The 68,467-nt window shown below is 39.9% G+C and overlaps 1 protein-coding gene and 1 long non-coding RNA gene across 3 annotated transcripts; both read left to right on the top strand.

The window, feature by feature from the left end:
• Positions 1-13,989: 13,989 nt before the first annotated feature.
• On the top strand, positions 13,990-15,935 carry LOC148222980 (uncharacterized). 2 transcript variants are annotated; one of them, XR_015805021.1, is made up of 3 exons: positions 13,990-14,134; positions 14,579-14,654; positions 15,801-15,935. It is a non-coding gene; the product is annotated as an uncharacterized LOC148222980 (long non-coding RNA). The 2 variants fall into 2 exon arrangements; XR_015805020.1 differs by lacking the exon at positions 13,990-14,134 and adding an exon at positions 14,206-14,373.
• A 49-nt stretch (positions 15,936-15,984) lies between these two features.
• On the top strand, positions 15,985-54,446 carry REEP3 (receptor accessory protein 3). Its single transcript, XM_014882342.2, has 8 exons — positions 15,985-16,107; positions 36,357-36,429; positions 40,759-40,835; positions 41,262-41,382; positions 42,711-42,824; positions 49,877-50,024; positions 53,088-53,239; positions 53,972-54,446. Exons 1-8 carry the CDS (start codon positions 16,076-16,078, stop codon positions 54,026-54,028), a joined length of 774 nt encoding a protein of 257 aa, XP_014737828.1. The 5' UTR covers positions 15,985-16,075; the 3' UTR covers positions 54,029-54,446.
• Positions 54,447-68,467: the final 14,021 nt, after the last annotated feature.

Genomic DNA, 68,467 nt, shown 5'->3' with positions numbered 1-68,467 from the left:
CCACTGCCTTGCACTTGAGTCAGCAAACGGAACTCCTGGGTACCCCACATCTACTTTAAATATACAGTCGGCCAGCTCAGCCCAATGAAGCTGCAGGAGAGGGTTCTACTGAGACCTGGAGCTGCTGAGATTTGTTCACCCCTTGACCTTCCCTGGCGTTGGCTACCTCCCTCCAGCTGGGGATGGCACCACCTTCAACAGCTGCCACTGTTTTCTTCAGTAAGTGTTTAAGTGCAGCCTGAGGGTAAAGCATCGTTAGACCAGCACTAGACCTTGGTATTAAATAGTCCCTCCCACTCCTGATGGGTTTACACCCTATAGAGGCAAAATGCAGAGGGTGGGGGAATAGAGATAGCAAGGCTCTCAGTCTCCGCCTTTCCTTGAATACTTAAGGACTTAATTCCTAAGGTGAAACTGCATGGCTCTGCTTTGGCCTTATCACATAATGTCTCCATCTAAAACAACTTGTTTGAATTTGTTTGGAGTAAAATGCTTTCAGTTTCTTCAAGGCACAGATAGAAGATGCCATTTCTACTGGTGACTTAACCCAGGTGCAAGCTTTAAGAGCAAGGATGATGCACTGCTGTTACACAGAAGTTGTGTAACATTTCTGTGGCCATTCTAGCGATGTTAGATTTCCACTCAAGTTTCTTTCCTGCTTTTCATCTTGCTGCTGATGCCAGCTTGAGGCTTGGTGCTTCACAAGAATCAGACTGAGCTTTAGACATATTGGTCAGCCCATAACAGATTTCCTACAACATACAGTGTAATGCCCAGAAGACAGCATAGGAACAGAGAACAAATTTTTATTTACTTGAGGAGATCCACCTACAGAACAAAATACCAGAAGAGATTGAGTGTCGAGATTGTCATGGGTTTAGGTTTTCATAAGTGCAGAGCAGTTGCTGGTTGCTGTAAAGTTGTTTATTATAAAGGTACATCAGTTTCAAAAGACAGAGTCCAAAGTGCTAAAGTCCGTGTTAAAAACTTTCTGGTATAGAGCCCCGATTAGAAGCAGAAGCCGCAGCTTGGTACAGTCTTGAGCAGAGGCAGAAGCTGCAGCCTGGTACAGAGTCTCGAGAGGCAGATGTTTCCTGGTCTTTCTTCTTCTGTTCTTTTCTTCTTGTTCTTCCTCTTCTTCTTCTTCTTCTTTCATGTGGTGGTGGCGATGATGATGACGGTGGAGGAAGAGAGAGTGAGCGAGTGCTCTCACTCCAATACACAGATTTTTATTTACAAATTACCTAATGAGCTAAAAACATGAGTCTGAAGCATTTTTTTAAAACTTATTAGAATTTTAGTTTTATTGTACAAAAGCGGTATCCATCCTTACACATAGCTTGCGCAAATAGTCTATCTGTTTTATTTGAAGAATGTAAGCAATATTCTTACTGTATTTTTATTATGTCTAGAACTAAGTTTTTGAGGTCTCACTGAAGCTTGTTTTTGATACTTGATTCTAAGGCTTTTGCTCTTTAAGACACTTAAAACATATTTTTACTTACTTAAAACTAAGATTTGTACTTCTACTTTCTATTTATACAACTTAATAATATTTCTACTTACTTAAAATGAAAGCTTACACCTCTATTTCATGTCTGTGTGGCTTAATATATTTTAATTTCTCTTTAAAGGCTTTAATTCAAACCCTACATTTTGATTTCTTTCAGAGAGGCCTCTCTTTTTCACACTCCAATGTCTCCCCCTCCTCTTTGAACTATATAGATTCCCTTAACAGTTTTATTAATTATTTGTAGAATGTTTTGGAGGGAACAAGGCACCATGATTAGTATTACTATTATAACTAGAACATATATAATTTAACATCATGAGTAAAAAAGCTTTTAACAATGAGTTCATCTATGAAACAGACCATCCAACCTTAATTATTCTGTGACTTATACCATCTTCAGGCTGCTTGGCCTACCCTCCCCTTCTGGATGGCCCTCTGGTAAAAAAGAAAGCCATCCTTCTTATTAAGGATTTTTTTGACTACCAATTAACTGTCAGAGTATCAAGAACCTCCATGACGCCAATATTTTTATTTTTTTCTCCCCATTGAGAAAAGAGATCTCTTCCCCACACCGTGATAGGGTTTTGTACAATGAAGGGATGAATAGTTGCTTTTTTCCTCCTGGCCCTGTAATGAAAACCATGTGTTCAATTTGCAAACACATAACAGAGCTCATTCAACTCCTGTAAGGGAATTTAAAGGAGTTACTAAACTCCAGTGTTTCGGCCAAAACATGTAAGATGTTACTCAGAGCCTAAGCAGCCTCAGCAGTGCTGATGGTCCTCCTGAAAGGGCCTACCTTACCTTAGATTGCTCCCAGCTACAATGTGCCTTTCTCCTGTCAATCATACACACATAAAACCTGAAACCACTCACCTTTTAAATTAATTAATCACCTTCACATGAACCTTCACTTCCACTTCCAGCTTCTTTCCCCGCCTCACACCTAAGCTGTATAAAAGCCAATCAGTAAGATGTGTTTTGCTATTGGGGTAGCCTTAACCAGATAGATAACTGAGTGTAGACAAATGTAGGCTTCTCTCGCATGGGTTCCTGTAGCATCAGCTTTATGGATTATTTAGTGAGCAAGTATTTTTATCTAATACTAAGTGTTTGGCTGTTGCTATCTCTGTATTTTACAATTAGTGGTTTTTGAAAGTTAGCAGATAACCTAAAAACACGAAAAGAAAATCCCTGAAAACACAAATAGCCATTTGAAAGCAGTTATTTCTTCTATGTCAAACTTCTATCTCAGTTTTAAGATGTACTAAAGTTTCCCAGAATATTGTAGAGGAATTTCTGTATTAGACGAAAGGTGTTTAAGTAGATACTGTTACTGATAAAAAGAGCAGAATATATTCAACACTGAAATAAACTTACTTCCAGTTAATTCTTTGAATTAACTGGAAGGTGGGTTGAGTTCCTTTCCTCACTGAAGATCACTAGGATATTGTGTAGCAAAGATAAAAGAAGGGAAATAAAAAAAATAGATGTACAACTCTATCTGGCTAGAGTCTTCTGCCTCCTAAGTTGTTAAAGGTCTTCATAGCACCCCACACAAAGTGCATTGAAGTACTTGGAACAGAGGTTTTCCAATCTTATTAATAGTAATTTTTTCATATTTATTTTAAAACTTTTTGTGTATTTTTTAAGGAAACTATTAAGAGCTGTACTGGTGCTGCAGTGCAGGAAGCTTCCTCCTTTCTGAACCTCTAGCCTCTGTATATGTTGGGGTGGTGCCCTCTTCAAAAGCAGGGGCTCCTGTTAACAGCAGTTTGGGGTTGAAGTTGTGGAGTCTAGTGGGCCTCCTAATAAAGCCTTTATAACTTGCCCCTGGAAGGAATGTCTCTAGGCAATAATCTCCACTGTTGTGGCAAGAAAAAAAGGTTTCTCCCAACATATATTACTACTTTATATAAATTCAATTTATCCCATTGGCCCTTCCCCTCTTCCTGCCTCTGTACCACCCTCTCTCTATCTCTACGTAAACCCTTGCTCCTCCTGACCTCTCTGAGTCTTATTTTATCCCTAGACCCCTTTACAGTAGAGGTGTAATTAAGACTTTCTGTGGGACTCCAAACGAGGACTCTGTCCCTCCTTCTGCGTTGCCCCCGGTAAGAGCTGAAATCACTAGGCAGGAGCACAGGCACGCCTGTGCCCTCAGGGTGTCTTTTTCAATACGCTTCTTTGGGAAGGTCGCAGCACTCTGATCAACACCTGCTGCAGCAACATGAAATTACTTGGATGTTGTTATTGTTTATCCTGACATAATTAAAACAGGTGATGGTTATGGTAAAGAAATAGTTTACAATGCTGCTCTACAATATGCACAATAAAAAGCAAGTGGGAGACTTTGAGATTTAGGAAAGGTCTGAAGCTGAGGTAAGAAAAAGCTGATTTCAGCTACCATTAAAGTCTATGCTAGATGGGGAATTTGACAGTGTTCCTTATGCTTGTCTGGGGATGAAAAAATGTTTACAGGAAGATCGTTGGGCCTTTCTGGAACTGAGGTAGAAAGAAAAGCTCTTAATGGCTTAGAAAAAAAAATTAGTCACCTTTTCTTTTTGAAATTTCTGTAACATCCTTTCTCAGCCTCACTTACTATGCTATCCAAATTCCTTTGCATTTTCTTAATGCAGCTATAGTATTTCCCCTATATCTTACCAAGTATAATTGTTTGCCAGTTTTGTCCAAAACAATAAGTGCTTATCACGTGGCAAGCACTCTTTAACAAACTTGTCTGATGAATATTTTTATGTGATGCTACTACTTTCCTCCTGCCAGCAAATCATCTGCCAATTGGCTTAAACTTGACACACAGGTTTCTTTCTTGTATTCCAGCTGCCTGTCTTGTTGATTTTCTGTATCAGGAAAGGCTAACAAATTAGTGTTAACAGTGTTCTGCAATTCAGTAATACCTATTATTCAAGAATACTTATTTCTTTGGTAAAGGTTAAGTCTTAATATTTCATAGTCTTGTCTGGCACAGGGTGTAAACAAATTATGTTACTGATTCTGTGCTGATCAAGTAGTGGTACTTTTGTATTTTTCCTGGCACTGTTAACGCAATTTAAACTATCACAGATTTTCTACTCAGCCAGTAACTTCTTTGATTAATTTACTGTTCTCATTAGAAGTGTTCCAGGGTCTGTCTGTCACATTTGTTCAGGCTATATTAAAAATTTGGCCTATAAAGGAAATTGATTTAAGTCTGCCCTTATTGCAAGAACTGTAATGAAACATTGCATCTTATAATGACAACCTGAAAAGGCATAAACCTATATAAGCATAGAGATGAGAAGGGACTTGCATGTCTTCTTGGATTTAAGACCAGTAGATTATGTTTGGCTGTTGCTGTGTCATTTAATTGAATGAGAAGGTTGTCTTGGAGTCATGAGCTAGTTGAGGCTGGAAGGAACCTCTGGACATTGTCTAGTCTGACCTCTCTCTGCTCAGAGTAGGCTTCTCAGGGCATGTCCAGCCAAGCTTTAAATATTTCTTCAAGGGTGGAGACTTGAGTCTCTCTGGGTAATCTATGATAATGGAAGAACTATTTTCTTAAGGTCAAATGGAATTTCCTGTATTTCAGCTTGTGCTCATTGTTCCTTGTCCTTCCCCCAGGCACCTCTGCAAAAAGATGGCTCCTCCATTTTTGCTTTGAAAAAAGATTCTAGCAACCACTGTTATTTGTATAAAGAACACCCTGATTAGTACCAGGTATGTATTATACATTCATTATTGATTTTGTGGCACCAAAGGAATCCAGTTCTCCATCTTCCATCTCCCTAAGGTTGTCTTCCATGGATTCCCATCCCAGAAGTGCTGGACCTGCTTCCTACATTTATATCCTTGCTGTTGCTCCTGTAGTGCCTACTGCAAAAGGTAGAAACAGAAATTGGTTCTTCTTGTCCAGTTGGCTGAAGTTCAGCCAACAGAAAACACTTTTGTCTTCAGTAAATAAACTCTCTTAATGCAAGCACCAGATACTCTAGTGTACAAACTAGGGAGATGTTTTTCACACTGAGGCAAGTCCTAATGACAGGTAAAAATTATGAAAGCATGTACTCTGTAGCTGAAGCACCATTGACAACAAACACAACTGAATTAGGAAAAACAGTTTTGGAAAGTATTAGTGGAGAAATATGTGCATAGTCCACAGTAATTGCAGGTATCTGCATTTCTGTTGTTCCCAGGGTTCAATCATGTTTTGTATCATTATTTTCCTGTTGCATATGACTTTTGAACCTGAAGCTTCTGCTCAGAAATTAGTACTTTTGAATTTTTATCTATATAGGAACTTACCTGATCCTGTCTCATACTATTTTGTAGGATGATATGCAAAAATCCAAAGGAACAACCTGCTTTAGCATGTGCAGATTTTTCGTATTAAAAATGCTCTTAATACAAGACCTGCTGAAGAAATTTTAGTAACGTATGTGCAGGTTCCGTGCACTATGAACACGCTCTACACATCTGCAGAAGTCTCATCTCCTTTCAGTGAGTGAAGATGAGCTTGCTCTTGCTGTTGAGTCCTAAACCAAGAACCTACTGAGTCCCAGCAGTTGTGCCACCCTTCTAGATACTGATCTTCCTTTCAGAGTATGAGACCAAAATACTTATTAGCTTATTATTAGAATTATTACTAGCTTAAATATTAGAAGTAGCTGAAGTGAGACAAAATTAAAGTAACTGAAGCTCTATCTTCTTCTTTCGGTCCTCTATTTCCCTCTTCCCTTTTATTTTTTTGCTTTTAATCAAAACTATGTTCCCAGCATTTTGTTTCAGTATTACTAAGTTGCAGCAGTAGCTACCTGTAAATATTCATTATTTGGCCATATCTTAAAAAGATGACCCCAAATTACAAAACATCAAGTTGCAATTGTAATTATAATGAGAATATATTATACAGAATATTCCCCAGCATTGTCTGGTCTATATTTAAAAGCACTTGCATTAACATGGAAACTGCATTAGCATTCAGAAAAGGCCCTCAAGCCATGTCTGATGGATCTATAATGCCGGTAGTTATTTACCTGAAGCAGACTTGACAGCACACAGCATTGACATGATTCAGAAAGGTCAGGGTCCAAGGCTGGTGGTGAGCCAGCCTGTGTGGCTGGGCAGGGGAGAGATGTTCCCTTTCCAGGAGGCGGCCTTAAATGACTCTTATTAAATCTGTAATTTGTGATTCTCATTTGCCCAAATGTAATGCAAATCCCCTGTCTTTCTTGTTTGCAATTAATGTCAGTGGAAAGATGAAATGGAAGTTCAAGGAAGTGGTTGCAATAAGCATCACCTCAGAGCCTTGTGTTGATTCCAATTTTCTTACATCATAAACTGCTTTGAGCCCTCTAATTTACAACCCAACAATTTAACTCTTGTCTTTAATGTTGCTTAAGTTAACTTTCTTAAGACAAAAAAGGAGTCTGGAAGTATATGTTTGATAACTGCTGAACCAATTGAAGACAACTAATTGATACAAGGGAAATTTAGTGGTGCTCACAGTTGTGATGCAACTCATCTGGAAATAAAGTGAGGAAAGGTATTCATCTTCCTTCCGGCACTTGCATAAGCTACAAGACTTGTTCCATACTAAGGATGGTGAAACTTGAGTACTTGTTTAATGCCTACAAACCCAGTGGGTCAACCAGAAACATTAAAGCCACTCAAAACCATAAAAGTGACTTTGGTTTTTAATTCAGCTGATCAATAATTGGTGCTCATTTAATTGAGGAGTATCCATCATTTGTGTAATTTGTGATCCTAAGTACTCCAGAGATCAGCTGCTGAGATTCCTGAATTTTAGGTTGCACTTTAGTTTTGTCAGGGTTTTTTTAAATTCAGATTTAATGTATCTTGATGGATTAATTTCCAAAATGTGTGAGAGAGGAGGAAAAAAGAGCATGTAGAAGAACTGTGTCCTTACATTAATATTGTGTGAAAGGAAGCCAAACCAGCTACTGATTCTCATTTTTGACTTGCTGGAGAGTGCCTTTTGTGTAAATTTTGATATCTAACAGTTATTTCTAGCAACTTCTGGGAGACAAGGGGCATGCAAAAAAGGTGAAGCTCTGATTTGTCTAGACAGAGCATCTTTGACATAAAGTGGATGATTGTTTCCTAGCCTCCTGCAGGCTACTGGCTCAGAGCAGCTGCAGACACAGTGTATTTATGCCTGTTAAACGTATTGTTTTTCCTGCCTCCATTACTTTTTACTGCTATAGCCCAACTATGCTATACCAGGCTATTAAACATTCAGCATCCAGAATGTCTAGACAGGATGAAAGACTGTGCTCCTTTTCTCAGGTCAGTTTTCCTAAGAACTAAAAGGCTATCTGGAAAGCAAAGGTGGCAGTTTTGAGTATGAGAGACACTTCTTCAGGCTGCCTTCTGAGTGGGTAGTAATACACACTGATAGGGATTTCTAACAGTACATAAAATTCGTGTGCAAACCTCCTGCTGCTCCCCAGGGAGGCTTCAAACCTTTGACAATTATTGCTAATGTATTAAACAGCTTGCACTTGTATTCTAAAGATACTAGACTACATAGAAATGTATTCTGTTGGCTGGCAATGCTCTACTTAAATAACAGAGGAGAAAACTAAAGGGTGATTTCCTTGCCACAGAAGATGGGAAAAATCTTTTTGAGGCAGAAACAAGTGGTTTCTGTGTAGGGACCTGTGGACCAATGGAGACATTTTGTTGTTTATATCTTCTGGTTTTGGCAATGTTGAACAAGAAATCAAACAGAAGTGCTAACTTCTTTTTATTTCTATGTAATCTATTTTCTTCAGTGCTGCTTCACTCTGCATAGCAAGAAGCAAGCACTTGTTTCTTGCAGGATGGAAATTAATGTTGCCTCTAGAAGCTTTGCAAATTGAAAGTAGCATATAAGGGCTGTTGATCCTGTTGCACTGTTGATCTACTGCACACTCTGTATGATTGTGATATATATTATAGAAACATGCTTTGATTTTGCACCTCAGGACAAGCCTGGGAGGCTTTGTCAGAGGTGGGGAGGAGGGGGGAGCAGTCAGCTCGCATAGCAGGAGCTGTCCTTGTGCTTGCAGGAGTGAGGAGCCATGGGTGCTTCTATCCAGGTATGCCTTTGTGGTCCATCTCACTTCCCCTTCACCTGAAAAATCTTGGGAAACCTTGTGCTAACTCTCTTAACTTCCTGTAAGAGACAACAGCATCCTTGTGGAAGTGTTTAATAACCTAGGCTCTTTGAAAGGAAAGTAATTTTTCCTGTGATGGGTGAGCACTCCAAAAACAGACAACAAAACATTCGGACTGATAGCCAGGAGTTTGAGAAGCGGCATGCAAGGAAGGTGCCTGCATCAGAGGACAAACAGCTGAATATGCACATCCAAGAACATTTTGTTTTCTCTATTAATGAGAACAAAAGAGGGTGGCAGATTTATTATTTTATGCCACTCAAACAGAGAGTTCGCAAAGTTAACAGAAATGTGGTAACAAAGTTCAGTATATGAAAATATTGGACAAATTTGGGGTTAGAGCTAGAAATCTACCATAAAGCATTTAGGGACTAAAAAAAATTCTAAGAAACTTGCAGTTTAATTTATCAAGAGATTGAAATGGGACTTATGCATGCATAAATCCTTGTGGAGACATAATGAGTGTGAAAGACATCTCTAATCTATCAATTAGAGCATAGCAAGAACCTAAACTGGAAATTAAAGGAAAATTCAAAGTTTAAAACCATGCCTAGTTTTCTAGAGGAAAAAACAATTTAGTGACAAAAATTAAAAAAAAAATAAAATTGTTCTGATGCTTTCAAATCAATATCCTTCGTTGGCAGCACTGCTTCTAGAAAACAAAGGTTATCTGACATGACACATGTATTAATGATTCTGTGTCTTGAGTTTAAGTTGGATGAAATGATTTGATATTCCCTTCCCGTTTTAAAATCTAGAGAGACCTTTTCCCCAATTCCAGGGAGAATGCAGAGAGATGACACTTCTTGGGGAAAGAAGCAAGCCAAGTAATGAGAAGATAGAAAGCCTAGCTCCAAGGGAAAAACAAATCAGGATACTGTTTAATAAAACAGCTTCCTTAAATGCATTTGCTGGTCAGCAGACTAGACCTGTCTTGGAATGAGAAAGCAAGGCATATTGGGATCAGCTGGCTAAAGGCTAACTTGGGGATGTATGTAGGAATTGCCATCCCACCTCACAGCAGAAGGGTATCCTGAGTATTTCTCCCAGCTAATTGTGCTGTGCTACCCTGAGAGTGTGGGTAAGAAGAAAAGGAAACCTGTGTCTTTTGCTGGCAGCCTTTTGAGTTGCTGGATAATGTATACGATGTAGTCCTTCAGCTCTTGGTGCTGATTATGCTCTCAAACTCTGTGTATGAGTTTGGGCTTTGCATTTCAAAAAAGTTGGGTTAAAAAAGGTATCAAAAGGACTAGAAAACACTTCATAAGGAATTCTTTATTTGAAAGAAGATTTGATAACTTAAGTACTGAGTTTGTTTTTTTGAAGTTGCTGCAAAGGAAATTAATACTTTTCCTTCCATACTTAGGGGAGGAAGGATAAAAACTGCTGGATACTTCTTGACTCAACTTTCATACAAGGAAAAGCTTCCCAGTAGGATAATGAAGGACTAGGAAACATAGTTAAGAAAAGGTGTGTAATTGCTGTTGAAAGGCTTCAGGAACAGGTAGGACAAGGCATCTGTCCAAATGACATGGAGTGATGAATGCAGCATAAAAACTTGGGGTCCTTTCTGATATATTTTTTCCACCTCTTTTGGGCTAGTCACAATGTTGAACAAGCACTGCTTAGCTGGAGATGGTGACATTCTGCAGATAGATATTGTGCTGAACAACATTCTAAGTGTTGCCAAAGAAGGTATATCTCCTCTTCATTTTAAGTAATATCTATCAGCCAGTTCAAAAGGCAATCATTATTCCCTGATAAAATGCAGCTGGTGTGCACATGAGCTCAACAGACTGTAGAATAACATAAGCTTTCCATAGGGATCAGAAACATCAAAGGCAGAAAATGTATTTAAAAACAATCTCCAACAGATTGCTATAATTATTTAATGTGATGCATCACAAGTAGTGATAGAATATAGCTGAGATGATACTACCCAGACAGGAAGGAATAACATGGCTTTGGTGTCCATCTCTGTATGCAGATTTTAAATCCCAGAGAGTGGATCATCAGATGCCAGATTATGTGTAGCTCATCATTTAAAATGGGTCTGTTCTCATGAGGGAGGTATATATTTACTGAAACATTCAGGGGCAGCTTTTGAACAAGCTTTAATGCCACTCTACTTGGGAACATGGCAGAAGTAACTATATAAATCTGTTCACTGGACTGCCCTAGTAGGATGTACTAGTATGGTTACACTTACCTACAGAGTAATGTTTGAAGGTTCACATGCAATACATGTCAGACATTTCTGTTTATAGATTATCAACACAGAAGCAAGGAAGTGGCAGGTACACCAGAGTGGCTTTGTGAGAACCTCTTGAGGTGGAAATAAGCTCCTCTGTTGCCTCAGCTTGCTCTTGTGGGGGCTGCATTTTATATGCTTTCAACTCCAAATGGAAGCAATAAGGTAGGGTGGATGTACAACTGCTGCCAGGAGAAAGTCTCAGATGGAGCTGTTCTGAACTCTCCCCTTCCGCTTTAGATCACACTTCCCTTAAGAAAAAAAATCCTAATGGGTTGCTTTTATGTTTCTGGTAAGAAAGAACTGGAGGCACTTAACCCACTGCAACCCCTTAAAAATTTATTAAACTAATCGGCAGTTGCATGACAAACCTTTTCATAGCATGGTGAATTTTCTTTAAAACAGTAAGTAGAATACCCCTTGAATATTTGTACTTACTAGACTAATTGGATTCTGTCTGAATTGACTGCTGCAGTCAAGAGGCAGGTGCTGGAGTGATGAAAATGCTTTGGCTTTATATTGATAGGGCTGTTCTGAATTGCTTTCAGTGTTCTGTCTCAGCCTTATCTGCTTTTCCTGACTTACAACTCACAGAATTAACAGTGCTAGACATCATTCTTTCACAGTCTTGAAAAAAAGTCTCTGGGCCTACTGCATTTGCTAACTTCTCTGCTTGCAAGGACTCCCCTCTACACAGTGCAGTCTTCCTACAACTCGAGTTAGATGCCTTTTTAATTCCAAATTCTATTTTGCTTAAAATTCAGTACTAACTGGAATTGTCAGGGCCCTGAAAATCAGGAAACTGACATCAAGAAACGCCTTAAACCATGAATTTTACATTGTATTGCAGTTTGTGTTTTCAGGTTTTGCATTTGCAGGTATATCTGTGAACATGAGGGAAAGAAATTATTCAAAACCTAAGGCTTTCACTTATTCATATTGAAGCAAGAGCTTTAAAAGGAATGTCAGACTGTAATAAAACTGAGAACAATAGTGGTTAAACCTGCCAAATGAAAAAAAAAAAGCAGGAACATCCATTTGAAAACTTTGGTTTTTCATTAAGTTGTGTGCTTTACATTCCTAATTCGGAATGTTAATAAATTTGACACAAACATTTCTGAAAGAAATAAATTTAGGGCTGTGGTTACTGCACTGCAAAGAAAGAGAAAGGACAGCAACACACATGGACCTCTTTGGGGAAAAAGGCCAACTTTATTGTACGGACATCCTGTATTTAAAGTGTGTTACGTGCAGCTAGGACAGGACAGTAGTTCATTGGACAATTGGGAAAAACATCCTTGGGACAGTACCTCAGGATGTATCCCACGGGAAAGACACCAGGTGTTAATCTTTATTATGAATTCCACTCTGTTTTTCACCATGATATCACACTGGGAGACTTCCTCCCTAACTGAAGCTGTAGTCAGCTTGTCAGCCTGGGAATGGACCTGAGAGTCAGGAGAAATCCAGGCCTGAAAAGAATTTCCAAGCTGTAATTCCCTAGCTCTCTAAATGTGTGTGTCCACATATGGCCTCTTAGCATTCTGTCTGTGTGCTGGAATAAAAAAAACTTAAGACACAGCTGTATTAGACACAACTGGCTTTGCCAGGTTCTTCAGCAGGATGCTGTGCTGGGAGGCTGAAATACATGTGAGCAAGAAGTCCAGAATTCCATGCAAAAGCTTCAGCTGCTTTGATTTCTTAAAACGTGCATAGCATTGCCCAACACTCACTTTCAAATTAAACCCCATTAGGGCAGAAGGATTTTTTTCTAGAGATCAGAGCCTACCTTTGCTGTTGCTTCATGCACAGGAAGGGTAGATGAAGAGTAACATACTTTTAGGTAGGATAAACCATAATTTTCAACCATATAATTAATAATCAGTTATGGTAATAACATCAGCTTAGAGTAGTGTAATAAATAGTCATCTTCACCCATTCTGTATTACTGTTTTAACAGATAAACTGTCATCATCTGCTCTGTGTTCTGATCCCAAAATTACTAATGTATGTGGTATGATTCAGGACTGAAAGAAATCTTTATTTTTAAAAAATTCTTCTACATTTGAGACTCATCTAGGATAGATGAATATAAAAGAGTGAAGCCAAGAAAAACTCATCCCTGTGTTCAACTTATGTGTATTTTTAACATATGTGATGCAAGTGGTTCTGTCTTTGGGGAGCATATCCTTGTAATGCAGGGAATTGAATCCCTCTCTTACAGACTAGCTTGTGTCTTCCTAAATGTTGTTCATTCACTGATTGCACAGCTGCAATGTAATTAAAATGTTTGTTTACCTTTAAAAAAGGTGAGAGCTAAACATTGATGTTTGTATACATATATTGTATTACATGGACGAAGCTAGGCGGCCTTTACAAATTATTTTCCAAACTGTTAAAACTATTTAAAGCAACTTTTAACTACAGTAAGTGGCTTTTGGAAGGGGTGTTAAAAATATCTTATAATGAGATATCTGTAAGTCTCTTCCTTACACAGAAATAGACAGACATATGAGTAAGACACACCAAGTTTGAGTAAGTACATGGCATGGATTTAATTGGTATGCTGCTCCCTGTGTTTCTCCTGTGTAGGAGCACCAGTTAGCATTATGTGTGAACTAGAATACAGGGAAGTTCATGGGGCATCCCTGTGCCTGTCTGCTGAGGGCCCAGCAAACACCACCCAGCTTGTTGCACTAAATTAATCTCAAAACATTCCAAGAAATTAAGCGTAATCTTCTGAGCAAGACAAATTACTCTCAGGAGACATCTGCCTTTACCCTTTAAAAACAATGTCTCTTTAAATGCAAATTTAGCTTTCCAACAGAGGCAGTATTGCCATGGTAACAAACGCAAGAAAAAGAAATGTCTCTTAGAGAAAAAACACTTTTTATTTTGTATAAACATATTCCATATAAAATAAATTATGCAGCTATGGAATTATTGTATATACCATCTCAGACAGTAAAAAAAAGAGTATCAGTCTTTTCCTGGAATAGTTCTCTGAGCTAGTACCAAACATAATTGCTTGCAGTAAAGAAATGCATTGTATACTTCATTTCATACGCTATGAACTAGAGCTCTCATCCTTCAGTTTGCTCTAAGTGGACTGGAATGCTACAAACTTCAGTGGGGCATCAGGCAGGCAGCAGAAGTTTACAGAACTGCAGCCTAAAATGTAATCTCTGCCAGGTAATTTGCATTACAAATACTTTGCTGTGTGAATTTCCTCTGCACAGTCTACCATTGGAGAGGTTTGTTATTCAAAGAGCACAGAAGCAGTGGTTTGGATTTCTCCTTTCATTGAATGAAAGAAAGAATGCTTTCAGGTTAGGCTTGTTTCAAAAATAAGATTGATGAATGGTGTACTTTAAATTGTTCACAAACAAATTCCTCTCTACCACTTCCTGCATCAGTAACCTCCTACAAAGGTCAGTGTGAGGAGATACCCAAGATGGGCAGTATCGTTTGTAAGAATTTCTGCATGGTTAAAAATAATTTCTTTTTACATTGTCTATTTTCTCATTTCAGGCTTCAAATTTCACAGTATACAACTATAACAACAGTTTTCAAACGCTGTCACTGTTTAAATGTTCAACAATTCTTTATTTATCCTCTTTCTTTCCCTCCTTTCAGCCTTTTGACTGTGCGTGGTGTGTTTGAAGGCTGCAGGGGAGTGAAGATGCCCATGGCTGGGTTTTAGTGGTGGGAGGTAAGTGGTGAGAAATTCTTATTCATCTGAATAAGACAGAAGCTTATACAGATTAAGCTCTTTCTTCTTTCTGTATGGCAGGCAGAGAAACTTATTATCCTCACTTAAAGATACATTAAAGAACTAATTTCTTGTAGAGATTGTGACACTGACTTTGGCATGTGAACTGTGAGAGGCAGCAGGAATGGTGCTGAAATTGTAATCTACTCTTTTCCTACCTTAGGTGCTGCGTGGCATGTTCAGCAGCATCAACATCCATCACTTTGGATATTGCTCTGTTACACTTTTTGAAATCAAGAGTAAAATGGAATGTTTTCAGCGATGGCTTGGGCAGAACTTCATACAACTTAGTCTTCTGAGAAACGATAAGGCAGTCAGTTTCAGAAAAATGTTGTCCTTTTATGTGTGCAAACAGTTCTGCAGGAAGTGTAAAACTAACATGCAGAGATGGATTGCAATGGATTAACTAACATATCAGGGAGCAATCAGCTTCTCCTGCATGTCTCAACCTGCCAGACCACGACCTTGGCAAGAGTACTCAGACTGCGTTACACTGTTGACTGCCTTGCTTGCCGTCGGGCCTTGGGCAGCAGCTGGTAAAAAGATGTATAGGGGAAGAAACAAAAGTAACAAGGCAGACAGGCACTAATCCTTCCTGGTCATCTGCAGTTTTGGATTAACTGCATGTAACAATCTGTGTTGCCCAACTAAGGACGTGAGCTTAAACTGTCTTTGGGTCTGAGTGCTTGTCAGCAAGTATAGAGGAGAAGCACCTTCTCACAGTGCTTCAGAGGGGTGCAAGAGCCCAGGGAGCAGGCTGGTCCCATGCTCTGTTCAGAAGGCAGGGCTCCAGCCGGTGTCCCTAGGTAACGTACAAAACCTTTATCTAACTCCTCCAGCATGCTCCGGGGCAGCAGGTCAACCTGAGGTGGCTTCAATATATGACACGGATGTTTTGGCTTACCAAACATCCTACAGCACTGCGAGAACATGGGTAGCACAGGGCAAAGACCAAGGCAAGGGGTGAGTATCCCACCCCTCTTCTAGAGTTGCTTCAAAGAGAGGAGGTGAGAAGGGGAGAAAAGTGCCTTACTGCAATCTTAACGACTTCTATCTGTTCCTCTCTTTTCCGGGTCATCTGCAAAGGCTGTATCCGTGTGGGGGTCTAGGATCGACGCTGCTGCTGCTTAGACCGGTCCTGGGTGAAGAGGCAGGAGTACGCACTTTCCCCAGGCCTGTCCACGCCGAACTCCCTGACTCCCCGCCGAGGTCTCCACCCGCTCCAGCCCTGTCCGGTGCGGCCCCGCCCACTAGGCCCCACAGCGCAGGCGCGCAGCCCCTGAGCCAATGGGGCGGGCGGGGCTGGGCTGCGGCCATTGCGGCCCGGCCGGCTGGGGAGAAGTGTCGGTGCCGCCGCCGCGATGGTGTCCTGGATGATTTCCCGAGCGGTCGTGTGAGTGCTAGACTGGGGCTGCGGGAAGCGACTTATTTCCTGGGGCGGGAGTGGTCCCGATGAGGGGCGGGCGGGGAGTGGCGGTTGGCGTCCCTTTTCTCCTTCCCCCAGCTTCCTGAGCCGCGTGCTCTGCGCTCCCCTTGGGGGTCTGTGTGACTTAAAGAGTCTTTGCAGTCCCAAAAACTCCCGCAAGACCTGCACCGGGCTTATGGGTACTCCGTGTGTCTCCTGCTCTGAGTGCTTGTTTCCCGGGCTTGCGCAGCCAGCCGACTCGGGCTGCTTGTACCTGTTACGCACAAATTGCAACCGTTACTTGTAAATTGATCCAAAATAACCTATAAAATCTGGTAACGTTTCCTTTTTAACCTGTAGCAGAGTTGAGAGGACTAGAAGAATGCTTGCGAGTGTGAGATGGCGGTCTATGCTGAGTATAGATTATCAGCTCAAGAGGTAGATTGGTAGTGTTGTGTACGGCACTTTTTAAACTTGAGTTTTTGAAAGCCAAAGAGGCTTATGTGAGAAGCATCATGTTACGTGTTGTGTAACTTCTGTTTGAGAAAGAATAAACTGCAGTGCAGCCTGATTTTTTCATAGGCATTGTACTGTTCCTTCCTGAAACTGATGAGTTATTGTGCTCATTTGAATAATACTCCCTCCTAAAGTTGAGTAATATTTGGGCAGCATAGTCTTCCTCATGCTGTTTGCTGGGTAGCACTGTGACTCTGGGGTTCTCAGTGCTTGAGCTGAGATTTGCTCTGTGTGAGTTTTTGCCAGGCAAATGAAGTGAATCTGCTCACAAAGCAGTCCAACAAACTTCCAAATCAGCATAAAGTAGCAGGAGTGTGTGACCCACAGCAGGACATAATAGGATTTTTTTGTTTTGTTGGGCAGATATCCTCCTTAAGCTGTCTGGTGTAATTTCATCTGAGAACTTTGTCAGGAAGCTTTCTCATACTGCCACGTATATTTTCCTGCTGCAGTCCAACCACCTAGATAAGTAGCAGTCCTTTTCCCTCTTGCTGCCCTCTCTGAGATTTGTCACATAATTGCAACTTGCAAAGTAGAACATCGTGTTCCAGAATTGGCAAAGAACAACAGAGGTTTGAAAGAGAGTCTGCGGGAGGAATTGCTGTTGGTGCACTTTGTCAGTGTGGTCTTCTCATAAGCTGTACATGATGCTATAGGCTAGAGTCATACTCTTGCTTTCTGTACATCACATGGAGCTGCTCAACCTGTTTCTGCTTTATTATGTAAGAGCACCAAACAGAGAATTCCTATTTTAACCGCTTAGACCGTGTTGGTTTCAAGGGAAATGGCAGCAGTGCTGAGCACCTTAATTTCTGAAGACCAAATTCTTGTGTAGTTAGTTGGATTTTTCCCCCCTGAATTCCTAAGGGTTGTATTTGCATAAGTTAAAGTCCTCTGTGAGCCTAACCCAATAGCACAGGGAATGAAGAGAACAGCTACTGTTCTCCACAGATTTATTGCAAGACAATAAAGGGTAATGTACTGTGCAGTTCTATGTAGCTTGGTTTCCTTGTCACCATTGGTCACTCATCTATGTGCCCTAATTATTTTTGTTAAAAAGAGAGTCCTAATTATTATTTATAAATCCTTTCCACCTTCTTGTATCCTTATTTCCTAGATGTGGGATTTAAATAGTTTGGTAGTGTTCAATTTCTTAGGGAGGTGAAAGTGTGCAATGAGAACTTGGACAGCTTTGAGATTATTGTTTAACTTTGCTAGTAAAGCAAAATTCGTATGGAAACAGAAGGTGAGAAGTAGCACAGAAGTAGAAGTGGTGTGACATGAGAGGTCTTAATTTCAATGGTCTTGAGAATGTCCTTCTTATCCTGTTTACTCGGTGTCCATTACCTTCCTTTTTTGATCTGTTTTCCTTCCTGGTCTCTTCTCAGCTGTAACTATTTCAGTGACTTTGGGTCTCTGAATTGTGTCTTTGGAGTTTGGAAGGTGTGTACATTCCCTTAGAAGCCCTTAAGAAACAGATTTTTAAATACTATGTAGCTATGAAGACCTGAGGCTCTTTCTTATGTAGCATTTTGATTCTGGTGTGGTGACTTCCTGCTGGGTATGTCCATAGCAGGCCCACAAAGCCCTGTTACGTGTGTACAGCCATCAAGAATACCTGTCTTCCTTGACTGGTGATGGAAAGAAGCAGCAGTTTTTCTGTCTGTGGCAGAGTTCTCCACTCCTGCCTGACCTCCTATGTTTCAGGGCCAAAAGAGCAGCAAAGTATTAATTTGTAGGTGTGTCACAGTGCCCTCTGCTGACTTCTGACGTAGTGGACTTGTCCTGACACGTGTGTCCCAAGCAAACTGCCTTCTGATTCAATTTGAGAATTTGCAATTTGGGATTCATTAACTCCACTAAAATAGTCTGGTTAACGCTTTAAGGAGCTAGGGAATAGACCTAGTAGAGAATTTGAATTCTTAATTGCATGTAAATTGTCTAGTGGAGTCATGCACAGAAAACAGGGAGTAGTTCAAATTCACTGTTCTGCATAATAATCTTCAGCAGAACTTTGTTTTAATGAAATCTTTTCCCTTTGCTCTATCAATGCTATTATTCTCAAGTATTTAAACTTGTGAAATACCTTGTACTAATTGCATATCTTTATGTCATGAAGCAGAAGACTTAAAGTGAGTAATTAAAACATCTTTCGGTTTTTAAATTCTGTGTCGATTGGGTGCTGTTGTAGTAAGTATAGCTCATTATTATTTCTAAAACATACGGACTGTTGCAACAATTTTTGGAATGTTTGCTGAAGGAATTTTCCTTTTTTTTCACTTAACAAAACCAACAGGAAGGTAAATTATTTCATTCAGAGTCTTAGAAAATTTCTCAGAGTGGCTCATCTTGTTCTTAGTCTTTAATGGTGGAAATTATTTTTTAAATTTGTGATTGCCCATCTTGTTAACTTCAAATAGAGCTTGTGCCTGACTTTTAGTCCACTTGGATTGCTTATTCTTCTCATTTGTAAGGTCTGAGTGATTGTGTACAAATCAGTTGCTGAGACAGTATTTAATAGTAAACACACTTAATACTTGTCAGTCACATCCTCGTATGGATGAGATCAGACCATCCTCTTGTGCCAAGCAAAGATATGAAAGCGTCTTAGATACAAAGTAGATGGCCATTTTGTTCTTGCAATCTGTTAAAGCAGACTGTCTGCTGTAATCTGTTAACTTTTTCCCCTCCTTACTTAAAAATGAATGTTCCCCCATCTGCGTTGCTTTTCAACACTCTCCGTTCATGTTTAAGTACATGGTTTATTTCCAGTTAAGTAGGTCAGGCTCCATGAATGTTGGAAGGGAAAGCTGCAGTGCTCCACAGAAGGATGTATTTGTCTTGGGTACCAGTAGTTAGCTTTCTGTTTGCTTGTATTTATAATGTCTGTCTTCTCCACCTCAGTTTTAGAGCTTTGCAAATATTCCTTGATTCTGATATTAGATTATAAGTAAATAATTTAAGCTGGACAAAGACTGTGTGGGGGACACAGGTGGCGACCTGAAGCTAGGTAAGTCTCTTTCAACCTTTGCTGCTTTACAGATTGGAGCTCTTTCTTTAATGGTAGTTTCCAAGCCATTATCTTACTCTACTTTTAATGCTTCTGTTGTTGTTCGACATTTCTAATGTCCAGATGCCCTTAGAATTACTAGATATCTAAGAATGGGTGGCTGAAGCCATAGCTTCTGTGTTGATTGGATTGTTGTCAGGAATACCTGGCTTAGCATGTAGGTGATGTTTTATGTAACTGTGTATACTTTGACTGTAAATCTAGATTGTGTCTTGTTCTTGGAATACAATTTTTTTTTTTAATTAAAAGCATAAACTACAAAATATTTACCCTCTTGTTTGTTCATCAACATGCTGTCAAACATGTCTTGAAGCGATCACAGCTCATTGGATGGAATCAAGTAACAATAACACCATGTGTGTGGAAACTATAGCTCAATAGCCTAATCTTCAAGTCAGAAGACCCATTTGTGGGAGAGTGGCTTTGACGGTTTGTAGCCTGCTCTCTGGCACAATGGTTGCAGCTGAAGTATGAAGGATGTTGACTGCTCTTGGATGCTGAATTTCTGATGGTATTCTTTGGTTTAAAGGCCTATAAATTGTCACTGCACCTGTAGGGAAAAAGGAGTTGCTGTCATTGTGTGTGAGTGGGTGAGATGTGCTGCAATGTCTGTCTCATCACAGATCTGGAATGAATCAATGACCATATATCAGTTATCCTTGGCATTTCATGCTGTGCTTAAATAGATCTCACTGTCCTTTTGCTGGGAGGGGCCGTCCTGCCCTTCACCTTCTCACTTTCCACAGGATCCAAACATTACTCTGTGACCACTGTGTAAGTGGTTGTTTTGTCAACTAGAATGAAAATTAGCTTTGATAGAAGTTAATCTTTTGTTAGGTGCAATGACCTGCACCAACTCATGCTGCTGTTGTGTAGTTGCTAGGTAAGTGCTGTGTTGAGAATGAAAGGTTGCAGGACAAAACCAGCATTATTTTATGCTTTAGGGTATGGTTAAAGCATGCTCTGAAACTACATTCTTTGCTTTCACATTGCTGTTTATTCTTTCTTCTTGTGAATCTAGTTCCAGTAATAACAGTGCAGCTATTCTAATCAAACAAGGTATCAGATTTTTTTAAAGGCTTTTCAGGTTCATGGGTTGAAATCTGTAAGCATATATAAGTCTAGGGATTAAGTGTATTGTCCTGACTATGTGGAAGTTTAAAATAATTTACAAAATTGAGCAATGAAATCATCAGAGCACTTTTGTCCAACAGTTCAGCTTCTCAGTGAGGCAGTCCTAATATATACAGTGAAAAGTTTCTGCTCACTTGTATGTGACTTGTTACGCCTCTTGAGGTAGTACAATGTAAAATTGCTATCTCTGACAACTTGTAAGAAAGAAGTGTCCCTACTGCTTGTGTAGCACACCTTCGCTTAAATCAACATTTACTCTGCAGCCTAGCTGCTCTTTTCTCTCCCATGGTTATGGCATGTGTACATGCAGAGTCTGTGTGGTCAGTGTGCCCAGCCTATGGCAGGAGGGTGGACTGAAGCTTATTCAAAACAGATGGAGCACGTCTAGAGGTGTCCTGTGGAGTCTGACATTCTTACTTAATGGTCTTGGCATGTACTGTGTTACAAAATGTGCTGAAACTCACACGTGTGTTCTATGCATTATAGATAAAGAAATACCAAGAACTGCGTGATCTGGCACAAAAGGATGTTTCTAATTAAAACAAACAACCTCCACTCTTGCAATGTTCCACAAACTGATGTCTGCTTTGAGTGAGCACATTGTAGGCTATTGAGCATTTCTGCAGCCAGGACAGAATGGCTTGTTTTTCCTGGGTTTGTTCACAGAGGCAGCTCCTGATATGCTTGTTTAAAGCTGAGGAAAATTCTGAGCCAAATTTTGATTTTTTTAAAAAAAGTTGCTTTTGCTCAATAATTTATCTTCTAAATGTGTCTAAAATCATGTCTGGCAAAGTCCTCTGTTCCAGTGTTCCATGTGTAAAGGAGCTTTCTCTGAACTTTCTGGTCCTTTTTTATTCTGCTTTTGAAATTCCAAAATTTGGAATTTTTGAATTATTTGGAATTTTTGTACTAGGTTTTTACAGAAGAAAATATTACATCTGTCATCAGTACAATCCCTCTGTTGTCAAGACCTGCCAGACAAGATCGTAACAATTTACTACAGGACAAATGAGATGAGGTGTGCATTGTCTAGGCAGGAAAGGTGATTGCAGGTTTTTTGCTGACCAGTATGACTTCAAACATGGCCAGCCTCAGTGGCACAGAAGAACCAATCTGACAAGATGGTTTTGGATATGAGGGAAATAAAACACTCCACAGAGGCTATCTCTGCACTAAGCTCCTTGTCAGCCATCTCTGTTGCTTTGCTGCTTATTTGTCAAAATAATAGGGCGTTACTTCTATTTCTCCTGTATTTCCTAGCAGTCTGCAAGCATCAACATGGAGGTGGGTTTAACTAGATTAATGTTTGTCCTGTGTTTATCATTTTCGGAACATTGCTCATGCATCCCAAAGACAGTTGGAACTTGTGTATGATGTTGAAAACTATTTATTTCAAAAGCCTGCAACCTGGCTTTAAGTGCAAGGACTTCCCAAGCACAATTTTTCCTGATATGAGAAGCCTGACACAATGCTGTAATTTTTAGTGTTAAAGCTGTTGGAACTTCCAGTGCTCAAACGGAAACATCAGAAAACAGTTTGTGCTTCTGCCTTCCTACCACTGTCTAGTTCTGTTATTTCCTCCCCCACCCTGTTTTGTAATTTATTGATCAAAACTGTGAAAAGGAGAGTGAGGAAGGAAGATGGTCACTAGCTTAAAGATATCCTGATTAATTTTTACAGTACAGTAACATTACCTTAAACTAATATAAAAACCTCAAAGAATTATTGTTTGGCTTTGTGCTGTCGTTTTTCACTTCTGTCTGCTAATAATTTTTTGTTGTTGTTCCAGATTAGGATTTTGTTCTAGAATGCATAATTTCCTTTATGTATAAAGGCACGTCGAAGTTTACTCTAGTTGCAGTGTATTTAGTATTAGAATGTTTTAGAAGCTGACCTATTCAAAATTTTCAGCAGTGAAAAGCTTATGGTTCACTTGGAAGACAATATATCCACAGAAATATAAAATATGTGTTTTACATGACTGCTTTGGCCATCATTAGTTTGCTGTAGTTGCAATGTAAGTAGTGTTGGTTTTACTATTCTAGTAATAGAACTTTGAGGGGTAGTTTTTCCTGTCTAAAAGTTACCCTTGAATGGTTGAGACAAAATGAAATTTACATTTGTATAAAGAGAATAATATGAATTGGACAAGTTATCTTACATTTACATTTGGAAAACAGCATTTCTGAAAAGGTACACATTTCCTTTGTACCTTCTGGTTTCTTAACCCACTTACATATAACCAGTGAAACATACTTGTGTTAACAGAATTCTTCTCTCAAAAAAATTTTTTTAGTTAATCAGCATAGTGTGCTATATTTGTTTTTGAGGGCAACATCTAACCCTCGAACTAATTAATGCATGAGTCTCTAAAGAAAAACCCATAAATTATTTGGGTTCAAAAGGAGGAAATTAAGATTATCTTTTAGCATTGTATTCTTGACAGTAAGGTTAAGTTACTAATAGAATTGCATGAATAAGGCTCGTAGAGATGCTGCTTATCAGTCTTAACTTGCTGTCTAACAGAATCTTCAGAGTTCTCTACAGATCAGGTATAATTGAGGAAACATATATACTTGGGAATGACAAGTCCAGATGCTATCTCAACAGAAAAAATTTTCTATAAAAAAATTTGTAGAAACCTTTTCCTGCGCACAGTGGAAAGGTTTGTTTTTTGAATGCTCTAATAGGCTTCAGAAGTACATTTCTGGGTTATAAGATTAACAGAATTGTTTGAAAATCAAAGACCTTAGGGCAAAAAATTAAAATGTAACTTTGGATGATTAAAAGAAAAAACACAAGCTGTCTGGGGTAGAGATAAGACTTGCCTTAGTTTTAGACTTGGTATTATATGGTTCCACTTACCACTTTGCTCAGATTGTGGTATTTTTGTAGCCTTTTTTTTTTTTTGGAAGAGGCAGGACATTGAGGCTGGTTTCTGACACCCTTGGGTTTAAGAATGTGTAATGATTAAGTAGGACCTTTATGGGCCTCTGGGTTATGAACTTCACTTTCTTCTCTGGAGCCACCCAGACAGATTAATATTCCACACAGTGTGACCTATAGCAGGGTGGACACTTTTAAAATGCCACCCATATGAATGGGTAGTTACATGCAGTGTGATTTGCCTTATACTAACAGACATCTCAAAAATAAAATGTGGTTTTCTCTTGGAATAAGGAGAAGCAATTTTTATTTGGGACCACTCCTATGTTAGTTTCCTATAGCCAGTTATTCTCATGTTGATTAATACTTCAAAAATATAGAATATTCTCTTAGAGCAGCAAATAATGACTGTGGATTTTAACTTGTGAAATTAGCTCAAGTCTCTAGCAGACTTGGTGTAGAGTGAAATCCAAAGTTGAAAAGGTAAGAATGCAAGTCGAATTCAATTTTTTTGCCTGTGGCATTTGCAGGTGTTAGAGGGAATGAGCCTAGGCAGTATGTGATAACCAAGCCTGGAAGAGGAACTCCAGTGGAGTAGCTAGCTTTGAAGTCACTTGTTAAAGCTGAATAAAGCTTTAGAATTGAGAAGTAGTTGAGAATGGGCATGACTTCAGAGTCTTGAGAGAATCTAAACTGGGTTGCCTCTAATACTGAAAATAATATTATTGTGCTAGATTCCTGAACCTACAGTTCAAGCATTGGGTACATCAGGAAACTTTCTCCTTAGGCAGCTACTGAGACAATAGAGGAAATATGCTTAAACACTTTATTGCAAAGAATATTTGTCCCCATCTCCTGCAGCTGAGACTTATGTCTATAGTGTGTGATTATACGTAGGCTTCCCATTGTGACTTGTATAGCTTGATTGAAGGTAATATAACTCAGGGTAAATATGCCCAAATTAACTTCAATAAATAAAAAGCTGACCTTGGATCCTTTCAGGCAACCAATATTTTTTTTCCCCCACAGCAGTGAAGGAGAATACTGTCACTAGAAACACTGAGTTATCTTGTCTTGGGACTTGCATACATTAAACGAGTGAGGCTGCCTTAAACATTCATACAGTTGCTGTAATGAGAATGTATTCTGCTGGGCTTTTTCGACTTTTATTCTAGGGATTTGGTGTTCATGTATTTTTGGCAGAGTTTCTTTTAGTTTTCTGTTACCTGCTGAACTTCTATCACTTAATTGGTATTGCTGCTCTTCAGCTGTGCTGCATTACTGCTTCTGTTGCAATGTTGTGCTGGATAAAATATCATCTTTGTATGCAAATCTGATTGTTACCTGTTCATTTCACCAGGACCGAAATCTCTGAGACTTCCAAGAGCTGAAGCTTTAAGACTGTTAAACATGTTTAAAAATGTGCAGGACTTGGCAGTACCAAGATGAGTCTTTCTTTGTTTTATTTATGCTAGTTTTGTTTCTCCAAACATCCATCTAACTTTCCTTGTTTCAAAATTTGCTGTGTCACAGAGTAGAGAAACCTTTGAGAAGTGGTGGCTGCTGACTTGACACAAGTTAACTGAAGTTACTGTAATGAACAATTACTGCAATGGAAGGTGTTTTAAGGTGTCTTCTGGATTCTTAAGTATCCTTGATATGAAGAATGTCATGTTCTTACACAGAAATAAAGACCTAAAAATTTGTAAAAGCTTCCAACATAATTTTGAAGATACTAGGCACAAAACTAAATTGCATAAATAAGAGACCTGATAGTTTTTTATTTAAATTTATGGAAGCCAAGAGACTAATAAGTCTATATGTAACTTTAAGCCTCATAACAAAATGAAACACCTTATTCTAGATCTGTAACATTCCTGTTAATCTTGTTCAACACATTATCTGTATTAAATTGCTCTTTAGGAGCACTCAGAAGTGTCCTAAATGGAGAGGATCATGTAGCTCATGGAAACTGCATGTGTAGCTTGTAATACCTCCAAGAGCAGTAAGTGTAAAGAATTTTTTCAGAGCAAGGAAGCTCATAAGTGTTTCTCTGTTATCTGTCAATTACCTTTACTATGTAAACTCTTTGTGACAGTTTCATTGAACATGCATGTAGGTATCAGCTTGCATCTTTAAACTTTCAAAAATAATTGTAGTCTTAATTGTATCTTGCTCACCTGCTTTATGAAAAAGCTTATTCATGCATATACTAAATGAAAAGAGAAAATATCCTCAAAACTAGACTTGGTTTTAAATTTTAAAAATTAAAAATAGAAAATTACTCAATTTGTTTCTTCTGTCATCCTTAATCCAACTGTCAGTCCTTGCTGATCATTAGAAGAAAAGCACAGTTCAGTACAAGGACACATATTTTTCTTTGAGCAAAGTCATGTGCAAGGCTTAAGAGCTGTCTGAGAAGTACCTCTCACTGTTCCTAGTTGTTGGCTATTTCTCAATGTTCAGTTGTGCTCCTGCCTGATACTACAGCTGGCTGACATGGGGCCATAAATAATTTGCTTCCAGTGGGAAGCAGTCATAGGAACAGAGAAATCAGAGATGATTTCAGGTATTTGAAGGATAATAAGGTACTTGAGGTTTAAGTGTGAGCAACTTTGAGAATGAATACTTTCCCAGCAGAGATGAAATTTTGCTATTGAGTTTAAGGTAAGAGGTAAGTGGGAGATTTAAGTTCTCTTATAAGGGTTGTTCTGTATTTGAAGGCATTCAATGTTTGCTCTTTATCGCGAGGAAGTGTTACAGAGGTCTGGTTTCAGTTCCTCGGTGTGAGCTCACCTGACTGCCCTGCACACCTGATGAGCTCTGTAAGAACTGTAAATAGGAATGAGTACCGGGATGGGCAGGACGCTATTACAGCAGGAGTCAAACATACATTGTAAAAACAAGAGGTGAATAGGTGGTTATGCAGAGAAGTGACTAAGGGTTTTACAACAATTTCTATTTGCCTTCTAGTACTAGCTTTTTATAATTTTCTGTACAACTAGTCTTGTTGGGCCTTTTGACTGTGTTTTGAACAGGATTTGTTATCTGGTGGGGTTTTTGTTTTTTTGGGGGTTTTTTTGGTGTTTGTTTGTTTGTTTTTTGGGTTTTTTTGGGTTTTTTTTATGATATGGTGATGGTATCTCCAGACTTATGCTCTTTTGTTAAAGTATGCCTAGGCTATCCAGCAGCACAAGAAAAATTGCTTAGTTGTGGATACAAGTTCTAGGCACTATCTCCAGATACAGGTGCAGATTCTTTGAATTAGAATGATATGCAAATAGCTTCTCTCCAAGTATTTCTACACTGTTCAGGATCTATATGTGAACAGGAGGTGAGTTGATTCACCGGTTTTGTGTACCAGTAATGCCCTGTTAACTCGTGAGAAGGGTGACTGGGAGAACTATGTTAAAACACTGATGCAGCTTGACCATGTCAAAGAGCTTCCAGGCTGACTCGTTGGAGACGGTAGCTTGGATTTTGTTTTGGGAGTTGTTTTTTAGCAGTCTCTTGTTCTAGACTGCCACAGGCCCCTGAGAGAGGGCTGTTAGAGCCGCAAGTGCATCAGCACTTGCACACAGATTCCAGGGCAGGACATTCCTTACAGAAGAGTTTTTTTTCTAATTTTTTTGTTGTGCTCTTTTTAGGCTTCTTTCATGGTTCAGACAGGGATATTTCCATGTTGAGACAACTTCAAGAGTTATCTGGCAACAGGTTCCCTAATTTGGGGTAGATCAATAATTAGTTCATAAACATGAGTGGATAGGATACTTGTGACGGAGCCTGGAGGTCTGCATTGGAAGAAGGACTTGTCTCCCATCAGATTGCTTGCAATTGTTATACTTGGGACCCATTAAATAAAAGTTCCTGGCATAGAAAAGTCTCACATTTTGGAGAAATCAGTCGGGAAGTCACTTTTCCTCTTAAAATGCTAAGGTGGTTTCTGACTGCTTGAGTAATTGCATTACTATTGGTTATGCTGTGCTTTGGATGAATCTGGCAGTTGCTTTGGAGAATTCCAGCTTTCTAAGTTGGAAAGTTAATAGCTGCCCTGCTCTGTTCAAGAATGTGCTTTATTCTGATCTATCAGTGCTTCTGGGTATATTCTTTAACTGTTAAGATATTTTTTTCCTCTGGCTTTTATACTCTGGTCATAAGAATGCTATGAAGATTTTAAAAAATCTGTTTCTGATTGTATTCCTGCATTTTGATAATTGTAATCTGCTAAAGGAGTTGTTGAATTTAAAGTTTTCTACTGCTAGCAGACGTGTTCTTTTAATAGGATTTACATTATTTTCCCAAGGAAGGGGGGTTGGAAGAAAAAGTAAGATACAATTTTGTGGGGTTCAGGAGCTGATCACCATGCTCCTCGTTCCTGTAGCACACTAGCATTTTGGTCAAAGTGTAGTTTTCATAGTTACTTGAATATGTAGTGTTTTATTGTCTATTGTGTGGTTAGTATTGTGTATCTGAATAGCACAATGGAACTAAATTCTGTCAGGTGCTGGACAGAAGGACTTTGTTTAGTGTAGTGCTTTTCAAAAACATTCAGGATGAAAGTGCCAGGCTGCAAGCTTTTGTTTGTCTGGACATGTGAACTGTAGCTGGTAGCTGGCTTAGTCTAGAAATCACTACCTAGCTGTAGCACTCAGAGACAGGGGTAAGGCATGACTTGAGAGTCTTGCTTTTTTAGCAGTGTATTGGGTTTGTGTGTCAAGGTTTTACTCTTTCTCATTATCCTACTCTGATTTGATTGGTAATAGATTAAGAATCAAACTACCCAAACTGAGTTGGTTAATTGCCCATGACAGTAACTGGTGAGTGATCTCCCACCATAGTCTTTGAGATTTTTGTTGTATTTTCTCTCCCCTGCCCAGCTGAGGAGGGGACTGGCAGAATGGCTTTGGTGGGCACCTGGTGTCCAGCCTGGGTCAACCCAACACATGCAAGATTTTTGGCTTTTTCCCCTGAAGAGCATTCTTCCATATACTCTGTGTGCCTTATTTTGAACTTGAGAGTGCCACAGAGGTGCATAGCAGCTAGAACTTAGTCCATAACTGTAGCCTCATCACTTGGTAGGCATAAAAAGAAAAGAGAGAAAAATCCAAACTGCTGATCTTTGATGGGAGTGGCTTGGAAGTATATGGGCAGTATACAGTCTAAGCAAAAATGCTTCTGCTTTTCCAGTGTGTGCTGACTGAAATCCCATTGTTAAGGCGTATGGCTCTATTTGCTTTGTTAACAGCCAAGAACAGCCAGACAAAGATTCATGCATTGTTTTTTAGATTTTTATTCTATTTAGTTTTCATTAGCAAACTTCCTTTCGAATGAAATCTTGCTTAGGCTAAACTTGCTATCCGTATGAGGAACAGTAATTATAGTTCATCCAGAAGTAAAATTGTATTACCGCCACCAGACCTAGCTTCTGCAGAGATAGTACAGTGTTGCCTACATTAGTTCTGGTATTTCCATGTTGTCTGACTCTTAAAAAAACTTGTGTATATTTATGATAGGGATGGAAGTTGCTCCTAATGTAACTGGGAAACATTTAGTATTGAGAAGGGGAACCTGAGCATGGTCAGCAAAGCAAGGCACTATATCAGGCCTTTATATTCAGGTCCTTGGTTTTGTGGAGGCATGGAGGATTCTTTTATTCTCCAGCCTGCCACTCAAGAGTGTAGGTACATATTCCTACTGTAGGTGCACACAGTGTCTGGCTCTGTATCAGTCTGTGGAGATCCTCAGCTCTTAAGCGAGTGGACAAGTGGGGGTCATCTCTATTACAAAATTTTTAAGGAAAGGGAATTGAGTAAATGGTGCTGTCTCCAAAGCATCTCGTACTCAAAGAGTTTCCTGGATTGCATTGATTGTTAGGTAAGGAAAAGAGAATGTTCCCTTTTTGCATTTTAGAGGAACCAAAGAATAAAGTGCCAAACACTAATGCTTTGGGCATTGTGAACAGACTGAACCTTTAAATGCATTGTTGTTAATGGCTTAGTGTTTGAGGAGCGTGGATGCAAGTAGTACTTCTGAGTGACATAGTGACTTTTATTTGTGTCTTAATTTCTTTCCTTTTTAATATTTTTCTGAAACTGTGGTTTTAGAGTTGTTTACTATCCAAACATGCTCAGTGCCAGAGCAACATGCGTACAGATGACCGATTTCTCCATTATCAGTCAGATGCAAACTCCATTGCTTTGCTTCATAAATAAACCTTTCAAAGAATTATTCACTTTGAAGCTATCAAAATTGTAAGACCATCGGTTATGTGATAATACATGCAATAGGTTGGGTTTTTTTAAATACAACTATATGGATATACAAATTAATTGTTTTATCCAGATTTAAAGGCTCTTTGATGCTTTTTTCTTTGTATTTTTATTTTAATCTCCTAATATATTTGAGAAACATTTATCTTTACTTTAGCAAATGTCTGTAGAGGAGGTCACTGTACCAAAAACTGAATGCTCTGGTAGCTACTGAGTGTCTTGGTTTGAAAGACAGGTGTCTGCCAAGAAAGGCAGGAGCCTTTTTTTTTTTGAATGGAGAATGTAATCCCCTTCCCTCCAAATTATAATAATTTGGAAATTAAGGGGCTCTCAGGCAAAGATATGGGAATAGGAATAACAGTTCTTTACTAGGAAAAATAAAATAGAAATACAGTATTACAGAGAGCAAACCTAAAAACACTAACAGAGTCAGAATACAACCTGACACCCTGTCAGTCAGGATGTTGGTAGCAGTCTGATTAAATGGTGGCTGCAGTCTTCCTGGATAATAGATGTGGCTCAGTTGAAGCAGTGGTCCTGTAGAAGGGTGCAGTTCTCCTCTGAAGGTCCAGTGATGATGTGGAAAGGTCCGGTTTTTCTCTGGAATCCAATGGAAAAAGGATGTCTTGGTGTTCCAAAGCTCAGTTTTTATCTAGGTGGGAAAGGCTTGGCTCCTGCCCCTGGCTGGAGCATCTCCCAATGGGATGATGTAATTTTCTCAGTCATGCAGTGGGACCCAATGGCCCATTAACAGACGATATCTTCCTGGAGGAAGGATGGGTTGTGAAAAGATAAAGATGACTGCCTCACCTGGTTTTAACAGATGGTGATAGAATACATATTTTGGTCACATCCTGTATTCCAACCTAAGACACTGAGTCTAGCTGAAAACCTAAAATAGCTGGGCTTACAACTGGCAGTTATATTGGTAAACCGGATTATCCGTGTATCTACTAGTAATATAAAGTAAATTATGTCATACTCAGCTGAAATCTGTTTTCGTCTGTGGAAACTGCCTTTGTTTTTGTCTGCTACATTCGTGCAGTGTGCTGATATTTAGTGTGAAATACAAACCACACTTTAAAAAATAACGTTTGAGCTTTTACATTTGAAAAGCCATAGAATAACTGAGAACATCCTTCAAATCGTTGTATGGTTGCTATAGAAATATTAGAGGCTGGATGTGCTTCCAATGTGTTGCAGTGTTCCAAGGTGTTGCTGAATAGCTTTGGGCTTTTTGGATGTATGGATCCAAAGAAAAGGATAGGATGTCAGGATTTTGTAGCCATCTGTGTGCCCAGGCTCTCTGCTGCTCTTGTTATAGGTGTTTCTGCCTCAGTCAGCTACAGATGATCTTTCTTTTGCCACTATACTGATCCATCATGCATAGATGGAAGGTAAAAGTGAATTTGCTGACCTTTAGCTACACTCACAGCTGGCAAGTTGGCTTTTGGACTGTAAAATTGCCTGGTAGGTTTAACTAAAGTTAGAGGACTTTGCTTGTGTGAAGAAGTTAGTGATGCCAGAGTTGGCAGCAGCATCATGCTACACATGCTACACAGCTCTGGCTGTGAGGAGATAAAAACTTCACAGTACTGGTTCCTATTATTACTGACTAAATGTGCTGATGTTTTGTTTTAATCCTATCTATCCATTTCTAGTGAACAAGCAGAAGTTTTTCTAACACTTCAATTTTACAGCAGTATTGAAAACACTACTAAATTATTATATATTGGTGTATATCTAATAAAATAAGACTATGGAATATTATAATAATGATAATGTTCTAATATTATGGAATAATAATGATATCTGGTTCTGTTAACCACTCTGCACTCTCTAGTTTTAAAGTGATTCTTTAAAAGAACAAGTGGTTACTAAAATAGGTATTTTTTAAACTCCTGCTTTGACTAGTATTGAGTAACAGATTTTTCTAGATGGGAAAAACTAGCTACCTTTATTGTGTTTGTCTTATGCTAGTGTTCTTATTTAACCTGAGGTCATCTTTAGTTTTATGATTGTCTCACTGTTGTTATAATAAGTTTTCTGCTTAAGATGAGTTGTTTCTGAAGAACTGTTCTCAAAATTCTGTTTCTCCCAGTTCATGTTTATAGCAGTTTGGGAATGATATGCTCAGAAGATAAATTGCTGTTTAAATTTAAAAATGCGTTGTTTTGTCTTCTATACAGAAGTGATGTTACTTGACATTAAAGTGAGTGGAAAAATGTAGCTGAAAAATCTGTAAAGTGAAAGACTCAAGCTGGTTCTCTTTCATATGCTTCATTACAAGACACTTAAATGAGCAGTCTACTAATAGTTATTTAAGTAACTTTGGAGTGCTATTTTTAGAATTACGGAGAGATAGATCACCAGTATCTGGTGGAGTTATTATGCATGTCAGGCAGTTGTTGGTGGTTATGGTGTTCAGGAACTTCTTCTGTATCTTCTCTTTGAACGAATAATTTCCACCCTTACAAAGTCTGTTTTATGGGTTAAAGGATTAACAAAGGCTTTTCTTATTTCTGATACTTAATGGTTGTAATTTCAGCCAGAACAAGGGAAGGTGAGAGACATTAGAGCTGGTGTGTTACTGAACAGGGTTTTCCACTGGGGCAAAAATCAAAGGAAGAGCAGTTATCTACAGAATTTCAACTAAGTGAAAGGTGTTTGGTGTCCTATTCCTTCTGTTTCTGGATGTCACATTATTAGTGTGAAGTGAGATTTTTAACTTGTGTTATCAGGCTTTTCTCACAGCTGGGAATAGAACCATTCAGGGTTTGGTTTTGGGGTTTTTTTGTTTGTTTTTTTTTTGTTTGGTTTTTTTTTTGTTTTTTTTTTTTTGGTTTTTTTTTTTTTTTTTTTTTTTTTTTTTGGTTGTTGTTTGGGTGTTTTTGGTTTTTTTTTTACTGTTGCTTTTCTTGGCCTTGGGCTAAAAGGTCTGAGGATTGCAGCAGAGCTGTATTTGGATAGTCTTCTACAGATTGATATGCTGAGCTGGAACTCAGGTAGTCTAGACTCTGTCAAAAGGCCTTTCAATATCTTAAATGTAGGATGTAGGTAAGCTTTGCTCCAGTGGAGTAGCAGCTTGCCTATCCTGTATTAAAGAGCTGCAGGATCCATCTTCTGTTACCTCCAGTGTAGCATGAACTGTGGAATCCTGAACACCTAGATCCAGGTGTGAAAGTGCCACTATAGTGCACCCATTACTACTTTTCCTTATCAGTATGGGTTTGAGTGATCTGCAGTAACTGTCCCTTCCCCCTCCAGAGGGATCTGATCTTGTGGAGATGTGCTTGAAGTGCCCTTTGGCTTCTCTATACTATCAGCTCTTAGCAGCTCCATTGGATGAGGAAAGGCCTAATGCATGCACGAGGCCCAGAAGCTTTGCTCAAATCTAGCCTTGTTTTGTGAAAGAACTGTACATGATTAACTAGCTTTGACTCGTACTTATAATCAAGTAGTAATTTTTAAATTGTTCTGTATTAAAACCCATTATTTATCTTAGAGCCACCTTTGCTATTTAAGAAAATACAGGTATCAGTGTTTGAGGATTTTCTGTGAGTTTTGTGATTTTTAAATTAAGAGAAAATTATGCAGAGGATGGCGTGTAGATGTGAGATTTATTTATTTGACTGTGCCTAACTTTGGGCTTCTTAGTACAAGAAAGATGTTAATTTATTTGAGAAAGTTCAGTAGAGGCCATCAAGGTGACTTGACTTGACAGCACATGACTTGTGATGAGTACCTGAATGAACTGGGCTTGTTCAGACATAAAAGGGAAGACTTTGAGGAGAACTGGTAGCCATTTCGTGTAACTTTTTGATGGTTATGAGAGCCAGGCCCATTCTTTTACTCTACTATTTAGTCAAGAGACAATGGTTACAAACTTTTGCTCCTGGCTGGATACAACTAAACTTTTGCACTAAGAGGTTCATTAAGCATTGGAATAGGTTGCCCAGAGAGGATGTGGAATCTCTCTGGAAACTTCCAGGACCTGATTAGCTGAAACATTAGGAAACCTGGTCCAAATCTGATGTTGACTTTGATTTGAGCAGAAGGTTGGACTAGATAACTTTACAAGACCCTTCCAAATATGAAGGGTTCTGCAATTATGCTTCCATAATTTTATCAACCTCTATCACTTGAAGCATTAACAGCTTAACTTTAGAACCTCTGCCAGTATACCCCACAAGAGGCTTCCTTCCAGGGGGTAACTATGTGCACTAAGGGTGGAGAAACATTCTCTGTGTGGTATCTGCAGCTGAAGAAAGTATTTCATCTTTGTTGTTAACAAGTCCATTTTACCCCCACTTATGTACTGTATGTTAACTGTTGGAGATGTATTAATGATTGAGAGAGAGAGACTGGGACTACTGATTCATGATCAGAATCCAAATTTTACTGTGAGGTACATATGCTTGTATACCATTTTCAGGAAGGCTAGTAATTTTTACTACAATCATTTAGTTAAACATCACACAGACAAACTTTACAGTTTTACTTAGTTAAATATTCTTTCCTGTCAGCCAGACTTGATCCAATCTTCTTGGAATCTTCAAATCTCTGTTTGCTCTTGCTAAGGCATCTTGGTTATCAAACTGCATATGTTAATTAAATCTACAGTACTATCAGTCTCATTTACAGTTACCACAGAGATGACTTTAGTACTCTAAATTGCAAGCAATTTCATCATCTGCTACCAAGCAGATTACTTCTGCATAGATACCAGAGTGATGCCTGGAAAATTTTGTATATCAAACTGGTTGAATCCAAACTTATATTGTTTTCTTGAATACTCACAAAGCTCTGTGGTAGTATAATGCAGGCTTCTGCAGTGACTGTGGAGGTAGAGCTACTTACTTAAAGCTGCCTGGGGCAACAATAAAATATGAAGTTTCTGTTATTTACTTTAGTAAATTCATTTAAATGAAAATCTTATATGCCAAGTCTGTCCTAGGTGGACTTGTTAAAAAACAAAAACAAAAGCCACTGAAATATGTGGTGCATTTTCCTTTGACTAGCTATGAGGTGTTAAATTACATATAAGTTCTGAACTTTGAGGATGTCTGGGTATCCCTACAAGTGTAAATTTCTCCCATGTAACCACTTAGAGCAAGTTGGAAGTGATGCGGTAGAGGCATAGCCAGACTTTAACGGCTGTTTCAGGCCAGATGGAATTTAAGGGTAGGTGATTTTCTTAACTTTACAAAGAGTAGCAAGGTGGTAAAATGTAGCAATGGGGAACAAAGACACACAGACCTCCTTGCTTGTTAAGAAGAAGTTCATTTATTGTAACAAACAGAGCCGAAACTTGACCAAAACTTTAACCGAAAGTAGCATACATTGGCTGCCTGCCACAGCAATCACTGTTCACGCATCGCTTTACCCAATCAGCTCTCTGATCAAGTGGTGTCCACACATCTCCCCAACCAATCACTAACTCACGCACGAGGCCACTATCAGCCCAGTCTCCGGCCATCCGACCAGCAGCTGAACCCTTCCCAGAGTGCTTTTTGCTGAGCAGAAGTGAACAGGATTTAACAAAGCTTTAAAAGGTCGTTATTCTGTAAGGCTTTTCTTATTTTCCACAGTGAAATATGGAGCTCTTGCATTTATCAAGGAGATGGTAACTACTGCTGTTCCATTTTTTGTAAAGGACTGTTCTAGTCTATGGCCAAGACTTTTACTAGAAAGTGTTGTGTTGTAACAAAGTTGAGTTAGAGCAGATCTTTGTTCTGACCCTGCTCTCAGCATGGATTGCTTGGCACCCTCTCACATTGCTCTGCACCTTGATTTTGATGAATTTCAGCAGCAATTGGCTGTCTGAGCAAAAGTGGACTAATTCCCACTTTTCTTCCGTTTCTAAATGCTGGTTTTGCAGCATTCTAGCAAAAGGAGATGAAAATTTGTAAGTCAGTGTTCTCTTAAAATTCTTTTGGGGATAAACTTCCGGTAATCTGATAAAAGCAGATGATTGTGATTAGCTACTGATAGGTTCAGAGTCTCTTCAAGTATGATAGCACTGCCACTGCTATCTTCTAGTGTGGGCAGGCTGCAGGACTGGTTTTGCTTGTAAATGAACTAGAACAACTGGTTTTATATTATGTATTAGAAGCAGCCTTACAAAACAGGTTGTTGTCTTTAGGGCATACAACCTTTTCTGTTCATGTTGTTCTAGTTTTGCCTATCATGAAACTTCCTCCAAGGAACATTTAACACTGATTTTTTTCTTTTTTTCCTTTAATGCTAGAGAACAGGATTTTTTTAATGTTAAGTTGGCTGCATTGTTCTGATAATGTATTGTCACTGTTTTGTCATATATGGTGTAACATATCCTGAAGGCTCTTTCTCTTTTCCAATAGGCTGGTGTTTGGAATGCTGTATCCTGCATATTATTCATACAAAGCTGTGAAGACAAAAAATGTGAAGGAATATGTAAGTCTCATTGCTTTTAATTGTTTAATTATATGCCTCTGCTGACATAGATCTGTGACATTTTCATTGTGTAATAAATCATGTGAAAGCTTGAATTGACTGTCTTACTGTTAGATATAAAGCTTGTGTGAACCTAGTGGTAATCCTATGATTTTGTTTGTAGGGCTAAAGTTAAGGTATCTCATACTTCACATAGTTTTACACTGAAACATGTTCAACACACTATGCTGTCTGTATATATATTTTTTTTTCTAGTATTTTTAATGTAAACCTTAAAGTCTTTGTTCCATTTCAGCAAAGTACAAGAAATAATGCACTTTTAGGCAGGGGATAGAGTGAAAGTTTACTAATTCTGCCAACACCTCAAGTATAAGTATTGACAAACCAATTCACAGTGACCACTAGAAGAGCAGTAGCAGCTTAATATGATTGCATGGAACTCAATAGGGGACTCAAAATCTACCTAAGAAAAGCGTAGTTCTTGTTAATCTATTGTTCCTCAAAGATGAGAAAAATATAACCACGGGAGGAAAAGATTTGGTTAAGGTGGTGTGGAGAAAAGAAACAGACCAGATAGAAGAAAGATGTCAGAACAGAAGAAGAAAAAGATGGAGAAAACCACAATTATAGTTACTTCAGTTTTTAATTAAGCTATTTAATTATTTATTTATCAGTGTGAGCAGTGGTGATAATCACAAGAATGTTAACCAGTTGCAGGCACAAGGAGCTTTAGTCATTGAGCTACTTCCCTTTTTTAAGAGACAGCCTGACTTGATTTCAGCAACTAACCTGTCCTGAATCTTGTCCTTAACTTGGCTGCGTGACTCAGGGTAGGGTCAGGGCCATCAGTTACTCTTAACTCGGCAGCCTAAGCTGTGACCTAAGCTGTGACCTAAGATGTGTGATGTCTCCACTTTTTACTTGGTTGTAGTTGTAGAATGTGGTAGCTGTTGTTCCTCCCCTTGAATGTCTTAATGAGGCCTGTCAAGACCTCAAAGGACATAATATTTGTATTTCTTCTGATTTCTGTGTACAAGCTGATTAGAGCTGATTTGTGAAATAGAGCTGGTGCCTGCCAGAGCTAAACTCATGGGAGAAAAAAATCATCAAAACAAAGAGGAGAATTTTCTTTCTCATGCTCATATTACTCTGTCAGGAAAGTCTATAAATTCCTTGCATTATAATCTGCTTTTCCTCCCTGCTCCTTCAAAACAGATCCTCAGGTTAAGTAGGGCAGAGCAGTTTCCAACTAAAATAAAGGAAATCACTTCAATTTAAGAGGTTACCATTGCCTCTTGCACTATGTTTTCTAGAAAAAGATAAATAATATTTTAGAATGGTGAGGTATTTTTCTCACCTCAGTTGTCCAGTTAGCTATGACCTAGCTGTCTTTCTTGGGCGTCCTTACACAGGATCCTTGTGCTAGTAGGGCCTGGAATTATATATTTTCAACTCTTTTAGTGTGAACCTGTGGTCTTTGAACAGGCCCAGAACTTGCAGCCACATACAAAATATTCATGGGGCCAGGATGAATAAGACCCATCACAGTGACTTTTTCATTGTAGCAGGGCATGACAATGATTAATCAGTGAATTATCACTGGAATTATGCTAGTTGGGTTGACTGCCAGATGGGTCTTAGGGATGATCCATGGCTGCCATTTTCCCAGCTGGGTAATTTTCTTTCACAATAAAGGGTTTAGATTTAAATGCAGCTTTCCAAATGGCACAGGTCTGCTGCCACTCACATTATGGCCCAAGCCCAACTTCCATTCCAGGATTTTGTGTGGCTCAGGAGCCATCTGTGTTTGTTGAAGAATTGATAAGAGCTTTGTAACAGTAAAATATTTTACTCAGCCACTGCTTCTGCCACTAAAAAACAACCAAACAAAATAATATACATCTTGACTTGTTGTGTATGTCATGATGCAGCAAATTGGTCAAAGATTATTTCTGGGGGAAAAAAGTGTTGTGCTGATTATGGTAATTTAAAAGACTTACGGAATTCAATGCTAAAAATTAGAATCTGTGCCTTTGAAGAGATTTATTTGTTCTTGTAATTACCCTGGTTTAATGGAGTTGACTATGATATTTGACACAATTTTTTCACTGTATTACACTAAAGTGCTTGAAATAAGCATCTGAAATGTAGTTTGTAAGTCTGAATAATAGCCTTTCAAATCCTGGCTTCAAAATCCTGACCTTCAAAATTCAGCCAGGGCCAACAAAGATGAGCTTAACACTTCAATGCTAGGAAAAAATACCCTCAACAAAACAAATCTCTGATCGCTCTTTTAACATGAAAAGTAAAACTCAGTCAAAGCTTCTGTTACTTAAAGTAGATGATAGTGTTCTGGGTAGAGTGAAGTCTGACCTTCAATTTTTCATATCCTTATTTCTTTTTTTCCTGGTATGAAAACCCCCTAAAGTCACTTAGCTTCATTTGTCAAGGACATTTGTGGTGCCTACTGCATTAGTTGTACTAGAACATGATTTGTGTTTTATAGAATCTTTGCCTGGCCCTCAGCTGGACTCCTGGCAGATTTCATGTGCCCTTCTGCAGAGCATTTTTTACTGTTCCTTGCAGCCCAGGAGAAATTCCACTGCCACCTGTTGGTTTCAATTGGATAAATAGATGTTGATTAAAGAAAGAACAGCCTGGATAAATTATATTTGGGAAAAATACAGTCTTGCATGGCATCTTAAAAATTGTATTGTAGTATGCTTAAGTTGATGGGGCAAAGTGTGATTTAATGCTGCTTTCATTCAGGTGTTGACTCTGGTTAATGGAAGAGAACTAATATCTAAAATAAATATCTAAATATCACATGACCTGTCAGCAATGACTTCAGCTGTTGTGTACATTTGTCTTCATTTATTCAAGCCTAAAATATCTAAATCTTCTGAGAGATGGAAGTGAAGAATGTTATCACATGACTGAATTTCTTTTCAAACTGAAACACAGAAAAATGGTTGAGATAAATGGGTCGCAGGTTCTGACAGAGGAAGTGGTTTTAAACTGTAATGGACATCCATTAAATAGGCAGCAGTGTATCATTAGGTTTTGAATAGTTATTTAAGTCCACCTCAAAAAAGATTATTTTAAAAGTGAAGATTAAATCTGAGCCACATCCTCTGTGGGAAGGTGTATATATATATATGTATGTATGTATATATATGCACCTTCAAAGGAAGGAATATATTTATATCCTCCCTTTGAATGAGAGTACCATGAAGTTAGGGCTCAGACTAGTCTCTAACAGTTGTGGTGGTTTAGTTTTTCGGGTTCTTTGCTGCTTTAGTTTTTTGGGGGGTCTGTTTGTTTGTTTTCAAATGGTTTTATGTTGCAGAGGTATTTTTTCTTGGAATTTAAAGAATATGTGAATATTCAGTTTGTACAAATAACCAGTGGTAGTTTGCATGGCCCATTTTGGAAACACATTGCATTTGACATCTGATAGCTTAGAAATGCATGGGAACTATTTCTATAGTATTTATTCTGAAAGATGTAATCATCTTAGACCACCAAATTTGAACAAATGCTTGAGAAAAAGGGATGGTTATCTTAATTCTTACAAAACATTTGTAACGATTGTTAAAATTGTTTACAAAATTGTTACAATTGTTATACTATTTTAAGAACATTGATTTCAAAGCAGTAAGCCTTAAATAAAAATGTTTATGCCTGTAAACCCCTGAAGCATTAATGTGAGCTGTTTTATTAACAAGAATTTTGTAGCTCTTGGCATATAAATAGAATTAAAATCTCCATGAAAATGCTTTTTATGTTGCCTTGCCTCAGTGTTAATACCATACCAGTAATCACAGACATGGAACTTAATGGCAGTGTAAAGCTGAGTATCACATACTGTGAAATGAAAGCAAGGGCTGCTTCACTAATGCTGACTTTCATGTGCATGGTATGAACGTATGGTTGAGTGCGGAAGAGAATGAAATATCCTTTAGTATTATGGTGGGAATTGGTCTTCATACTCAGGGTAATCTACCAGTTCTGCATTTTTTTTTTTTTTCATACCACTAAAGCTTTGTAGGGACAGAATCAAATCTGTGAAACCAGCCTGGATGAGGTTGTGACCCTGGTGACATAGCCGTTTCACTGAGCTTGCTGCATCTGCTGCCAGTTCTACTTATGAACAGAAATCTTTTCAGGATCTTCACCTGATCATTTCACCTGACTCCTGGTTTATGAAGACTGAGATACTGTTGAATGTCTTGCTTTGACAACTCTGAACAAACTGTGCAGTGTATCGTGTATTATGTGTAGAGGTGAAACCAAAGCTCTTAGTGAAGATGATATTTTAATTTTCAGGTTCGCTGGATGATGTACTGGATTGTGTTTGCTCTTTATACAGTTACTGAAACGATAACTGACTTAGCAGTCTCTTGGTAAGACCCTGCTTTTTATTAACTCTTGAATAGCCCTTTTTACAGGAAAATATCTTGGTGCATAGATGAACAGCATCTGTTTTCAAGTTTTCTGTACACTGTCACTTGAAGTAGGGACTATAACATTTCCAGCTTTACTGTAGAAACTGAATAGGATAGTGCAACTCTTAAAAGGATGGCCTAGAATTTCTCTGTGCAGGAATGTATAATGAAAAGCAAGTATATTAACTGTTTTCATTTCTTGAATGACAGTAGTCTGTAAATCCAAAGCTCTTTTAATTTTTGTCTAATGTAACTTCTCGTATATGAAGAATCCTATATGCTAATATAATTGTGGTTTTTGAAAAGCTCTCTTCATAATGATTAAATACTGTGCATTTTCTTACTGCCGTTGTTAATTTTGTGCAACCTTTAATTTTTCTGTAGGTTTCCACTGTACTATGAACTGAAGATAGCTTTTGTTATTTGGCTCCTTTCCCCATATACTAGAGGGGCAAGTTTAATCTACAGAAAATTCCTCCACCCACTGCTTTCTTCTAAAGAAAGGGTAAGAAATGACTTCTCAGATTTTTAATACCTAATATGGAAACACCATATACTGAAATAAAAGCTGTTGCTAGATACATTATAAAAGCAGAGCAGCTTGTTACTGTCTTGCCAGGCAGCGTGAATTTGGACTAGCAGTGGCAGGTACACATGACTGTCCATGTCTATGCTTCTGTTTTACTTGCCTGAGCAGACAAGGTCCTGCTTCCTATTGACATGACAGCTTGATATTCCCTGCTCTACTTGATGCACTTCTGAGGAGCCCAGTTGAGAGTTAGTGATGCAGCTTGACTTTCTGCTGCAAGCACATGTACAGTACTCTCTGTGAAGAAGTATGAACGAAGCTATATTAAAAGCTGTTAACATTTTTTCGAGCATGAATTAGTAATAACACTTCTCAGGATGATTTACATTGATGACCTTTATTGGTTTGCAAACTGACAAGATAAGAGGAGCTACTTGTGACTGAGTTTTAAGGGTGGACCAGTCTACAACAGTAAATACCCAAACATAAGAATAGCTAGAAAATGGTTAGCTTTAGTCAAAGTATGACAGGGACACAGCCCTGCTTATCTCTGTTTTAGCATCCTGTTTGGATGTGTGGAAAGAGCAGTTAGCAAAGGTGTGAAGACAACCACTGAGAAACTTCACACTACAGAAAATAGCATTCCCAAAGGTCAGTGCTTAGCTTGACCTTAATTTGGTAAAGCAGGTAGCTGATGAGATTTCCACTAATGGAAGTAGTAGGCTCATCTTGACCTTCTGAGTGTTGTGCTATAAACTATTTGCAACTTTGTAAAGCTAAAGGGATGCTTCCCGTAGTCTGCAAGCTGTTGGGAAGTACCTTGCAGACTTTTATCTTCAACTCCAGGCATTTACCAGAGCTGGAGATAAATGCCATGACTGTATTGTCCTTGGTACTTAACTATTTCAAAGCTATGGCTTCGGAAGTTCTTTGTATGTTGGCTCTATCTTTCTGGGGAACTCGCTGAGTTCTTCATGTTAGATGATGTTATTTCTTGAAATGCATGTTATTTCTTGACAAACTCCTGTCCAACAAGTTAAGTTTCCTCTCTATAAGGAACTTGTTGCAATGTTTCTGAGCTGTACAAAAGTGATCTATTTTATCTTCTTGTTTGACCACATATAATCCTTTTTTTAAATGAGATAGTAACAATGAACAAAACTTTTGTATGCAAAGATATATCCCATTAAATACTTTCTTAAATATTTCTTCTGTCTTCCTTTACTGATGGAAAAATAATACTGTGCGGTAACTTTGCTCTCTTATGAACAGCCTTCTAAAACTTAAATATGTTTTTCTTTTAGGAGATTGATGAGTACATTGTCCAAGCCAAAGAAAGAGGCTATGAGACCATGGTGAATTTTGGAAGGCAAGGGTTAAATCTGGCAGCAACTGCTGCAGTGACAGCAGCTGTAAAGGTAAGTTTCTGCTTGCATTAATTGCTTTTGAGGATTGATAAAGAACAGTGTAATAATACTGAGGATTTATCACTCTTATATAAAAAATAAATTCTGCAAGTGAATTGAAAACCTGGGACACAATGAAAGGCTTGCAGCCCAATCCTCCTCATACTATGTTCGTTGGTTTGTTTGTTTAAGATGGCTTGTAGTTATTTCCTGGATGATCAGATCAGTTTACTCTAACTCAAAAGGTATCATTCAGTTTTCTGTCCAGGCTTTTAATAAAGATGACCATTGTTTCTTTTCTGTCTCTGTTGTGTTTTCTTGTTGATAAACAAAGTTTTTAAAGGATTTCTGGCTTTTCTGCTGTTTTTCTCCAATCAACCTACGGTAATGCCACATATTACTTAAGGCATGAAAAACTACTACCGTGGATAAAAATTATCTTGATGCAATTAACCTGTTTGCAACTTGTTGAGCGAATTACTAAATTAATATACTAAGCATAAACTTGCCTATTGGTGTTTAGCATACACTTGCTTTGTCACATATTTTCCATTAAATTATGAAGTAATCTGTTGTTTTTCCCAGTTTACCTTCCTACAAAAACTCATCACCTTCAGTATTTCAGAAAACACTGGGTTTAGGAAGACAAAATACAGGCTTATATGTGAGATTCTAAGCAATTTGTGCTCCACTGAAAGGAATATACTTCAGACAATGTGTATCCTATCTAACAGGAATTTAAATCAAAACACTTCAAAAATATAGAGAAAAAGGTGTATGTCCAAGTGAAATCACAGGTTTAACGCAATCAGAATTAATTTCTTCCTGGGAATAAATGGAACCATTGTGCTCATAGTAACAGCACTGAAAACCTCAACACTGTCAGTAGATAACAGAAAACAGTGTAGAGATCCCTGGCTGTCAAAGTTGAGTAGGTACAGCTGGTATTTAGCTTAAATGTCTGGGCTTCTACATGAACTTCCTGCGTTATAAATAAAAGACATTCCTAAAAACTACGTTTTCACATGTTACCTCAAAAAGCTTTGGAAAAGTAGTAATGTATATCTTGTATATTCATCTTCTCTCTTTTTAAAGATACATGTGGGTGGTAGCATTATAACTTTTTGTTCTTAAATATGGTCATAATGAGCCTAAAATATTGTGAAAGTGATTAAATTTGATCACTATGGGGTTTGTTGTTGTTGTTATTAAAATAATTTAGAATGTGATAGAGTGCACCTCCAAAAGAATGAAAATATCCAGAATGAAAATAGTTTTTTTAAACAAACCTAACAAACACCCCAAGTGCTCTACTGGGTAAAAAAGTTTAATTGCTAGATGCTAAAATGCAAATTCTTTGCATTACAAATTTATTACAATAAGCATCTGTAAGGATACTTATGCTTTGTGTGTATTCCTCATGTTTGGCTATGGTTAGATAGTTCCTTTTTCATTTTTAGGGTGTAACAGAAATATTGTAAAAGAAATAACACCAGTATATCCTCTCACTTTCTTCTGAAATAATGAATAACATTTTCTGAAATGTCTGTGTTTAGCTTTCATTTCTATTCAGCTGTGACTGGCAAGATGCCTGCTCTATTTGTTAAAACTCATTAAAAACGCTCATGAATATTTGTACAGAATTAGTTCAGTGCAGATCAGATGCTTGGGAAAAACAACCACCACAATACCAAAGACCTAAAATAGGCATGATTTTTAAACAGTGTGAAAGAGGAGACTCACTGAAAAAAAATCTTTATTTTGGCATGTTAAGCCTCTTGGGTTTGTCATTCCAGAATGCTGAGTGTGCCTGCTCCGTGCAAGCAAATGGACACAATGCATGTGTTCTTAATTTTGTTCCCTGTTTTTCAAGAGTTGACTGGTGCCTCCAGCAGGTGAAAAGATTATCCTTTCACCAAGAGCTGGTGGAGCATGCCATAGGATTCCAGGAATGGAATTGTAGTAGTAGGATCAGTCTTGATAGGAAAGAGGACACACTTTCATTACTTTTCTTTTTACCTTCCTTTTTTTTTTAATAGAGCACATATGCTTGTTCTGACATAGTGGATCTCGAATTGGGAGAGGGGGAGAGACTAAACATATGTGGAAGATTAAACCTATGTCAAAAGACACTAAAGTGTCCAAGAAAACTGCTTATGCTGACTTCAGAAGGGTGTTAAAAATGGCTTGGAAACTTGCTAAAATATTTTGAATATCAAATGTGGGAGAAAATGATTGTCTTCAAAGATTGTCAAAGGAATAGGGGATTACTATTAAAAGGCTTGTTGGCTCTGTTAGGGAGGTTAGAGCAGCCAGCCAGTTCAGTCTACTGAAATTTGACATAGATTTAAACCTGCTCCCCTATAGTTAAATTTAAATGTATTTGACAGGAATAGTGGCTTACAGCTTACATTCTCATACTGAAGTTTTTAGCTGGTACTAGTTAGCCACTGTTCATATAAAAAGTAGTTTCAAAACCTGCTAAGTAGCATACATTAGCAAAATTAATTTTGTTAAATTAGCATGTCAGAAAACAAATCCTTATAAAATCCTGATTTCAGGAGATTTAGAGATGAAAGATAGTCTATGCTGAATTTTTATATACTGAAGGAAATTTTTATTAGTAAAAGAATCACAAACAAGGTGCCTGAATAGCTCAGTAGTTTATGGATTTGAGGAAATTATATACATAACACTTAAGTTCCAATGATACATCTCATACTTTGATGCATTTTCTTTTCAAGTCTTCCGAGATGATGGTTACCTCTGTTTCAATTTCTGACAACCCATAAATTCAGATTTCTTGAGCTACTAGTGAAACCTGTTGTCTTTGTCACTATGAGCAGGGGGATTGCTAATTAAGCCATGAAATACTCTATCCCTCTTTGAGGTCACAACCAAATTGTGTTAATTGTGTTGGTGGTTATAATATGTTTTGAGGGCTGTGTTTTCTGGATGCCTTCTAGTCATCCTGAATCTGCTGCCTTTTTGCTGAGTATTATTCTCCTGGCCTTGCTCACATTTCCCCTTATCCGCACTCAGGGGATGGCAGAGGAAGGAGATATCTTGCAGCCAGCTGTGGCAGACAGCCAGTATCTCTATGGGGAGCAATACTGCTTTCATCCTCCTTCCTGCTGGGACTGTCTGGCATACTGCAGAGGTCATTCACGGGACAGCAGTCCCTCTCCAGGTTGAGAGGGAACAAAAGTCATTCCTTGTCAGCTTGGATCAGAGCAGGGAGAGAACAGCTGAGAATGTGGGTGCTGCATGCTACAGAGTCCATTGAGAATGTATCCAAGGAAAGCAGGCAGCTTCAGTCAGTGATCCTGGCCACTGGAGGGATGCAAATCCAGTTTAAACAACAGAGTCCCTGAGGCAGACAATGTGGTGTTTGTTTACAGCAAGTTCCCTGGGTTAAGCAGACAGGCTATAAAACTACATGCTCAGTAACAGAATAGAAAATGGCATTTCATATTTGAGGGTCAGCTGATGAGACTGCATACTGTAGCTTACTAGAAGCTTTCTCTTGAAAGGAGACCCTTAAATAGGCTATATTTATTTTTAAAAATTGATTTAGAAACATATTTTGACTTTAATTGGTGTTTCACATTGGTCATTGGTAATTGACTCCAAAAAACATTTAGTATATTTTAGGAAATGCATTGAATATTGAAGAAAAATCATTCTTTAAGACTTGCATTTTGTTTAAGAGAGCACACAGACTTCACAGTTCATCAGTTCATCATTCTTCAATGTCTGCCTACATAGAAATTTTAGTGAAGTTGTGTGATTAATTTTTTTTCCCCTGGCATTGTAATTGTAAATGTATGTACTTCAATCTGTTGTGCTGTAATTTTAGCTACCAGCCTCTGGGCTGAGTGCAGCCTGATGCATTCCTTCCTTACTGGCAGGAACTGTTGATGTAATGGGCTACCATTACAGAGGTAGCTGTAGCAGTAGCAGTGGTAACTTCTCTGCCATCTTCTGAGTAACATCTTGGGGTGTGTATATGTGGGGAGAGGTGATGGCTGCTGCGACACCCAGGGCATCGGAGTGGAGGCAGGAGATCCTCTTCAGCTCCACCTAGAATTGAATTGCTTTGCTTTAAGTTTTTAGGGCAAACATGTTGCTTTCAAGCTGTAACTCTTTGACCTTTCAAACAAAATATCAGAGCTCTTAAAGCATTATTATTCTAAATGTGGATGTTGCTCTCACATTTCCTACAGTAGGAAAGAATTTACTATTTTTCAGCCAGACTGTCATCCTGAGCTGATAGTAATCCATATCTTCACATAATGGTGTGTTTCAGCAGAAAGCAATTAATGGCTGCTTTTGGGCATGGTAGTGGAAGAATCTTCTGAAGTCTTAAATGCAGTGTGAGCACAGTGATATGCATGCTCCCATAGAACACTTTGAAATTTGTCCTTCAGTCTATACAGTGGAGTTAAAGTAGAAATCATTCTTGATTTGGCTAGACTGGATGTTCCCAGGGTGGGATAGACACTGGGGGCACTGTAGGGTGTACCTGCATAGGATTAGTATAATGTGTGATGAGGACTGACCACCACAGCAGTGGTTGTGCAGCTCCCATTTCTACTGTGACTCCCGGACATGTGTCCTGCATCTTTATTTCTGTATATATCCTTTCAAACTTCTCAATGTTTTCTGTGTGTAACTCAAGTAAAACTTTCCATCTTGGCAAGTAGTTCTGGAATGAAGGACCCATTGTATAAATACTTTACATCCTCCCTGAATGAGGCAGTGCTCTGCAGGAGCTCCAGCTCAACCGTGCAATTTGGTTAGGGGCACAATGTTATTTTATGGCACATACTTGACTTTTTTTCCCCTTTGAAAAACAAAATTCTGTATCCAAAAGCTGCACTGGAAAAAAGGACTGAATGTTCCCAGCTTGGATCTAGTCCTCTATCTACAATGGAATAAGAAGTACAGGCTTGTAATGTGAATTCTTAGTATGTTAGTTGTTATAATCTTAATTGCATTATTCTATGCAATTTCCAAATGTCTTTTTGTAGTATGTCACATGATGAATGAACTTGCTGGGCAACCATTAAAATAGTGTGTCTTTCTATACTTCTGCTGCTGGCCAAAGCCAGCTTCTGTCACTATTTCAAGTAGACTCTGTTCACACGTGGTGAGTGGAATTGTGCTGAATTTGTATGGATTCTGGTGAGAGCAACTAGGTCCATTTTGTATATTCACCAGTGTTCAGTGACTGAGACTTGAGTCCTGTTCTACCTCTTTAAGCATCGGACACAGACTGATGAACAGTCTTGTATGTTATATATATACTGTAGGCTGTTACTTGTCAGGCGAAACAGTTCTTTCTCCAGTTCTCTTCTCCATGTGCTAGCAGCTGATAAAGTTCTCAGGCATAGCTGGTTCCTGATATAGTTTACTTGAAATGCTTTTCAGTGTAAGAAGTAGGGTAGTGGAAGGCAGGATTTTTCCTGCCTTAGGAGGAACCTTAGGAGACCTGCTTTAAATAAGCCATTTTGGGGAATAAATTTGACCTCAGGATTTCTACAATCTTTAATACAGACACTGTACAGTGTTCATAGTGCATTTTGACTAAAAGGCAAGCTGTACTTAAGATTTGAGAACTGAGTCACCCTACAAGTATGTAGGAAGAGATTGAAAAGTTAAGGTTTCTACTTCTCTCACAAGAAACCTTTTCTTTGTTATTGTTTGGTGACAATATATGAATGGTGGGGTAAGAATTATAATAGGTTTGTCATGTTTGAGTAGCACACTGTCCACTGTCTTAATTTTATATGCTGTACTAATAACTAGGTATTAGAAAATTAATATTAGGTTTCAGCCACTTTTCCCTCTGTCCTTTGGTATCCATGCAAACTTAAGGAGCTTTAATTCCACTGTCTCTTCACTTTCCATGGCTATTTTTAACATGGAATAATTCAGTGTGCTGGTCTACCAACTGCAAACAGTTGTGGTCATGAGAGTGGGAGCAAATGGCTGTGGCCAGCAGCACCAGAACTGCCTTCTGCTGGTGCTGTTGCAGAGAAAGGTGTATGGAATTGTACCCAAGTATCTGCTCCTGCTTGCTAACATACTGATCAAATAAAGAATTTTACTTAAAAGCTTCATTTGTAAGAATGAAACAAAGTCTTTAACACTTGCTTGAAGTGGAATTCATGCACGGGCCTGTCAACCTTTCCCTGAAATGGTTATTTTTTGCCTAATGCCAGAGAGGGAAGAATTAAGTGTTATTTTAACATGACTTTGAGTACTTGTTCTCATGGTCTTATTCTTTTAGTTGCTTATGCAATAAATTAATCTTTAATGCTTTAATAATAACATCATCTGATGTGAAATGAAAGAGCTTTCCAACAGGGAAATTTTCATATGTTCCATATAGAAAAGAAATTAAGACAATTGGAGAAGTAATACATAATGTTCATATGTGATTAACTATTCTCCTGTGTAGCATTACATTTTGGGTTGGTATTATGTCAGTAAAGTTATATTAGTAAGAGAACCTGCTGGCCTGGAGTCCAGACAGGACCTCTTTGGTTTGTGGTCTTAAGTTTCTGTCTACTGGAGCTGCTTTTACAGTGCTGCCAGTTTCTCAGTTATTTGAGTTAATGTTACAGAGTGTATTGTTAACACTTTTCTCCTTAACCTTATTAAAATTTGTGGAGGATAAAATATAAAATAACAGAAAACTATCTTCAACTGTACTCTTTAAAGTGGAAGTGTTGCTGTCATGCTACCTTTATCTGCCCTGTTTGAAGTGAACATTTCTGATGTGTGTTTCTTTTAAACACTTGCCCTCACCCAAGAAGTCTTTATTTGCTCAGATTAAAGGAGTGAAATGCAGCATTTGTAATTAAGCTGCTAGCTTGTGTAAGTTTGTCATCTGGGAGCAACATACAGTTAAAAGCAATACCTAAATCAACTGCATGCATATGTTCAATGTGTTTTGTTGTGCAGCAAGGAAGCGTGGGCTTAAACATCTTAACCCAAGCTGAGCAGCCAAGTTAAACCTCTGCCTGGTTTTCAAACATACTGTTGTTGTATTTCAGAGCCAAGGTGCAATAACTGAGAAACTGAGAAGTTTCAGTATGCATGATTTGACTGCTATTCAAGGAGATGAGCCTGTTGCACAGAGACCTTATCAGACATTGCCAGAAGCTAAAAAGAAAACCAGAGCTTCTGCAAGTGAATCTTCAGGTATGTATCTTTTTGTTCCCTGCCTAAAAGAACAATTCACCCAAAGCAAAAGTGGAAAAGCAGAAATACATTTATCCTATTTCTAAATGGGAAAGGCCTCAAAGAATTCCAATACACTTAGAGTGTACACTCAAGCAGAGTAAATTATGACAGTTAAGAAATTCTTCCTGAATTACTTTCTTCTCACATCCACTCTCAGTGTAATCATACTGTATTCATTACTCCTGTCCTTGCCAATTGGCAAGAATTTATTACCAAAGTAAAACTTGATTGGAAGTCAAACTCTGTGATTAAGTGGTGTTTCTGTGACAAATGTACAAGAAGTTAAACATGAAAACATATGGAAGCTCAGTAAATAGAATAGAAAGTTAATTGAAATAAATTCACCAGGTTTGTAGTAATAGAACAAAAGATAAAATTTTATAGGGTGATAGCAATAGTAAAGGCATCAAGTTGTCATAATGGACTGATGCCCATCAGCACTTAGAAGATGGTGTGTGGTGAGCAATATATGGTTTTGGACGTGGCCCACCTGTGTCACCACAACCTGGCCCTCCGTCCCACCCAGCTAGCTCCTGCCGGCAGGTACCAGCGCCCAGAGTGGGCTGCTCTCCGGATACAAATGTCCCAGAGATGCAGCTAGGGCTGCGAGGCCCTTCTGGTAGTGTCCATGTCCGGGAGAGGCAAAGGACAAGAGGGAGTCCTTCGGTTGATCCAGGGAAGAGGTTTATTGTATGGTCCGGGGGAAGGAGGCAGTAAGAAGCGGATGCAGCCAAAGGCAAAGACACTGGTGTGCAACAACTTAAATACAGGGGAGGTCCCGAGGGAGGGAACAACAGTCGACCAATCAGGGTATCTTGGGGGAGATACACAAGGTGGGGATGAATACATAATCAACCAATGAGGGAAAACATAGGCAGGGAACAACATATATCCGTGAATAGTGTCCTGTGGGAAGGGTAACTGACATAGAGGATTCTGGAAGTTTGGGAAGGGTTAGGGAGAGTTGATAATGCCATGGGAGGGGATTTGGGAGACTGATAGGGAACAATCTGGAAAAGGGGATGGGGCAAGGGCAGATTGATAGGGAGAAGGCGGGAACTTGTACAACTGATAACACAGCTAAAGGGGGGAACAGCATCAGAATAAACCATTAATACGGGAGGGAGAACAACAATAAAATAACACACCACAACAGGTTTTATTCAGAGATACTATTATTTCATTATTATATTACATGTACTGTTATTGTCATCATCCTTTTTCTCTTGAACATGGGATGCTTGAAGGAAGGTTTTGCTGGAAGTCTGGTAACTACAGCTTTTTAAATGGCAAGGCTACGAAGTAAAGGAGCTGATATTTTCCACAAAGAAAGTAGGGCTGTTTCTTTTCACCTAAGCCTGCCTTTCCTTCTTCTTCCTCCATTTTGGGGAGGGCTAGGTTTGTGGAGTCCAAGGAATTCCATGAATTCCAGACAAAGTGGTAGCCCATGATATTTCTATGGAATAGATGGCAAGCTGAAGGGACATAAGCTGAATTGCACATTGTTTCCTGTGCAGTGTGAACTGGAGCTTCTGGCTGGAGAGAAAGTCAAGAATTCATGAAGAGCTGCACTAGAGATGATGTCACTGCAACTGTTGTGCAGGGTCTGTTCCTCCCTAAGAGAGCATTACTCACCTATCTGAAATAGCTTAAAAATGCTCTAAATTTATTTTTTAAAAATAATGCTTCGGTTTATACTATATAAATAATTACTGCTTGTGAGATTGAATCTCAAATGTCAAAAAGCTTTCTTACAACTAGGTGAACTTAATTGTTTCTGCTCCTCATTTCTTATCTAGTATACACCTCTCATGTTCTCTTTGAATTTTCTTCAGCATTAGGAACTTTAAAAAGATACTTTAAAAAGTATACTTAGATTTAGGAACATTGTGTAGCAATATTCGGTTGTGCTTAGCAGAATTTTTTTGTGGTCTGAGCTGGGAGTTTTGTGCAAATTGGTTGAAAAAGCATCATAGGATGATGCTGAGCTGGCAGTGTGCTTGCTGTGAAAAAAGGCGGATGAGATGCTGATGCATCAGGTGTTGCTAACAGAGATAAGGAAGCATTAGTGTCACTGCAAACACAGCCAGTCCGAAACAGAGAAACAGATGTGATTCAAATATTTTATATTGAAAAAGATAAATTGAAACTGTACTGGAAGCAGAGATGTGTTGCCTCTAAAATGGCAGAAGACAATGACAGAATGTCTTCCTCAAGTAGCTTTGGAATAGATTATGTGATTCTAATTTCTAGGAAAAAAATCGAGGAAAAAAATTAGCTAAGCCTTAATAAAATACTGGCTTAAGAGGAAATGTACACAGGTCATTAATAAAGTTTGGTTTGGAGCCTAAAAGGTCTTTTTGAGTGTTACAGGCTGTGGATTCTGGGATAAAAGAGGAGTTTGGCAGAGGAAGGATCCAGACTGGATTTGGGAGGTTCAGGGCTGTTGGACCCCAAGGAGCTTTTCGAGGTGTGTTTTTAAGCAGTTTGTGCCCTCTAGTGAGAGTCTTAGGTAATAAACTTGGTCCTGTTCTTGCAGGATGTTAACAACCCTTAACAGTACTTCGGTGTGTTACCAATCTGAAAGGAGCTTTGGTATTAAAAATGCAGGAGGCTGAGAGTATGAAGAAAGATCCTATGTATGAGAGTCATGGAATGATTTGTATTGGAAGGGACCTTTTAAAGGTTTATATAAAGTGTAACCTCCCTCTCATGTGGGTTGTGTCAAAAAAATCTTAAGTACTTTTTAAGACAACCACTAAGCTTTTTGCAGTTCAGTGTAAAGCAGGAGATGTCAGCAGAGTTGTGGTTTCAGTTTTGGCAACTGAAGAATCACTCCATTACATACTTGTGGCACCAAGTGGCAGGATTAGAAGTACCAAACTTGTGGCAGAGTAGATGTTTCTGTTTTGAAATGAGCACATCATTTAAAAGGATAAAGCATGTGTGTTAAACATGAAAATCATGGCTTTCTTAGAAGTCAAAAAGTTACAGCTAGATTTTTAAATTTTTTTTTTAAAGGTTACAAAACTCCAATGGAAAAAAATCCTGGAGATGACAAAACAGATGAAGAGATGGAGGGGACACATTCAGAGGATGAAATGTTTGCTCAGAGAGGCCTTCGAAGAACTCAGAGTATGAAATCTGTGAAAACTATTAAAGGCCGTAAAGAGGCAAGTATAATCCTGAGTTTGATTTCTCAGTGTATATTGGCATTTTTCAAAGTCAGAAATTTATTTTTAATCTTGGAGCAGTTGTCAACAATAACTGGATTCTAGATGCTAAATGGCGAAGGAAGTATGTGATAACAATATCTAAGTTTGGGGCTTTTTTTAGTTTGGGGTGTTTAGGGGAAGTACATTAATTAAATGAACGAAGCAAGGAGTAAGGGAGAGGAGATGAAACAGACTCTGTGCTCGTAATGCCAATTCTGGCATCTCCAAGCCCAATTTCAGAAAATGCTCACCTTGGAAAGGGGTATGGGATAGCAATATTATCACTGCATGTTGTGCACACTTAAACATCTGCAGTTTAATAGATAAAGAATATTCAGAATTTTTTAGTTCCCATAGACACTCTCTGTGATGTACAAAGAAAAATCCCAGTTAGCATTCAATGCACTTTACACGTGCATGCATCACAAAACTTAAAGATACTTTGGGATAAATCTCTGTGGAGTCTCATAAAAGTTTTTGGGTCATTCCAGGAAAATAGTTGATACTTACTCTTCTTGCCCAATTCTGTTGAAATTTTATCTTAGTCAGTCATAGGTAGATTCTCGTAGTGAAACTGGGGCATCCAAAGCACATTGAAAGACATTTGCTAAATAGGATTAGTGGGGAGGTGAATCATATTTCTGCTTGGTGTGACTCAACTCTTTGTTATAATTTTATTTTTCCCCTCAGATACGATATGGATCACTGAAATACAGAATAAAGAAGAGACCCATTGTATACTTTTAAGTATACTGCCCAATGCCTGCAAGAGAAACTGCTGTACTATAATAACTTGAATTCAAGTGTCAAAGATCTGTGTACAGTTCCTAGAATGAGTCTGTATGAACAGATTCATACAGACAGATAGGACTTGGTTTTGTAAGCCCAAGTGATCAGAAAAAGTGTTACTGTTTTTCTATAATTGCTTATTGTTTAGATATAAATCTGGACAAGTTAGAGCATGAATTTCAGCACTCCTTAAACAGGAGTTAAATGAGTAATAGGAAATACTCTTTTGCCAGAGGTATTGAACAGATTGAAATCATTGCAATTCCAATTGAATTAGCTGAAGCGGTAAGTATCTAGAGCTTGTGAAAATTGAACCAAGGTGTCCCCAGTTTACACTGAAATATAGAAATACTTGAAATATTTTTCTGAACTACAATTACTGAAAAGGTTTTTGTGTAACTTTTAAATGTACAGTTTAAAGGACAGTGGATGATGGTGGGAAAGAAAAAGGAGATATGAGGTAGGTAGGATATATCCTTAACATCATCATCTTGCATCATATTGCCAAGCTTAGCAAACTGGGAGTACATATAGCACTTTATGCAAAACTTTACAGTTTTGCACACTCTTAATGATTTACAACTGCACATGTCATTTTAGTGACTTCCTAGATAGGTTAGAGTTACATTTTGAAAGTCAGCAATTCTTGTATTTCATGATCTTTTAAAAATTTATCTTGATTCCTTAAGTACACTCAGAATGCTGTAGATATTTGCTACTAACAATATTATCAGGTGCCTTTCTATGTATTATAGGGCTGTGTGGGTTTTGTCTGTCTGTGTTTTTGGGGGGGTTGGGTTTTTTTTTCTTTGTGGGGTTTGTTTGTTTGTTTGGGTTTTTTGTGTCTGTCTTCACCTAAAGAGATGTAACATGATTTAAGTCAGTTTCTGGTTGAAATTGTGGTAAGTAAAACTTGTAGCAATTCTGGTGATACGCCTCAGGAATCTGATCAGGCCATGAGCTGTACATGAAAATCATGCTGCCATAAAGGCATGTATGATAGGTTATTCAGACCCTGGTTTAGTTTTGCTCTACATTGCTTTAAGAACAAATATATATATATATATATATATGTACTTTAGAACATGTGTGAGTGTATGTTTCATACCATATGTGGATTCTAAAATGATCTGTGTAGTACTTTCTTTTATTGCTAAAGTTATTACTAAAATAGTCGCATATAAATAGCATCTTCTAAAAGTCTTATTGATTTAGTCAGTGATTTTGTAACCTAGAGTCCCATGGCATATCTGCACAGAGATTAATTTTGAAATGTCTTTCAGTGCTGTGGCTTGTCAAAATGACTTTTGTAGGTCACCTTTGGTACTATTTTCTGCAGTTCTGAGAATTAGGCTGATTTTAATTTTCTGTGTGACTATATTTCTACTGTGGATTCAGGGAGAAACCACACACTTTTTGCAGATAGTATTTTATTATGTATCTTTGGGACAGACCTTGTTACTTCCCTCAAAGAGAAAATGGCATGGATTCCTCTTATCCTTGGACTTTAACTTAGACCTTCTCCCAGGTATTGACAGTCATCTTCAAGTCAGCTGCAGAGATTTTAATTATGTTCCTGAGGCTTGGGCCTGCTGCAGTTCTTTTTCTGTTACAGCCATAGCAATTCACTGCTGGTAGGCACTTGATTGTCTGTGACATAGACAAGTAGTCTTCTGTACACTTTGGCCAGGATTTGAATTCTGTGGGAACAAATGCAGCTGGTGTGTGTTGGTGTTGTTCCTCCCTGGCTGTGGGAAGTGTCTGCAAGCCCTGTGCAAAGCTGTGCTCAAATGCAACGGCACTTTCAGCATCTCTGAGGAACCTCAATGCTTTAGTAAGAAGTCCCAGCATGCCATGTGTGATTAAAAGGCTAAAGCTTTTAATACTTAGAAACACAGTTTGATACCAGAAGACAGGAAGGCTGCTCTCTCCCAAATTAGTACAGTGCAAAATCCCATCCCCTTACCAAAACTGTACGTTGTTATGCAGCTTTTCACAGAGCTGTGGGCAAGGAGTGATCACAAAAGCAACCTCCCCAGGTGTGTGGGATTTCTGCCCCAGGAATGTCTGTGCTTCTCATCTGTTTCCCTGAGGCTTGTCTGTGTGTTTAAGGTATATAAGACATGAAGGAACCTGAAGCTCTTGTATTTGCATCTCACCTCTCTCTGAAATAGTAGACTAACTTGAGCTTGGGATGGAATCTCCAACTCTTACTGTACAGTTGAACACTTGCTGACACATTTTGCTGTAACTAATCATGCTTGTTTTACCAGCAAGCATGGCAAAAATAAAAAATAACATCTTTCTACAAATCATAATCCTGCATGAAAGGAGTAGGGTAAGCTGTTTTTTCAGAATTACAATTCCCATTACAGGTTCATGTAGATCCTGTTTTGGGGGTTGTGTTTTTAACACATTTCTATGGTTAGAGATCACTGAAGTATTTTCAGTTCTACCACACTCCTGTCAGGAAGCTGCTCTATGTACCTGAGGCTGTAACTTCTGGCAGACTTAACTTGCTAACTCAGTAGTGATAAAGGCTAAGTAAATCCTCCTCTTTCTGGAACTTGCATGGAATTAGGAAAGCTGGCAGTATTACTCATATTGATTACTATTTGCATATAAATGTATTTCTGTTCTTTCAGATAACTGTCTTACATGATCAAACCTTCAATGTTTTCCTAGCTGTTTTCTTCTGTCTATTAGCCAACTATAAAAATATTTTCTTGCCAGCCTGATTTTGATCCTTGAATTCATCTTCAAACTGGCTCACTGGATTATCTTCATTATTTTATTCTTACTGTTCATTGATAGCTGATGCTTGTCAGGGCACAGTGGCATGGTTAGCTTTCATCCCAATGATACATAGTTCTCTGTCCTTGTTGAATTTAGTTTAGTTTGGTTTTGAAACATTACAATCTTTTAACTTTGGTTACAGGGAATTTTCAAACTTTTCCTGCCTTAGCAACTGCAGAAATCATCTGTCTAGCTCTTGCCAGGAAACTTATTGAAAAAAATATTAAAAATCAATGTTTAGCATTCTTTTTTGATTTAGAATGTAAAATGTAGTTAATGTCAAATTATCTAATCTTCTGAACAAAATGTTTCCTGACACTTGACTGACTGCCACCAACAGGACTGCTAATGTACTTAAACAAAGACTTGGAGTTTAAAAGCGCTTTAAATGAGAATATGTGTATCCGTTGAAATCATATCAAGATTTCAAGCCTTTCCAAAATATATCTGAACTTACTCAGCTTTCTTAGCAAGAGCCTACTGTACTTGTTAAAAGACACGGTCTAAGATGAGGATTAAATTGGCAGCCTCAGCTGCAAATAACCTTAGGCTGGACTTTACAGTGTAATTGCCAATATTGCTAATTCCTTTGGTATGGGAAAGTAACCAAATAATATGCAACAGATATTTTGCAAACTATAATGAATTTTTAAATAGACGATAACTTGGTAAAAGAGAATGGTGGAGAAAATGCTGGACACATTCAATGTGCTGTTCATGACAAAAATGTATTTTATTTTTGGTGTTGCTTTTATTAATGGGAAGTTGGTATTTTTAAGTATTTTTTCTACAAAAATGTATGTGCAAAGCCATACTTTAATATTTTTCAAGAACTTGTATTTTTAAATGCAACAAACCAGAGAATATACATTTGGGCTGAAGGTAGTAGCTTTTAAAAATGCAATGTAAACTTTAATTTTTATATTGTAATAATAACTTGCTGACAACTTGTTTACATATTTGTAGGATGGAAACTTCATTATACATTGGCTTATCTTGATGCTATCTTAAATAAATGCTGCTTTGAGCAAGATGCAGTGAATATTTTATTACCTGAATTGCTATTAACAAACTAGTCACTATGTAATCTGTATTCTGTTACTTATTATAATGGTTCAAACACAAAAACTACCTATCTGAACTTTGGAGAGACTTTTAAAACTCTTTGAAGTATTACTAAACTACCCTTGAGGTTCTTCCATGAGGTTTGAAGCTGATTTAGGCTGAAATAAAATGTACCCTGCTAAAGGCAACTTGAACATGCTATAGTGTCACCTGGTTTGATTAGGTGTTTGGTTCAGAGTAAATTAAAATTGAGATGTTCAGTGTCCCAAAAGAATGTAACTTCTTGGGGAGCTGCTGGAGATCAAACTGGTTTTGTTTTTTATTCCCTAGTCAGGGTTCTTCTAGTAATCCAGAGGAGATGCATAGATGAATTTGGCCCTTTCCTTTTTCAAACCTCCTTTCAAGTCATCCGTTTACACCCCTACCAAAACCCATGCAAAAGCCTCAGTAACCGCATTTTCTGGGCCTTGTTTGCAAGACTTCTGGGCTTACTGCCTCAAACAAAATATTTTCTTGACATGGTTAATTGAGGAGAAAGATTTAAAAGACAGTAGCAATAAACTGGTTTTGAGCATTGTGAAAATCCATCCCAGCAGTACGGACTGACCCTTAAGGGACCTTGCTGTGATTCAGTTTCTGACGTCAGAAAAGTTCATGCAGTCCAAGCACCCTGCCAAGAAATTGTGAATGTCAGAAAGCAATGCTGACTTTTTTTCCTTTATTTCTTCAACTGACATTTAGCATGTAGTGGGAGTACTCCCAAATGTGGATTAAAAGCTGTCTTCCTGCTGTTTAACATGACTCTGGTAAGACCCAGTCAGGGAATAATAATGTGGTAATTCAAAACTAGTACTGGTACGTACATCTTAGGCTAAAATGTTAAATATTCAGCAGTAGCAATGGTGACAGGTCTTTTGGGGGGGTTGTTGTTTATTTTTAGGGGTGGGTTTAAAGTTCTGAGGCATTGTGTATTGTCCTCACTAGTAGGGGAAAACAAATGCTGGAATATGAGGGAAAATCTAATACGTATTGTAAAATCAGTAGACTTCCAAAATTATTTTCCTCCTTTCTGTAGATGCATTCAGGAGCAGAATGGGAGCCTGTCTTATGTCTGCCTGCTTTTGCCAAAGTTCAGCAACAGATTGCTCAGTCTGCCTTAGAATAGGAATCATGAAAGCAACTTAAGCAGAGACTACAAGGAGTTCAAAATTTAGGATTTCACTACTGTCTGCTAATGTATGGTGACTACGTGGATGGAGAAGCTTAGAAATTATTTAGAAAGTTCATTTTTTCCAGGCTGTAATAGTTCCAAGGTAAGCAGCACTTTGACCCTCACTTAGCTCTTCCTGTGTACCACATTCACTATGTTGCATGGCACTCACTGCTTCCTCAGGGAGCTGCACCATCCCAGACAATCTTTCTATTAATTTTACTTCTGAACTAAGAATACTGAGGTAAGGTCATGCTACCTTACTGCCTTAAACAATAGAATTTCTTTATATGACTGTGGAGAAAGACCTTTTTTTTAAAAAAAAAGCCCCAAAGCAAACCTAAAACCCGTATAAAGTTAGTGTGATTGTAAACAAATGTAATGCTAGGAAAAATGCAGCCACAACCATGTGTGTTAGTCTTGAAGGAACTGTATGAATGGCCACTCATTGTGCTTTTGTCAAACCCCTATTTTCCAGGTTTAATTATAGTTAATGTCTTTATTCTTGCTAACTTAAAGAGAGTTTCTTGTACGGTTCATAGGATGTGGAGCTTTTAGGTGTTGTTCTGCAAACCCCTGGGTGAAGACAGCATTTATAGTCGTTCAAATTGATCATTGAATTGGCAAGACAATCTCCTAGCCTTTGGAGAAGCAAACTAAACCTTTGGGAGAGGCCTGCAGTGATATAGTCAATATTAAATCTTGATGAAAAACTGTATATGATAATTGATAAAAGAGTGGTGTTAATCAAAAAAGTATTTGGGGTTGTATAAACCAGAATACTAAGCTCTGAAGTGAAGCATGGACACTAGATAAAGGAAATGATATGATTAAATCATTCTGCTTAAAATCACCTTGTTATGTTATGTTGTGATGCGGTGTGTGGTGCAGTGTGTGGTGTGTATTGTTGTCTGGTGTTTGTGTGGCGTCTTGTATGTTGTTTTGTGTGTTGTGTGTTGCAGTGTCTTGTGTGGTGTGTGGTCTGTTATGTAGTGTCTTGTGTGTTCTGGTGTGTGGTGTATTATGTGTTGTGTGTTGTGAGGAGTGTAGTGTGTTGTGTTCTGTATTGTGGTTTGTGTGGTGTGGTGTGTATTGTGTTGCGTGGTGTGTTTTGTGGTGTGTGGTGTATAGTGTGTTTTGTGGGGTGGTGGTGTACTGGGTTGTGTGTTGTATTGTGTGGTGCGTTTTCTTGTGTGTTGTGAATTGTGGTGTGGTGTGTTTTGTGTTGTGTGTTGTTGCGTGTCTTGCGTTGTGTTGTGTCTTGCGTTGTGTCTTGCGCTGCGTTGTGTCTTGCGTTGTGTCTTGCGTTGTGTCTTGCGTTGTGTCTTGCGTTGTGTCTTGCGTTGTGTCTTGCGTTGTGTCTTGCGTTGTGGCTTGCGTTGTGGCTTGCGTTGTGGCTTGCGTTGTGGCTTGCGTTGTGGCTTGCGTTGTGGCTTGCGTTGTGGCTTGCGTTGTGGCTTGCGTTGTGGCTTGCGTTGTGGCTTGCGTTGTGGCTTGCGTTGTGGCTTGCGCTGCGTTGGGTCTTGCGCTGTGGCTTGCGCTTCGTTGGGTCTTGCGCTGTGGCTTGCGCTTCGTTGGGTCTTGCGCTGTGGCTTGCGCGGCGTTGGGTCTTGCGCTGTGGCTTGCGCTGCGTTGGGTCTTGCGCTGTGGCTTGCGCTGCGTTGTGTTTTGTGCTGTGTTTTGCGCTGCGTTGTGTTGCGTGTGAGGTGCGTAGTGTGGTGTGTTTTGTGGTGTGTTGTGTTTTCTGGTGTGAGTTGTGTGTTCTGCGTTCTGTTGTGTGTTATGTTGGGTTGTGTGTTATATTGTGTGGCGTGGCGGGTGTTGTGGCGTGTGGTGTGGCGTGCTGTGTGTTGTGTTGTGTGGCGTGCTGTGTGTTGTGGTGTGATGTGTAGTGTGTTTTGTCTTGTGTTTATTCTGTTGAGTTCTGTGGCATGTTGTGTTCTGTTGTGTGTTGTATGTTGTGTGTCATGTTCTGGTGTGTGTGTCATGTTCTGGTGTGTGCTGTCTTGTGAGTTGTGTTTTCTGGGGTGTTGGGTGTTATGTTGAGTGTTGTGTACTGTGTTGTGGTTTTTTCGTGTTGTGGTGTGTGGTGCATTGTAGTGTGTGTTCTGTTCTGTGTGGTGTGTTGTGCTGGGTTGTGTGATGTCGTGTGCTGGTTGTGTTCTCTCTTGGGTGGTGTGTTGTCTATTATGTGGTGTATTGTGTATTGTCTTTTGTGTACTGTGTTGTTTGTAGTGTGCGGTGTCTTATCTGTTGTGTTGTGTGTTGTGTGGCCAGTTGTCTGTTATGTTGGGTGTTGTCTGTTGTGTATTGTGGTCTGCTGTGTGTTGTCTATTGTGTATTGTGGTGTGTTGTCAGGTGTGGCGTGTTGTCCATTATGTGGCGTGTTGTCTATTGTGTTGTCTGTCGTGTGTTGTGGCATATTGTCTGTTGTGTTGTGTTGTCTATCGTGCGGCGTGTTGTCTGTTGTGTTGTGTTGTATTGTCTGTCGTGTGTTGGGGCATTTTGTCTGTTGTGTTGTGTTGTCTATCGTGCGGCGTGTTGTCTGTTGTGTTGTGTTCTCTGTTGTGTGTTGTGGCATATTGTCTGTTGTGTTCTCTTGCCTATCGTGCGGCGTGTTGTCTGTTGTGTTGTGTTGTCTATCGTGCGGCGTGTTGTCTGTTGTGTTGTGTTGTATTGTATTGTCTGTCGTGTCTTGTGGCATCTTGTCCGTTCTCTTCTGTTGTCTATCGCGTGGCGTGTTGTCTGTTGTGTTGCGTGTCGTGTCTTGTGGCATCTTGTCTGTTGTGTTCTGTTGTCTATCGCGTGGCGTGTTGTCTGTTGTGTTGTCTGTCGTGTCTTGTGGCATCTTGTCTGTTGTGTACTGTTGTCAATCGCGTGGAGAGTTGTCTGTTGTGTTGTCTGTCGTGTCTTGTGGCATCTTGTCTGTTGTGTTCTGTTGTCTATCGCGTGGCGTGTTGTCTGTTGTGTTGTCTGTCGTGTCTTCTGGCATATAACCTTTTGTGATGTCTATCGTGTGGCGTGTTGTTTCCTCTGTTGTCTGTCGTGTGTTTTGGCATCTTGTCTGTTGTGTTCTGCTCTCTGTGCGTGGCGTGTTGTCTGTGGTGTTGTGTTGTCTCTCCTGTGTTGTGGCATCTTGTCTGTTGTGTTCTGTTGTCTATCGCGTGGCGTGTTGTCTGTGGTGTTGCCTGTCGTGTCTTGTGGCATCTTGTCTGTTGTGTTCTCTTGTCTATCGCGTGGCGTGTTGTCTGTAGTGTTGCCTGTCGTGTCTTGTGGCATATAGTCTTTTGTGATGTCTATCGCGTGGCGTGTTCTCTGTTGTGTTGCCTGTCGTGTCTTGTGGAATATTATCTGTTGTGTTCTGTTGTCTATCGCGTGGCGTGTTGACTGTTGTGTTGTCTGTCGTGTCTTGTGGCATCTTGTCCGTTCTGTTCTGCTGTCTATCGTGTGGCGTGTTGTCTGTTGTGTTGTCTGTCATGTGTTTTGGCATCTTGTCTGTTGTGTTCTGCTTTCTGTCGCGTGGCGTGTTGTCTGTCGTGTTGTGTTGTCTGTCGTGTGTTGTGGCATCTTGTCCGTTGTGTTCTGTTGTCTATCGCGTGGCGTGTTGTCTGTTGTGTTGTCTGTCGTGTCTTGTGGCATCTTGTCCGTTCTGTTCTGCTGTCTATCGTGTGGCGTGTTGTCTGTTGTGTTGTCTGTCGTGTGTTGTGGCATCTTGTCTGTTGTGTTCTGCTGTCTGTCGCGTGGCGTGTTGTCTGTTGTGTTGTCTGTCGTGTGTTGTGGCATCTTGTCTGTTGTGTTCTGCTGTCTGTCGCGTGGCGTGTTGTCTGTTGTGTTGTCTGTCGTGTGTTGTGGCATCTTGTCTGTGGTGCTGCCCGTCGTTTGGTCTGGCATCTTGTCTGTTGTGTTCTGCAGTGTGTCGCGTGGCATGTTGTCTGTGGTGCTGTGCTGTCCGTCGTGTGTTGTGGCATCTTGTCTCTTGTGTTCTGCTGTCTGTCGCGTGGCGTGTTGTGAGTGGTGCTGTGCTCTCCGTCGTGTGTTGTGGCATCTTGTCTGTTGTGTTCTGCTGTGTGTCGCGTGGCGTGTTGTCTGTGGTGCTGTGCTGTCCGTCGTGTGTTGTGGCATCTTGTCTGTTGTGTTCTGCTGTCTGTCGCGAAGCGTGTTGTCTGTTGTGTTGTCTGTCGTGTGTTGTGGCATCTTGTCTGTTGTGTTCTGCTGTCTGTCGCGTGGCGTGTTGTTTGTTGTGTTGTGTTGTCAGTAGTGTGAGGTGGCATATTGTTTATTGTGATGTCTAACATGTAGCGTGTTGTTTGTTGTGTTGTCTGTCGTGTGTTATGGCATATTGTCTGTTGTATTCTGTTGCCTGTCGTGTGTAGTGACATATTCTCTGTTGTGATGTCTATCGCGTGGCGTGTTGTCTGTGGTGTTGTGTTGCCTGTCGTGTGTTGTGGCATCTTGTCTCTTGTGTTCTGCTCTCTGTCGCGTGGCGTGTTGTCTGTGGTGTTGTGTTGCCTGTCACGTGTTGTGGCATCTTGTCTGTTGTGTTCTGCTCTCTGTCGCGTGGCATGTTGTCTGTTATATTGCCTGTCGCGTGTTGTGACATCTTGTCTGTTGTGTTCTGTTGTCTGTCGCGTGGCGTGTTGTCTGTTGTGTTGTCTGTCGTGTGTTGTGGCATCTTGTCTGTTGTGTTCTGCTCTCTGTCGCGTGGCGTGTTGTCTGCGGTGTTGTGTTGCCTGTCGTGTGCTGTGGCATCTTGTCTGTTGTGTTGTGTTGTCTGTCGCGTGGCGTGTTGTCTGTGGTGTTGTGTTGTCTGTCGTTTTTTGTGGCATCTTGTCTGTTGTGTTGTGCTGTGTGTCGCGTGGCGTGTTGTCTGTTGTGTTGTCTGTCGTGTGTTGTGGCATCTTGTCTGTTGTGCTGCCCGTCGTTTGGTGTGGCATCTTGTCTGTTGTGTTCTCTTGTCTATCGCGTGGCGTGTTGTCTGTAGTGTTGCCTGTCGTGTCTTGTGGAATATTATCTGTTGTGTTCTGTTGTCTATCGCGTGGCGTGTTGACTGTTGTATTGTCTGTCGTGTCTTGTGGCATCTTCTCCGTTCTGTTCTGTTGTCTATCGCGTGGCGTGTTGTCTGTTGTGTTGCCCGTCGTGTGTTGTGGCATCTTGTCTGTTGTGTTCTGTTGTCTGTCGCGTGGCGTGTTGTCTATTGTGCTGCCCGTCGTTTGGTGTGGCATCTTGTCTGTTGTGTTCTGCTGTGTGTCGCGTGGTGTGTTGTCTGTGGTGCTGTGCTGTCCATCGTGTGTTGTGGGATCTTATCTGTTGTGTTCTGCTGTCTGTCACGTAATGTGTTGTCTGTGGTGCTGTGCTGTCTATCGTGTGTTGTGGCATCTTGTCTGTTGTGTTCTGCTGTCTGTCGTGTGGCGTGTTGTTTGTTGTGTTGTGTTGTCTGTCGTGTGAGGTGGCATATTGTCTGTTGTGCTGCCCGTCGTTTGGTGTGGCATCTTGTCTGTTGTATTCTCTTGTCTATCGCGTGGCGTGTTGTCTGTGGTGTTGCCTGTCGTGTCATGTGGCATATAGTCTTTTGTGATGTCTATTGCGTGGCGTGTTGTCTGTAGTGTTGCCTGTCGTATCTTGTGGCATATAGTCTTTTGTGATGTCTATCGTGTGGCGTGTTGTCTGTTGTGTTGTCTGTCGTGTGTTGTGGCATCTTGTCTGTTGTGTTCTGCTTTCTGTCGCGTGGCGTGTTGTCTGTGGTACTGTATTGTCCTTCGTGTGTAGTGGCATCTTGTCTGTTGTGTTCTGCTGTCTGTCGCGTGGTGTGTTGTCTGTTGTGTTGTCTGTCGTGTGTTGTGGCATCTTGTCTGTTGTGCTGCCCGTCGTTTGGTGTGGCATCTTGTCTGTTGTGTTCTGCTGTGTGTCGCGTGGCGTGTTGTCTGTGGTGCTGTGCTTCCTGTGGTTTGGTGTGGCATCTTGTCTGTTTTGTTGTGCAGTGTGTCGCGTGGCGTGTTGTCTGTGGTGCTGTGCTGTCTGTCGTTTGGTGTGGCATCTTGTCTGTTGTGTTCTGCAGTGTGTCGCGTGGCGTGTTGTCTGTGGTGCTGTGCTGTCCGTCGTTTGGTGTGGCATGTTGTCTGTTGTGTTCTGCAGTGTGTCGCGTGGCGTGTTGTCTGCGGTGCTGTGCTGTCCGTCTTGTGTTGTGGCATCTTGTCTGTTGTGTTCTGCTGTCTGTCGCGTGGCGTGTTGTCTGTGGTGCTGTGCTGTCCGTCGTGTGTTGTGGCATCTTGTCTGTTGTGTTCTGCTGTCTGTCGCGTGGCGTGTTGTCTGTGGTGCTGTGCTGTCCGTCGTGTGTTGTGGCATCTTGTCTGTTGTGTTCTGCTGTCTGTCGCGTGGCGTGTTGTCTGTGGTGCTGTGCTGCCCGTCGTTTGGTGTGGCATATTGTCTGTTGTGTTCTGCTGTCTGTCGCGTGGAGTGTTGTCTGTGGTGCTGTGCTGTCCATCGTGTGTTGTGGCATCTTGTCTGTTGTGTTCTGCTGTCTGTCGCGTGGCGTGTTGTCTGTGGTGCTGTGCTGTCCGTCGTGTGTTGTGGCATCATGTCTGTTGTGTTCTGTTGTCTGACGCGTGAGGTGTTATCAGTGGTGTTGTGTTGTCTGTCGTGTGTTGTAGCATATTGTTTGTTGTGTTCTGTTGTCTGTCGTGTGGTGTGTTGTCTGTTGTGTTGTCTGTCGTGTGTTTTGGCATCTTGTCTCTTGTGTTCTGCTGTCTGTCGCGTGGCGTGTTGTCTGTGGTGTTGTGTTGTCTGTCGTGTGTTGTGGCATCTTGTCTGTTCTGCTGTCTGTCGCGTGGCGTGTTTTCTGTTGTGTTGTCTGTCGTGTGTTGTGGCATCTTGTCTGTTATGCTGCCCATCGTTTGGTGTGGCATCTTGTCTGTTGTGTTCTCTTGTCTATCGCGTGGCGTGTTGTCTGTGGTGTTGCCTGTCGTGTCATGTGGCATATAGTCTTTTGTGATGTCTATCGTGTGGCGTGTTGTCTGTTGTGTTGTCTGTCGTGTGTTGTGGCATCTTGTCTGTTGTGTTCTGCTTTCTGTCGCGTGGCGTGTTGTCTGTGGTACTGTATTGTCCTTCGTGTGTAGTGGCATCTTGTCTGTTGTGTTCTGCTTTCTGTCGCGTGGCGTGTTGTCTGTGGTACTGTATTGTCCTTCGTGTGTTGTGGCATCTTGTCTGTTGTGCTGCCCGTCGTTTGGTGTGGCATCTTGTCTGTTGTGTTCTGCTGTGTGTCGCGTGGCGTGTTGTCTGTGGTGCTGTGCTGCCTGTCGTTTGGTGTGGCATCTTGTCTGTTTTGTTGTGCAGTGTGTCGCGTGGCGTGTTGTCTGTGGTGCTGTGCTGCCTGTCGTTTGGTGTGGCATCTTGTCTGTTGTGTTCTGCAGTGTGTCGCGGGGCGTGTTGTCTGTGGTGCTGTGCTGTCCGTCGTTTGGTGTGGCATCTTGTCTGTTGTGTTCTGCAGTGTGTCGCGGGGCGTGTTGTCTGCGGTGCTGTGCTGTCCGTCTTGTGTTGTGGCATCTTGTCTGTTGTGTTTTGCAGTCTGTCACGTGGCGTGTTGTCTGTGGTGCTGTGCTGTCCGTCGTGTGTTGTGGCATCTTGTCTGTTGTGTTCTGCTGACTGTCGCGTGGCGTGTTGTCTGTGGTGCTGTGCTGTCCGTCGTGTGTTGTGGCATCTTGTCTGTTGTGTTCTGCTGTCTGTCGCGTGGCGTGTTGTCTGTGGTGCTGTGCTGCCCGTCGTTTGGTGTGGCATATTGTCTGTTGTGTTCTGCTGTCTGTCGCGTGGAGTGTTGTCTGTGGTGCTGTGCTGTCCATCGTGTGTTGTGGCATCTTGTCTGTTGTGTTCTGCTGTCTGTCGCGTGGCGTGTTGTCCGTGGTGCTGTGCTGTCCGTCGTGTGTTGTGGCATCATGTCTGTTGTGTTCTGTTGTCTGACGCGTGAGGTGTTATCAGTGGTGTTGTGTTGTCTGTCGTGTGTTGTAGCATATTGTTTGTTGTGTTCTGTTGTCTGTCGTGTGGTGTGTTGTCTGTTGTGTTGTCTGTCGTGTGTTTTGGCATCTTGTCTCTTGTGTTCTGCTGTCTGTCGCGTGGCGTGTTGTCTGTGGTGTTGTGTTGTCTGTCGTGTGTTGTGGCATCTTGTCTGTTCTGCTGTCTGTCGCGTGGCGTGTTTTCTGTTGTGTTGTCTGTCGTGTGTTGTGGCATCTTGTCTGTTATGCTGCCCATCGTTTGGTGTGGCATCTTGTCTGTTGTGTTCTCTTGTCTATCGCGTGGCGTGTTGTCTGTGGTGTTGCCTGTCGTGTCATGTGGCATATAGTCTTTTGTGATGTCTATCGTGTGGCGTGTTGTCTGTTGTGTTGTCTGTCGTGTGTTGTGGCATCTTGTCTGTTGTGTTCTGCTTTCTGTCGCGTGGCGTGTTGTCTGTGGTACTGTATTGTCCTTCGTGTGTAGTGGCATCTTGTCTGTTGTGTTCTGCTTTCTGTCGCGTGGCGTGTTGTCTGTGGTACTGTATTGTCCTTCGTGTGTTGTGGCATCTTGTCTGTTGTGCTGCCCGTCGTTTGGTGTGGCATCTTGTCTGTTGTGTTCTGCTGTGTGTCGCGTGGCGTGTTGTCTGTGGTGCTGTGCTGCCTGTCGTTTGGTGTGGCATCTTGTCTGTTTTGTTGTGCAGTGTGTCGCGTGGCGTGTTGTCTGTGGTGCTGTGCTGCCTGTCGTTTGGTGTGGCATCTTGTCTGTTGTGTTCTGCAGTGTGTCGCGGGGCGTGTTGTCTGTGGTGCTGTGCTGTCCGTCGTTTGGTGTGGCATCTTGTCTGTTGTGTTCTGCAGTGTGTCGCGGGGCGTGTTGTCTGCGGTGCTGTGCTGTCCGTCTTGTGTTGTGGCATCTTGTCTGTTGTGTTTTGCAGTCTGTCACGTGGCGTGTTGTCTGTGGTGCTGTGCTGTCCGTCGTGTGTTGTGGCATCTTGTCTGTTGTGTTCTGCTGTGTGTCGCGTGGCGTGTTGTCTGTGGTGCTGTGCTGTCCGTCGTGTGTTGTGGCATCTTGTCTGTTGTGTTCTGCTGTCTGTCGCGTGGCGTGTTGTCTGTGGTGCTGTGCTGCCCGTCGTTTGGTGTGGCATATTGTCTGTTGTGTTCTGCTGTCTGTCGCGTGGAGTGTTGTCTGTGGTGCTGTGCTGTCCGTCGTGTGTTGTGGCATCATGTCTGTTGTGTTCTGCTGTCTGTCGCGTGGCGTGTTGTCTGTGGTGCTGTGCTGTCCGTCGTGTGTTGTGGCATCTTGTCTGTTGTGTTCTGCTGTCTGTCGCGTGGCGTGTTGTCTGTGGTGCT

This window comes from Sturnus vulgaris, chromosome 8 (assembly GCF_052056855.1).
Source record: "Sturnus vulgaris isolate bStuVul1 chromosome 8, bStuVul1.hap1, whole genome shotgun sequence".
NCBI lineage: Eukaryota > Metazoa > Chordata > Aves > Passeriformes > Sturnidae > Sturnus > Sturnus vulgaris.
Note: the sequence above shows the minus strand (reverse complement) of the source record. Positions and strands in the feature narration are given on the sequence as shown.

What these genes read in the sequence shown, in the direction of transcription:
- REEP3 (XM_014882342.2), top strand. Translation starts at nt 16,076, where the DNA reads ATGGTGTCCTGGATGATTTCCCGAGCGGTCGT. An exon ending in ACTGACTTAGCAGTCTCTTG is followed by an intron (nt 40,836 to 41,261) that starts GTAAGACCCTGC and finishes ATTTTTCTGTAG; the next exon opens with GTTTCCACTGTACTATGAAC. An exon ending in TGCTTTCTTCTAAAGAAAGG is followed by an intron (nt 41,383 to 42,710) that starts GTAAGAAATGAC and finishes TTTTTCTTTTAG; the next exon opens with GAGATTGATGAGTACATTGT.